This window comes from Schistocerca piceifrons, chromosome 3, assembly GCF_021461385.2.
Source record: "Schistocerca piceifrons isolate TAMUIC-IGC-003096 chromosome 3, iqSchPice1.1, whole genome shotgun sequence".
Taxonomy (NCBI): domain Eukaryota; kingdom Metazoa; phylum Arthropoda; class Insecta; order Orthoptera; family Acrididae; genus Schistocerca; species Schistocerca piceifrons.
The window spans coordinates 141,957,974-142,030,062 of record NC_060140.1 but is presented as its reverse complement, the minus strand read 5'-3'; positions in this window follow the sequence as shown (position 1 = coordinate 142,030,062).

Here is a 72,089-nt window from a genome sequence, read left to right as displayed (position 1 = left end):
CTTCCCACTGCTTCTACTTAACGTGGCACATTGCTGAAGTATCGGCGAACTTATTTTGTGTTTGACGTGACGAAATGGCTCCTCAATGAGAAATAGCAGGTTCAAATGGTTCTGAGCACTATGGGACTCAACTGCTGAGGTCATTAGTCCCCTAGAACTTAGAACTAGTTAAACCTAACTAACCTAAGGACATCACACACATCCATGCCCGAGGCAGGATTCGAACCTGCGACCGTAGCGGTCTCGCGGTTCCAGACTGCAGCGCCAGAACCGCGCGGCCACTTCGGCCGGCAGAAATAGCAGGAAGTAATGCCAGGAAACTCGCAGAGCGCCATGTCAACGTTAGCTGACTTGCCCCGTGTGCCGACGGCTTTACTTAAAAGGACTAAGAATCAATAATGGAATAAAGGTACGGGCTTTAGAGCGCTGATGAATGACCGGCCCCTGTGGTACCATAACGACTCCAGCCAGTATATTAGGCCGCAAATTGCACACACAGACAGCGGTCCAGAGAAATGCTGATGCGGTCGTAACTTCTATGTACGCTTCATGGTGTTGCACGTAAGAAAGTAACCAAAAGGTTCATTAAAAAATATATTTATAGGGGAAACTGAAGTGAAAATTAGTGTACTCACATATTTGTTATGCAATTGTTAAACTGTTTTATTTATTAAATAAAATGTAGTTAAATATTTTCGGTTACAGCATTGTTCGGAGTTCGAATTCCTGTCTGGCACACAGTTTTAATCGTCCTGTATGTTTGATTCTGCAAACTATTCTGCAAGTACATTTTGTGTTGCTTCGCCGTTATTATCAGGCGTCTCCTTTTCATACGTGGGATGGCGGTATACACGTAGTCTGGCCTTTGTATATAAATGACCGCTTATTTCTACAAGATAGAGTCTGAAACTTGTTTAATGTTTAACAAATTATTTATTATGTGGCGCTAGTGCTTGATGGCCTTCAGTTTTCATTTTCCTCCATTGTTTTGACTTTATCATTACTGTCAGTGTCTGAGGTCACGAAGCACAATTTACGCTAAGGTTACTCTTCTCTTCAAATTACGTGTTTAAACTATTTACACAATATGAACGTACTATTATCTTGTCGCAATAAACAAACGTAAACTGAAGTAAAATATGTGACTGGCTTACGTAATGACCTTTCGACGTTAGTGAAAAAGTTTCATCCACAAACAAACTCAACCCACGTACATTATCGTAACGTATGCGAGTGCTACGTGGGAGGACTCCAGCAATTAATACGACAAACTGTCACAACAACGTTAACATTCGTATCATGCAGAGTAACGTAAAGTGAGACGGTTACACGGCGAAATCACTTAAGGGGCTCCGGAACGCCCTATACTTGCAATGTTAAAATAACGCTTATAAATTACATCTTTCCTCACAAAGTATTTGAGGTAGGAAGTTGAACTTTTTACAGATTATTTATTGGAGTATGGGCTACAACTTAACACAGGGATTTTACAAAATTTTAGTTCAGTTATTAAAGATGATTTTTTTTTTCAATTGTAATGAAAATTTACAACATTTTTTTGCAAGTTTTATTTATATATTCAAAAATATACAGTTTTTTTGGAAAAAGGCTGTGTTAAATTATGCAGAAGGTACTGTGTAACATTTACTGAAAGTTTGAAACAAATATGTTTGGAAGATCCTTAGAAAACATGTAATTAGTATGAGAAAATAAAAGTTTGGGGAATCGAGCGACAAAGATTGGATTAACTTTTTAGTGCATTCCAGGTCCATAGGATGGATTATCTTCATCCTCTGCAAACTCCTCCTCCAGCTTCCTCTTGTTCCTCCTCCTGTTTACTCTTGCTTGTATTTCTAGACTCTTTACAGCCCTGTCTGCAGCCCGAAGGCGTTCCTTGTCTAAAGCAAGCATCGCTCGTTGTTGTGTTCGTAGATTTTGCTACCATTTTCTTCAGTTGCAGTTACAGCAACACTGTTCCAAAAGGTGGTCATGTATGAACAGTTATCACATTTCAGTTGTATTTCACTAGCAAGTCCTACGTGCTTTATTATGGAGAGTTCCAGACCAACTTCACTACAATGAATACATCTTACACAGTTTGAAAAAATTCCTTTGAGAACCGACATATCAAATATCTCATTCACATCCGATTCGCCCATAAAACATTCATAGTTTTCACTCATTGAACCAAGCTTCTTCTGTGAAGTATTTTCTTTCCCACTTTGACTGCTATGGGCAGGTGTACTTGAGAGGTTAGGTTCGCTCACTTGGTTATCGTCTTTATTGTTTACAGTAATAACACATACCTTTGGCTTTCCAACATTTCTCCTTTTCTTAAAAGCCTTCAGAGGATTTCTAATAACTTTACTTTTACTCAGTATTATATTTCAACAAAACAGAGACTCAAGAAACAGAATTAATTACGAATATTTTCGAGATAACGACAGAGTAAATAAACATGAAACAATCGACAATCACACCAGCGATATATATTGAACCATCACAGGTTAGCCACAACACATACTTTATCTCACATCACTAAAATGTACCTGATGAACACGGACGTTAATAATAACACCATTTGACAGTAGTTTAACAGCGCCACAGTGGGTCACGCCCATGTAGAACACATTTCAAAAAAAATTTAAAAATAGTTGTAGTCTTCGGAATTGAATAAATTATATATCTATTAAAAGGTAATAGTCTGCAGATTCAGAAAACGCAAAAAAGTAAAAATTGAACTTTTCATGATTTTGATCCTTTCCGGAGCCCCTTAAGGCGAATTCCAGTACTCCTAATGTTAAGGGTGAAACTCTGACAGAAAAATATTGTGCTGCAGTACAAAACACGAGCAAAGATTGTCTGGATGTTCTCTGTCTGCCGATGTGTTGAAGTGCAGTTATTAATTAAGTTTCGCTCAGATTTTGATATGGCGTTGCTTTCATGCAATTTGAATTTGGTAAAGCGAAATATTTCTTTCATTCAGAGAAAGGAAGATAACCTTTTAACTCCAGTGGCGGCAGTCTTACACTTGAGCGAAAGGATGTACGGCGCCTGTTGCAATTCAGCGTCCTTTGAAATTAGGTCGATGAGCTCGTGATTTGATGGATGCGCTTCTCAGATTAGTGAATTGCATTCCTTACCTCTGTCAAACAGTTTACTAATGATGAAACCACATGAATAACGATTTATTTTTTTCATTTTGTTTTATGGTTAAGTTCTACTTAGGTTTTACGTATCGAACTTATACAGCAACGGAAAAGAATTGCAGCACCAGAAAATAATATATGTAGAGCAGTGAAATTTCAGGAATACATTTTTATAGGTAACATATTTAAATGATCAACATTGCTACATCACAGATTAATGCAGAAGCGAGAAAAGCCATTGCAAATATGAAGTGCTCGTACATTAATAACAGGTGTAGCGGCCAGAATGTTGAATACAAGAATGGAAACGTGCATGCATTGTGTTGTACAGGTGCCGGATGTCAGTTTGTGGGATGGAGTTCCATGCCTGTCGCACTTAATCAGTCAACACTGGGCAGTTATTGCTGTTTGTGGGGCACGCTGGAGTTGTCCGATGATGTCCCATGCATGTTCGACTGGAGACAGATCTGTTGATCGAGCAGGCAAGGCAACATTTCGACACTGTGTAGAGCACGTTGGGAGACAACAGCAGAATGTAGCAAACATTATCCTGTTAGAAAACTCCAAGGAATGCTGTTCATGCCGGCTGCTGTCGCCGACCGCTTCTACGCGCTTCAGTCCGGAACTGCACTGCTGCTCCGGTCGCAGGTTCGAAACCTGCTTCGGGCATGGATGTGTGTGATGTCCTTAGGCTAGTTAGGTTTAAGTAGTTCTAAGTCTAGGGGACTAATAACCTCAGATATTAAGTCCCATAATGCTTAGAGCCATTTGAACCATTTTTGCGGTTGATGAATGGCACCACAACAGGTTGAACTACCAGACTGACGTACAAATTCGCAGTCTGGATGCATGGCATAACAACGAGAGCGGTCCTGTTGTCATACGAAATGGCAACCTGAGACCATAACTTCATGTTGTAACCTCCCAACAGGAAAAATATATATAGCATTCACATTCAGTGTAAACTCCCAACAATTAAAATATATGTATAATATTCACATTCAGTGTAACCTCCCAACAGTTTATTATTCCATAACCTCGCAATAATAGCGTGACTAACCTCCCAATGAAAATTGTGGCTAACATATAACCTTTCAATAATTAACTGGCTGTGAATTTAAACTGGTAAATTCTGGACGTCGGCAGTGCTGCGTCATGGACCTGAAAGATTATTCTGAACAAATTGAAAATTCTTACCTCAGTCAAGTCGCCGTATAACGCCTATATATCTGCTCCTATAAGAAATTTTTCAGGCACAGCCCAGTTCAGTGCTGGCCGCTAGATTTGTCACGTATAAAAAGGAACAACTGATTTTCCTTTACGACAATCGGGATGACCATGGATTGGAGAAATTAGTCAATTCATTATATTCAGATGAATGATTGCCAAAAAGTTAATTTTATAAAGAAGATTATTATTAAAATATTTTTTTTGAAACATTTACATGGGACTTGATACAACAATAGTACAAATTTTGTTGTAGCAAACTACATATGCGCGCAATGCTATTACCTTATACGACATCGCTCAGACACCGCCATCGCTCCCCACGACCGGCCCAGCCAACTTCATACACCAGACTGCTAGCTACAACTTACTCCTACTGACACTGCTCTTAGTGCAGCCAACATATTGCAGGCAGCGCGTGAGAAATCCATCGAAATTAGATCTGCTCGAGAGCGCTAGCAATAAATTCCTTAGTCATGGACCTCTTACAATGTGTAGGTCAAGTGTACCTAGGACGCAGACAGGTTGCTTGCAGACCCTCAACTGGACTACTTCTAACCACCGTATCACTGGCACCGAGGCAGAACAAGCTTTCACAAAAAACGCAACACGCCTCCACCTTGCTTCTAGTGAGCTCTCGCATAATACCTCTGAAGTCGCAAATGGCGGTGGTTTGGGGTCAGTGGAATGTACACTACAGGCTCAGAGCTGTCCTTGAAGTAACCGATTTGTAATAGTTCGTGAATCACTCTGTTGGCAACTGCTACTCAAATTGCTGTTGCAGATGCATTGCAATGCGCCCGACCCATAAACAGAGCCTTATGGTCTTCCTTGCCGTTAGTGCCACATGGCCGTTTGGAGGCCAGTCTTCTCGTGATCACCGCTGCCGTTAACCATGTACAACCGCTTCTTTCCTGCCAAGTATTTCTGCAATATCGCAGAAGGAACATCCAGTTTCTCGTGGCCATGTTACAAGACGTCATTCAAACTTGGAGTTGTATTTGTAATGGCGTCTTTGTCGCCTTAAAGGTGTTCTTGACTAACATCAACTCACCACGTCCAGTCTCAGAGGTATGTGACGCACGCGACTGTTACACCATGTATTTCAAGAAATCCTTATCTGTACCCTCATAGTGTCCACACAACCGACACTTCTTTTCGGCTGGGGCGAAATTGGAGTAGGTATAGTATCACGCCTGTCAACTTTTATGTCGCAAAACTCCTTCTTGGTGCTGTGATTCTTTTTTTTTGCCTGACTATATTTCATATGTCTAAATCAGAATGAAAGGAGTGTGCGATGAGCTCCGACGATGTAACAGTATGGACAGAGGAAAGTAACGTGAAAGACATATCCTGTGATTATGTAAGATAAGGCAGAATCAGCTCTGCAGGTTAACTCTCTAATGAGATAGAACGACGTTCAGTGTCTGTGCCATGACCTTTGTAGGCCTCTGCCCTTGTCGCCTGGGGCCACAGATAAAGCCGGAGGTCAACTGGGCGTGGCCTTACTAAGCCGCTTCCCTAGGCGGCTCTTTTGTTTTTACGAGATCATGGCAGTCTTCTGCTGTTCTCTGACTCCCTGACGTCGAAATACAGTACAGGGGAAGCAGTAAGCACCACGAGGGCAGCTCTCATATTTCATGAATGTCCCACAGGTCGAGACAGAGCACATGGCCCACACTGTCGATCGTTTTGACAAGTTATTTTAGGGAAAATGATCCGTACGATTGCGGGATCGATAATGCGTGTGTGTGTGTTTGTGTGTGTTTGTGTGTGTGTGTGTGTGTGTGTGTGTGTGTGTTTATTCTCGCTAGATTCACGAGTACATGTTTACATTCCTCGCCCAGAGGGGGCAATTGGCATATGCCGATTTAAGCGGAGCGGTCGTGCTCGCCAGGTTAGTCGTATGCAGGAGCAGTGTCTTCGCTCGTGGGTCAGATGTACTGCTTGGTCGTACCGCTCCTTGTTGTGATCGAGCGGGTTACTGCTGCTTGGTACCTTTGTTTCGGGTGCGTTTCCTGCACTCCACACCAGGCTGTTAACTTCGAGAAGCACCTTAAGAAGGAAGCGAGCCCGAGTACATGAGCATTCGCACTCGACAGCGCCGAGTGTGAAATCGTTATTCTAGGAAGGTCACAGAGGAAAATAATTTTGGTGAGAGCCTTCGTTTTGTTTGTTTGTTTTGTTTTTCACTGAAGAATGGTGATGAACTTTAACTTATTGCTGTCAGCCGTTGTGGGCATTTTGTGTTTCTCTTCTTCAGTGTCATTTGTTCTGGGTGGTACAAACTGATATTCCTCTGAGTCACATGATGTCAGTTGAATATTGTATTTTTTTTGTCATTATTATTACCAGAGTTGTGGAAACGTTTTTAGATAACAGTTGTTAATTTTTTTTAAGGTAAGTTGATGTCGGGAGTGCTAAAGCAGAAAACATTGAACAGCGCTCAATCATAACTATCTTTGTTTGTGTTCTTCTGTAATTCCCAACTTTTTAAAGCTTCAGCCGTATATGTTTGCTTATTCTACGCGCTTTTAGTGGTCATATTTGATTTGTGTTTAAATTCTTATTTTAATGGTCTAAATGCTGTTTTTAATTTCTTTGGTTTCTGTCTGTGACGGTCATCAATTATTTGTTATCCTGTCCATTTACTGTTTCCATTCCAAAGCACCATTCTGCTCATTATGCCAAGCCCAGTGACCCAGAAATATACTTCATTTATTGTTTTCAAACAAGAGTGGTTAATTAACACAGTTGGTTAAAGTATTGTTTAATAATTTCACTGATATTTGAGCTAAGTGTTGCTAAACAATTCATAACCAGTACATATACCTGAATGTTGCACCTGATATTAATTTCATGGATATTTCAAAAATGGTTCACATGGCTCTGAGAACTATGGGACGTAACATCTGAGGTCATCAGTCCCCTAGAACTTAAACCTAACTAACCTAAGGACATCACACACATCCATGCCGAGGCAGGATTCGAACCTGCGACCGTAGCGGTCGCGCGGTTCCAGTATTGTCTAGCCCCTCGTGCAAATGTATGTGAAACTGTGTGCAGCTTGTGATGTCGACTGCTCAGTTATTTTAGCGCTTTCTCCGTGCTGATCTGCGGCAGTCGGTCGGTTGGCTGCAGTAGTGAGGAATTTTCGGCTGGGCGTAGTTTGGCCGGGGCCCGCTGGCGGTCTCTACGCGGTGTCGGAGAGTGTGGCACTGTTCCCATTGCCACGAGGTCCGTGGTTCACTGACCCTGGACACGAAAGTTGAGTTTTGATTTAACCTACCAGCAAGTCAACACTGTTCACATTGTTTCGCTTGGAGTTCGTTGTCGGCTGTTGGGATATTCCCACGAGCAACAGCATGTGTTTTCAGGTTGGAAAATTCCAGCCACCCTCTGGCGGAGTTTCATTGTATTTGGTTATTTGATCTGAAGTGCACCAGCGGAATCTTCTGCCTTGTGGCCGTTAACGTTCCGGTTACTTGCCCTGGGCGTTGACGTAAATTTAGGCAGTGTAGTTTCCTCATCGTGTTGTTGCTGTCCAGCACGATGTGTAGTTTGACACCTCCGTGTATGATTGGTTGTGGGCACCAGTATCTTCTACGTTATTCCGTTGAACTCCCCGTTGTGCCCTGGCCGGGTGAAGTGGAAGTTATCTAGTCGGTGGGTCCACTGACGGTCGGTTTGGTTGTCGTTGGATCGTGAATGGTTGGCCCGACTACCTGTCTCACCCAAGCGAGCGTTAGTGCTGAATTACAGGCCGACCCCCGAACATCTGGGCGCCATTGTGTGTACTGCTTTATTTTTTTAAATTTCTTCTTGTTGTTGGTACTTGAATGGCTTCTAGCCGATTTTGTGTTTTAAATTAGAGTTGTTTTACTCTTAAGGCCTTCAGTCTAGTTTAAAGTACTGTTTTACGTAAGCCCTTCGGCATTCAAAAAAAATTGAATTTTTAAGTCTTCGGCCTTCAACCGATCTGAATTTAACTTGTTTACTTCAATCTATTGAGTTTTTAAGTCTTCGGCTTTCAGCCGGTTTGAGTTTCAGTTGTTTGTTCTTAATGCCTTCAGCCAAAATTAAAGAACTGTTTCACGTAAGGACTTTGGTGTAACAAAAATTAATGTTCTGGAGCCTTAAGTGTTCGACCCTCAGCCGATTTGAATTTAGCTTGTTTACTTCAGCCTAACTAAAGAACTGTTTTAAGATAAGGCTTTCCTTTTAAAATTTCTGATTATGCTTGCGTTTTAAGTAATTGACCTTCAGCCGTTTTTAAATTAAAGTGGCTTCCAGTCGTAATTGAGTCCCAATGATTAAAGGTGTGTGTAATGTGTGATCAAATAATAAAGTTTTATGTTCGAGTGTAACTGACAGCCCTTATTTTAGCCCCTTTCCACAATTTATTCTATCTGTCCCGTCCTGCGGGTTAAACAGGGCATTTCACAGGTGTTACGGAGATGCTTCGAGAACTATTGTGGGAATCACTGGAGGAGGCGATTTTCTTTTTGAGGAGCGCTGTAAAACACGAAGAGAGGACTCAACCACACTCACCCTATCCCTGCTTCGGTAGTAAAGCTTAACCTTATATCTGAAAATGAAAACAACTTTCACGGAGGAAACTGAGGACCAGTTCAGCCGTCTGTGAATGGTATGCTAATATTAAATTTAAGGAACCTGGAAGACTATACTGAGTACGAAGGGCCAAAAAGAGGGGACATTTCACTAACATATGGGATATTGTCAGTCTGGCTCCACAGCTACATTGCGGGGGTGGTTCGTGAAGAAAGTGAAACAATGAGTGAACCTGGTATGACCAATGCGTAGACGGCATGAGAAAGTGGACTCATTTCAAGAAGAGCAGAGGGAAGAGCCCCAAACTACAGTAGACTCGATGATTGTGCGGAGTTTATTACTGAGAGCAGCAGCATACCACATGTCATTCCCCTTTTGGGCAAAGAGGGATCTGAAGTAGACCCACATATCTGCATCTGGGGTCATGAAAGGGAATGGAGGATAAGTATCTGAATCTCTAGCCAAATGGTCAGCCAATTCATTCCCTGGCATTCCCACATGACTTGGGACCCAGAGAAAGGCAACTGAGCAGGCAGCACAAGGGCAGAGAGAAGGTCATGGATAGCAGAGGCAAAGGGTGAAGAGAGCAGCATCAGTCGATAGCCTGCAGGCTTCTCACTGAGACGGTGCATATTAAAACACTGTGGAGGAAGGCCTGAGAAAGAAAATGGAGGGCCCTGTTGATGGATAGTATCTCTGCTGTGAACACACGACATGATACCATCAATAAATGGCGTTCTAAGCCTGTAGGAGACGTGAAAACGTACCCCGCCTTACATATCATTTTGGAACCATCAGTGTAGAAGAACTCTGTAAGGATGAAAAGTGCAAGACGCCAGAAAACCATAGGGGCGATACGGACCTAAGGACCCTGAAACAGGTCGCCTCTAATCTGGTACAGGCACTGTTTTTAAGAAAGGCCGTAAGACAGATCCACACAATTATAGACCTACGTCGTTGACTTCAATCTGTTGTACAATTATTGAACATGTTTTATGCTCAAGAATTATGATGCTCTTGGAAAATGAACATCATCTCTATAAAAATCAACATGTATTTCGCAAACAGCGATCCTGGGAAACTCGGCTCGCTCTGCTCCTCCATGAGATCCACAGCATAGCGGACAACGGCTCTCAAGTTGATGTCGCGTTCCTAGATTTCAGTGAGGCATTTGACACCGTCCCGCATTACCGTTTAATGAAAAAAAATACGAACTTACGGAGTATCGAAGAAGACCAGCGATTGGATTCAAGACTTTCTTGCAGATAGACCTCAACACGTCACTCTTAACTGAACTAAATCGACAGTTGTAAAGGTAATATCCGGCGTACGACAGGGAAATGTGATGGGACCGTTGCTGTTTACGGTATATATAAATGATTTCGTAGAAAGCGTCGGATGCTGTTTAGCAAAAGTGACAAAAAGCAGATTTCAGAGTACCTGATGGCTCAACACAAAAGTTTTGTCTCAAGTACAGATAGTGTTGAGGATCAGTGGAGAAAGTTCAAAACCATCGAACAATATGTGTTAGATGAGTATGTGCCAAGCAAGATCGTAAGAGATGGAAAAGAACCACCGTGGTACAACAACCGAGTTAGGAAACTGCTGCGGAAGCAAAGGGAACTTCACAGTAAACATAAACATAGCCAAAGCCTTGCAGACAAACAAAAATTACGCGAAGCGAAATGAAGTGTGAGGAGGGCTATGCCAGAGGCGTTCAATGAATTCGAAAGTAAAGTTCTAAGTACTGACTTGGCAGAAAATCCTAAAAAATTTTGTTGTTATGTCAAAGCGGTAGATGGAGCAAAACAAAATGTCCAGACACTCTGTGACCAAAATGGTACTGAAACAGAGGAAGACAGACTAAAGGCCGAAATACTAAATGTCTTTTTCCAAAACTGTTTCACAGAGGAAGACTGCACTGTAATTCCTTCTCTCGATTGTCGCACAGATGACAAAATGATAGATATTGAAATAGACGACAGAGGGATAGAGAAACAATTAAACTCGCTCAAAAGAGGAAAGGCCGCTGGACCTGATGGGATACCAGTTCGATTTTACACAGAGTACGCGAAATAACTTGCCCCCCTTCTTGCTGTGGTGTACCGTAGGTCTCTAGAAGAGCGTAGCGTTCCAAAGGATTGGAAAAGGGCACAGGTCATCCCCGTTTTCAAGAAAGGACGTCGAACAGATGTGCAGAACTATAGACCTATATCTGTAACGTCGATCAGTTGTAGAATTTTGGAACACGTATTATGTTCGAGTATAATTACTTTTCTGGAGACTAGAAATCTACTCTGTAGGAATCAGCATGGGTTTCGGAAAAGACGGTCATGTGAAACCCAGCTCGCGTTATTCGTCCACGAGACTCAGAGGGCCATAGACACAGGTTCCCAGGTATATGCCATGTTTCTTGACTTCCGCAAGGCCTTCGATACAGTTCCCCATAGTCTTTTAATGAACAAAGTAAGAGCATACGGACTATCAGCCCAATTGTGTGATTGGATTGAAGAGTTCCTAAATAACAGAACGCAGCATGTCATTCTCAATGGAGAGAAGTCTTCCGAAGTAAGAGTGATTTCAGGTGTGCCGCAGGGGAGTGTCGTAGGACCGTTGCTATTCACAATATACATAAATGACTTTGGGGATGACATCGGAAGTTCACTGAGGCTTTTTGCGGATGATGCTGTGGTTTATCGAGAGGTTGTAACAATGGAAATTTGTACTGAAATTCAGGAGGATCTGCAGCGAATTGACGCATGGTGCAGGGAATGGCAAATTGAATCTCAATGTAGACAAGTGTACTGTGCTGCGAATACATAGAAAGAAAGATCCCTTATCATTCAGCTACAATATAGCAGGTCAGCAAGTGGAAGCAGTTAATTCCATAAATTATCTGGGGTTACGCATTAGGAGTGATTTAAAATGGAATGATCATATAAAGTTGATAGTCGGTAAAGCAGATGCCAGACTGAGATTCATTGGAAGAATCCTAAGGAAATGCAATCCGAAAACAAAGGAAGTAGGTTACAGTACGCTTGCTCGCCCACTGCTTGAATACTGCTCAGCAGTGTGGGATCCGTACCAGATAGGATTGATAGAAGAGATAGAGAAGATCCAACGGAGAGGAGCACGCTTCGTTACAGGATCATTTAGTAAACGCGAAAGCGTTACGGAGATGATAGATAAACTCCAGTGGAAGACTCTGCAGAAGAGACGCTCAGTAGCTCGGTACGGGCTTTTGTTGAAGTTTCGAGAACATACCTTCACCGAGGAGTCAAGCAGTACATTGCGTCCTTCTACGTATATCTCGCGAAGAGAGCATGAGGATAAAATCAGAGAGATTAGAGCCCACACGGAGGCATACCGACAATCCTTCTTTTCACGAACAATACGAGACTGGAATAGAAGGTAGAACCGATAGAGGTACTCAAGGTACCCCTCTGCCACACACCGTCAGGTGGCTTGCGGAGTATGGATGTAGCTGTAGATGTAGATGTCGATGCTCATTAAGGGTATTCACAGATGATGCAGTTATTCACACCAAAGTAGCAACGTCAGAAGATTGGAAGAATTTGCAGAACGACCTACAGAGAACTTACGAATGGTGAAGGCTCTGGCAGTTGACCCTGAACGTAAATAAATGTAACGTATTGCGCACATATAGGAAAAGAAATCCACTTCTGTACAGTTATACTATTGATAATAAACAGCTAGAGGCAGAATCTGCTGTAAAATATTTAGGCGTAACTATCCGGAGCGACATTAAGTGGAATGACCACATAAAACAGTAACTGGGAAAAGCAGGTACCAGACTCAGATTTATCGGAAGAATCTTAAAGAAATGTAACTCATCCACGAAAGAAGTGGCTTATAAGGTCCTTGTTCGCCCGATTCTTGTATATCTTGAGTATCTGGGATACCTATCAAGAAGATTTGATGGAGGAGATAGAGAAGAGCCAAGGAAGAGCGGCATGTTTCGTCATGTGATCGTTTAGCTGGCGAGAGACCGTTACGGACATGCTAAGCAATCTCCACTGGCATATGTTACGAGAGAGGCGTTGTGCATTACGGAGAGATTTACTGTTGAAATTTCGGGACAGCACTTTTTAGGAGGAGCTGGAGAACATATTACTTCCGCCACATACATGTCACGTATTGACCACGAGGATAAAATTCTAGAAATTAGTGCGACTACAGAGGCTGACCGACAATCATTCTTCCCACGCACTACTCGTGAGTGGCACAGGGTTGGAGGGATCAGATAGTGGTAACGAAAGTACCCTCCGCCACACAGCATTAGGTGGCTTGCAGAATATGATATAGATGTAGATGTAGATTCAAGGAGGCAGGGGTGTTGGAGGAAATACACGGGGCGCATTCCAGTGAGGAGATGGAGATCCTGGCAGGTGGAAGTGAGTTGCAGCCTAACAGGCAATCCCATCTGAGGGAGGTTATCAGGTGGGTGACGTCCCTCGTCTGCAAAGAGGACATGGTACACGTGATGCTTACGGGATCGGCGAATGGCCTTTCCCTTCAGGATGCAATGGCTCATTAACTTCACCCACTGTGCTATAAGGTAGTTAGGTAATTTAGCATTCCATTGTCACATCCACTCCTGTCTTTCCAGAGCATTCTTATTTGCTTTTCGCTGTTGACTTCATACTCTCCATAAATTTCATAATAATTCCGAATTTCTTCCTACTCTAGGCTTCACTACCTCAGATAATGGTAGAATTTTCCATCCATACAGTATGTTGTACGGTATGGTAGACACATGCTCTCTTGACTCTTTGAGTTATATGCAGCTGAAACATAAGATGATAGAGTATCCCAATTGTTTTGAGGACTGTTGACTGAATGAGTTACGTTATTTTCCATTATCTGGCGAACCCATTATGTTCTTCCATATGCTTGTGGGTGCAATGCACATTGTTTACTTTATGAATTCGTAATAAACGACAGTTTCTTCAATAATGTCGATACAAAGTTCGTGGCTTGGTCTGTAATTGACATGTGTGCAACACTGAACTACAGTAGTCAATTATTTCAGCACTCAATTTATTTTATTGAGGCGCTTTTCCAGCTTGAGATTCGGAATAGCCACCATTTGCATGTTTTGCCACAAGTGACCTTCTTTTTTTTTTGCTACATAAAGATTGCCTGCCGGGGTTTATCCTAAAGGGCTTAAGATGTCCAAACCTAACAATTTAAATGGTTTACTTACAGTGGAATGAACTGATGACTCCGTTCAGTTCATTGTGTGCATATTACATGGTTCTTCTCATATTGCTCCATATATAAATTACGTGTTTCCTACCATTACATCTAACCTATCGTTGTTCTTTGGTTCTGCGACTCCTACAGCTTTTCATAATGCTCCACTGTGTACAGTGAACTGTTGTTGCATTACAAACAGCTTTAAGTCTTCATCAGCAACTTGCGCTTTCTGTCACCTTGCAGTAGTTGAAAATACCTGTTGCTGTGCATTAATTTTCTGACTTAGGCCATTAGCATTTCTATCTATTTTGCCTCTCGACAGATTATCTCAAAATCAAATTCACTATGTTTTGGTGTCCAGAGTGTTAGCTAGTTAGATGGATCTTTTCAATGTAACAGCCACTGTAATACTGCGTGACCAAGTGCCTCCTTAAATTTTCTTCCACGTAAATAACACTGAAAGTTTATTAAATCGTACATAACCTAAAAATTCCCTTTTATGTTGCAGGGTAAATGTTTTCTGTTTTAGTCTACTGTTGCGTGGCATAGCCTCTCTGTAAAGTCCAATGACGTTTATTGCTCTAGTTCTTTGTCATTTACTGAAGGAAAGCATGTTTTGTAGTTTTTTTTTCTCAGAATGACTCTTTTTTCAGAGATCTCATTAGAAACATTATTGGCTTTTCTAAGGTTTGCCATTGTGACGCTAAGGAAAATGCTTTCTACACATGCAAAGAGGATATCGCTGCATTATATCTACTGAAATCTTTTTTTTCATGATAGTGATATATAAATCTTCTTTAGCAAATATTGAGACATCACCAGTTCCGCTGCAGCTTTTGGCAAATAATTCGTTGTGATTCCCACTGATACTACACATAATATATTCAAAAATAAGTTTTTCTTTTCATATGAACATAAGTCGAAACTTGTGACCCGTTTTCTTTGACATTTGTCTGGCTATTATATGTGTGCAATTTGTTGTAGCCTCCCATTATCATGGACAGCACCACAGACAATATAAATCGTGGTAACATGTTGCTGCAATAATTAAAATGGGCGTAGAAAGCCGAAAAACATTTTCCAGTCGTCTCTGGACAGTTCCTTCATAAAACACTTTCCAGTTTTCTGCAATATTATGAACTATTATGTACTGAAACCCACTGTCTATTCCGAAATTTTGTATCTCAAAGCTCCATGAAACTGAATAAAAGCATCTCAGATTGGAAAGCTTACTCAGAATTATTCCTGAAAAACACTTTTGGATGACTTTGGATATCGAGCATCATTCCAAAAACTGTGTAGAGGTTCTTTACATTTATGATGTGTTGATGTTAGCAAGTGAGTCCTTACTTTGTAGCACTACAAATAATAGTGAACTGAGAAATTATATGAAGGAGATACCGATATCCGACAGTGTTAGCAATCAAAGTACAATGGAGGAAGGTGCTGCTTATTAAGAGTTTATGTTGACTGCATCCTCTTCGTTGGCTGCTTTCGCATGTTGCCTTGGGTAGGCATATAAAATGGAACGATCGTATAAGCTCAGATGTGGGTAAAGCAAGTAGAAACCCGATTTATTGACAGAACACTAGTGAAATGAAGTCAGTTTGCAAGGGAGATTGCTTACAATTCACTCGTGCAGCTCATCGTGGAATATTGTTTAACTGTGTGGGACACGTACCAAATAGGACTAGCAAGTGTTACTGAACATATACAGAGGACAGCACGAATGGTTGCTGGTTTGTTTGAGCCACGAGGGAACGTCACAGAAGACAGGCGATAAACATCCCAAGAAAGTCTATTAACAAAGTTTCAAGAACAAGCTTTAAATTACGACTCTAGGAACGTACCACAGCTTCCTACATATCGCTTACATAGAGATTGTGAATATAAGAACACTTACAGCACACAGAGTCGTATAAAAATCATTCTTTGCTCGCTCCATACGTCAATGAAACTGGAGAAGCCCTAATAATTGGTAGAGTGCGACGCATTCTGTACTGTGCACAGTGGTTCGTGCAGTAGAATTGTGAATATTGAGGAAGAGAACATTAATGCCAAGTCGGCAATGTAGCTGCTAAGGCCGTCTGCCTATGAAGTATTTTTGTGTAGCATTTGTTACACTGCTTTTCTGGGCGTGGTGCTGAGTCCATGACTTCGTCCTAACTCTGAACCGACTTATAGAGAGCTAGTTAGAGGGGGATCTACAATTCCAAAAGTACTCCAGCATAACTACTTGGCGTTTTCCTCAGAAATGAAACAACCGATCAGTCGTAGGATCAACTAGGAATTTCGTGATTTAACCACCTTTTGTTCTGTCTTTCTACCTGTTTCTTCGACGTTATGTCGTCAGTGGTTCTTTATGGATGTCGCATGACATCTGTCACATTCTATCGGTGAGAATTTCACTCACTTTTTTATGTGATGGCGTGGTCAGTCCTCTAAAGACCCTCAGCTACCGTGCCGACTAACCCACTGTGCACCGGCCAGGGTGGCCGAGCGGTTCTAGGCGCTACAGTCTGTAACTGCGCGACCGCTACGGTCGCAGGTTCGAATCTTGCCTCGGGCATGGATGTGTGTGATGTCCTTAGGTTAGTTAGGTCTAAGTAGTTCTAAGTTTTAGGGGACTGATGACCTCAGAAGTTGAGTCCCATAGTGCTCAGAGCCATTTGAACCATTTGAAACCACTGTGCCTCAGAGGAACATTTACGTACAATATTTCACGTGCCACCAAGGCACATTCACGTACCGTATTTCACGTTAATATTTCAGTTATCAAACAGAATCTGCTCTGAGACAAGGGAACACATAGAATTCGATACAAAAAGCACACAAACAAAATATGGTGGCATTATTGAAGTCACCATTAATTTATTAGTGAATAAATTTGTTTGAATGATCTGCTTATTCGAATAAGCAGAACTTTGACCCCCATCCTCACCCTGCTACCCCTCCCCTTCAAGCCCCAGAATCCTCCTTATCCCCACCCAGTTGGCTCTCCCACCACCCGCTCCTTCAGCTGCCAGAGACGAGACTGTGCTCATGTGTGTGTAATTTGCGTTTGCTTGAATGTGTGTGGGCGTGCGTGTGTGTGTCTTGACAATTACTGACAAAGGCCTTGTTGACCTAATGCTTGATTTGTGACAGTCTTTTGCGACTCAGCATCTCCGCTATATGATGAGTGGCAACTATTTTTAGGATAATATTGTTACATTCTATTCACATAGACATTTAGTCAAATAATGAGAATTTCTGCTTACCAGTCAGTTTTGCTCTTCTTTTATCCTTCCACTCAACGCAGCTAATATTATCAATTTCAAAGAGTCCTACTAGTTCATTTACTCGATTTACTCACGAGAACCCACGGTGCAGCTGGACTAAAGGTTTCGCTTCATTATAGTCTGTTGTCCCCAACGGCCCTGCCGCAATGGTAACACCTGCTGCCGCCAGATCACCGAAGTTCATCGCTGTCCAGTCTGGCTAGCACCTGGCTGCGTGATCGTCGGGATCTGCCATCGGAGCTTCTCCGCGTCGCATGCACACAGCAGCAACATCCCTAAACTGAAACTTTTTCATCGCACCTTTCATTTACAGATGAACTAGCAGTTTATATTAACTGAACCTCTGCACACAGCCGAGTATGCTTGATTTATGCAGAACTGCATACCTTGTACTTCATTCTAACCTTGAGAATGACGATACTAATTTAATCAACTTAATTGAGTACCTCGTATCTCAGTGGAAGTATATCGTTGAGATAATCATAAATCACAGGAGGCACATCAGGAAAACAAATTTTTCTGATAGATTCTAGGTATATAAAATGTAACAGTCAGCCAATCGACTGCACTAAATACAGGGTGATTCAAAAAGAATACCACAACTTTAAAAATGTGTATTTAATGAAAGAAACATAATATAACCTTCTGTTATACATCATTACAAAGAGTATTTAAAAAAGTTTTTTTTTCACTCAAAAACAAGTTCAGAGATGTTCAATATGGCCCCCACCAGACACTCGAGCAATGTAAACCCGATACTCCAACTCGTTCCACACTCTCTGTAGCATATCAGGCGTAACAGTTTGGATAGCTGCTGTTATTTCTCGTTTCAAATCATCAATGGTGGCTGGGAGAGGTGGCCGAAACACCATATCCTTAACAAACCCAGGCCTTCTTGGAGGCCAGTGATGAAGTGCTCTGTCACGGGCTGCCTGGCGCCTCGGGTAGTTGACGTTCAGGTAGTTACGGACAGATAAGTGCCAATGTGGTGGCGCTCCATCCTGCTGAAATATGAATTGTTGTGCTTCTTGTTCGAGCTGAGGGAACAGCCAATTCTCTAAGATCTCCAGATACTGTAGTCCAGTTACAGTAGCACCTTCGAAGAAAAAGGGACCAAAAACTTGATTGGCTGAAATGGCACAGAAAACGTTCACCTTAGGCGAGTCACGTTCATACTGAGTTGTTTCCCGCGGATTCTCAGTGCCCCATATACAGACATTGTGACGGTTGACTTTCCCGTTTATGTGGAAAGTTGCTTCATCACTAAACACAATCTTTGAAACGAAAGATTCATCTGTTTCCATTTGAGCAAGGATAAAATCACAGAAATCGATTCTTTTAATCTTGTCAGCTGCAGACAGTGCTTGAACCAATTTCAGACGATAAGGTTTCATAACTAACCTTTTTCGTAGGACTCTCCATACAGTTGATTGTGAAATTTGCAGCTCTCTGCTAGCTCTGCGAGTCGATTTTCCTGGGCTGCGAACAAATGCTTGCTGGATGCGTGCTACATTTTCATCACTCGTTCTCGGCCGTCCAGAACTTTTCCCTTTGCACAAACACCCATTCTCTGTAAACTGTTTATACCAACGTTTAATACACCACCTATCAGGAGGTTTAACACCATACTTCGTTCGAAATGCACGCTGAACAACTGTCGTAGATTCACTTCTGCCGTACTCAATAACACAAAAAGCTTTCTGTTGAGCGGTCGCCATCTTAGCATCAACTGACGCTGACGCCTAGTCAACAGCGCCTCAAGTGAACAAATGTACAACTAAATGAAACTTTATAGCTCCCTTAATTCGCCGACAGATAGTGCTTAGCTCTGCCTTTTGTCGTTGCAGAGTTTTAAATTCCTAAAGTTGTGGTATTCTTTTTGAATCACCCTGTGTATAAGGTACAGGTAATATGCGTCAGACAGTTACACTGTGAAAATTCTCAATTAAAAACCAGAAAACTGTACTTACATGAACTCACATGACAGCATTTAAATTTTCATGAACAGTGCTATAGTCAAATGACATGTATTTGTACCATGAGTCAAAAATATAGATCACAATAGAGAAGACAGACAGCTATCATAAAATAATATAATCATAGTTGCAAGCGGCGGCACAAGTTAACTGCTGCAGTCGGCTAAGACCGGCACATACACAGCGCAAGAAGCATCAGACTAAACGGCGTGTAAGCCGATACTGTCATGAGAATGACACGACGATTAGTAGTGCCATCTAGTAACAAAACGGGAAGCTCATCAACTTGTGCGTTAAGAGCAAAAGAACACAGCTGTAGGTGTACATTAGTAATATGTTGTACCCAGAAAATAGGTAAACATGATAATATGCAAAAACTGTAAATCAGTATTTTTACAGGTAGTTTTAAATAAGGTAGAAGATCGACAATGACAGTTGAGTAAGGGAAAGCGACATTCCCAACGCTACTGTGAGACACATTCCAAAAATCAGGCAGTTCGAAGTAACTGCTCAAAACCTTGAAAGAAGTCATTGTTATGCAGTTGCAGTTGTTCATTAAGAATAAAACCATCTTTAAGCGACAGATGTTTGAAAGTTTCCAGCTCTTCAAGTATATCGAGTCGGAGACCTTTTCTCTCGGAGTGTAGGATGCTGACATGTTGCAGTTCCTTGGGTTTATGGCCTGTAATTGACAAGTGGTCAGCAAAGGAAGAATTGTAGATAAACGGCGTGTAAGCCGACACTGTCATGAGATGGACACGACGAATAGTAGTGCCATCTAGTAACAAGACGCTGTGCTATCCTTAAAAAAGTTACGTTTATGTAGTTCTAACTCTAGGGGACTGATGACCTCAGATGTTAGGTCCTTTAGTGCTTGGAGCCATTTGAACCATGGCACAAATACGAGTAAATGTTATTTGACTATAGCACTGCTGCTGAAAATTTAAATGTTATCATGTGAATTCATGTAAGTACAGTTTTCTGATTTTTATCTGAGAATTTTCACATATGTAACTATTTGACGTATATTACCTGTACGTTACACATTTTCTAGGTAATTTTTATAATTCGGATGAAGTTAGACCTAAAGCTATCGAAACCCTCAGGCACTGAGACGGTATGTGACATTTACAGAATGAGATTTTCACTCTGCAGCGGAGTGTGCGCTGATATGAAACTTCCTGGCAGATTAAAACTGTGTGCCCGACCGAGACTCGAACTCGGTATGTGACATTGTTTCAGTGATTACACAATTGAGAATTTGGCTATATGACACTATATCTCAGTAAGACGTTGCACGCCCTCTGGGGTGGGTGCAAACACTGATTGGTTGGAAAGGGTGTCATAAAGCCGATGTATTTTTTCACGAGCCAAAATCGCCCAAAAATGTTGTAACTAGTTTTTGATATCAGGATACTGCATTGTACTGGGACGGAACAAATATCCGAGCTGATCCCAACATCTTCGATGAGGGGAAAGGTCTGGGCCACGGGAGTGCATCACACACAGATCGCATAGAGATACATGTCACGTGCGACGAGTACTCAGAAGTATCAACGTTCGATATCACACTTGCTACGGGTTGCAGTTATCGACCGCGGTCCGTATTAGTATCGCTGGACCCACGAGTCGCGACTATCGCCGCTAGCGCCTCTCCGCGGCTTGTATCAGGTTTCTGGCGAGCTCTCGTCCACTCTTGCTGGGGACGTCAAGTAGTAGAGTAGCATAGTCTTCATGTGATAGGAAGCAACGTATAACAAGGCGCTTAGTAACGTATGGCCTAATTGAGGCCTCAATACCTATCCGTTTATGCAGCCAAGAAGAATCCTGTACAACCAGTGAAATACAATATATATTATTTTTTACCAATGACTTCTAACTCTTTTAGTCGTTGCAGATCCAGACCATGCAGCCAGCACCTTATCGACGTTACTGACCAACCGGCTGTGATTTATATGTTTCTGTTTAGCACTGGCCACCAGTCAACATTGGCGACGACTCGTTCGTCGTCTTCATAACATACTCTTCTCCCGATAAATAATACGAGGTGCATTCAAGTTCTAAGGCCTCCGATATTTTTTCTAATTAACTACTCACCCGAAATCGATGAAACTGGTGTTACTTCTCGACGTAATCGCCCTGCAGACGTACACATTTTTCACAACGTTGACGCCATGATCCCATGGCAGCGGCGAAGGCTTTTTTAGGAGTCTGTTTTGACCACTGGAAAATCGCTGAGGCAATAGCAGCACGGCTGGTGAATGTGCGGCCATGGAGAGTGTCTTTCATTGTTGGAAGAAGCCAAAAGTCATTAGGAGCCAGGTCAGGTGAGTAGGGAGCATGAGGAATCACTTCAAAGTTGTTATCACGAAGAAACTGTTGCGTAACATTAGCTCGATGTGCGGGTGCGTAGTCTTGGTGAAACAGCACACGCGCAGCCCTTCCCGGACGTTTTTGTTGCAGTGCAGGAAGGAATTTGTTCTTCAAAACATTTTCGTAGGATGCACCTGTTACCGTAGTGCCCTATGGAACGCAATGGGTAAGGATTACGCCCTCGCTGTCCCAGAACATGGACACCATCATTTTTTCAGCACTGGCGGTTACCCGAAATTTTTTTGGTGCCGGTGAATCTGTGTGCTTCTATTGAGCTGACTGGCGCTTTGTTTCTGGGTTGAAAAATGGCATCCATGCCTCATCCATTGTCACAACCGACGAAAAGAAAGTCCCATTCATGCTGTCGTTGCGCGTCAACATCGCTTGGCAACATGCAACACGGGCAGCCGTGTGGTCGTCCGTCAGCATTCGTGGCACCCACCTGGATGACACTTTTCGCATTTTCAGGTCGTCATGCAGGATTGTGTGCACAGAACCCACAGAAATGCCAACTCTGAAGGCGATCTGTTCAACAATCATTCGGCGATCCCCCAAAACAATTCTCTCCACTTTCTCGATCATGTCGTCGGACCGGCTTGTGCGAGCCTGAGGTTGTTTCGGTTTGTTGTCACACGATGTTCTGCCTTCATTAAACTGTCGCACCCACGAACGCACTTTCGACACATCCATAACTCCATCACCACATGTCTCCTTCAACTGTCGATGAATTTCAATTGGTTTCACACCACGCAAATTCAGAAAACGAATGATTGCACGCTGTTCAAGTAAGGAAAACGTCGCCCTTTTAAGTATTTAAAACAGTTCTCATTCTCCCCGCTGGCGGTAAAATTCCAACTGCCGTACGGTGCTGCCATCTCTGGGACGTATTGCCAATGAACGTGGCCTCAGTTTAAAACAATGCGCATGTTTCTATCTCTTTTCAGTCCGGAGAAAAAAAATCGCAGGCCTTAGAACTTGAATGCACCTCGTACTATGGTGCTGACACTTCGGACGTTAAACATGAGGATCCAGAATGTCCATGACGTACCGTTTTGGTATCAAGTTTTCCTTAGTCATTATCAGCCGTCACCCGAAAGGCATTGCGGGCATGTGACAAGGTAATAAAAATACGCTAGCGAAACAGACACGGATAGCGGATCACCCTAGCGAAGATATGGGTTGAAAATTTGGAAATTCATTGAGAAAAGTGACCTTAAAAAAAAAAGCAGATTGTTACTACGCAGAGCATGTGAAAGTGTTTCTCGAAAATGGGGAAGCAGGCCGAATGTTCACGTGCGACTACAGTGACTATCTATGGATGGAGGAAAGATAGTGGGACTACCGTCTCTTCACAGAACATGGGTTTCGGAGGCTTGTCTGTTGTGTAAAGTAGGATAGAAGGGGATTTATGACATCTCGGCCGAAACAGAACAATGTGGGATCACGCAAAAGTGTTTCGTAATACATCGTTCATCGTACATTTTTGAACATGAAGCTCCACAGCAGACCACCCCAAACGTGTTCACATGTTGGCCCAATGACATCTTCAATTGCAATTCCAGTGAGCACCAGACCATCGGAATTGATACGTGCAGCGGGCCACGACGCAGGTTGGAGGGAGGAGTATTATGCTATTGCTATTGGGAGGAATATTATGATGCGTGGCACCTGTGGTAGTAATTGAACACAAGCCGACAGCTGCAAACCACCTGTTTGATGTCTTCCCCGACTGGCGACAGAGGTAAAATTGTCCGACTGTCGGAGCCAGAACCGCGCTACAGTGGTTTGAGCTGTATTGTAGTGAACTCACTTTGATGTCCCGGCGACCAAATTCGCCTGACGTAAATCCTATGGAACTCTAATGCGTCTCTATAGGGCGTCATCGCTGCGTACACAAATTTATTCGTGTTATTTACGCGAATTACATGATCTGTGCGCAGACATCTAACGCCACATGCCTCCACAAATGTACCAACGAACTATGGATCCCTGATATGCAGAAGTATTTGTGTATTTCGCTCCAAAAACGGCCAAACAAGCTATTAAGCAGGTTGTCATAATATTTTGGGCTCATCAGCGTGTACCTTCCCTGCCTATTAATAATAAACACCGACAACACATGTGGAGTGGAAAAATTTATGTTTTACAAAAATTGAATGTGCCGTCTACCTACGCAATACTAACATACGCCCCATAGCCGTATATTTATGTCTGTGTCTGGTCTTAGTATACTGTTGTTGCTATGAGGCACTGTAATTCACCCAAAGTTGGTGGGAGGAAAGAGAGTCTCTACAGTGTGAAAGGAAATTGTTATCTTCCCGCCCATCGCCACGCTCTACACATTGATGTTTGTCACCGTTATAGTGGGCGTCTAGCAACTGAATCTCTTTTGGTCTGATACACAGACGTCGCCGTAACGAGCAGCACAGATTCATGGGAAATATCTGAAGTTCAACTGACACGAAGAACAGATTTTTCTGGACTTCGTGTAAGAAACTGTTGAAAGCTTTGTTGAACTAGCACTAGGAGACGGCCTGCAGATTGTCTTTAAACTGCCGGTATCATCGTAATATACTTTAATGGGGGGACCGCACCTACTTGTCTTCACTGAATTCGTCCAAGTTTATGGTGTATATAGGGCTTGGCCATAAATGAAAGAGACAGAAACGGGAGCTCCAAACGGCTTAGTATTTAGAAAAGAAATGGTACGGTTGTGAAAGGTCGCAGGACACATGCCATTTATGATAACGTATTTCCCAGGCAGTGGTTCGTGTACTGGAAAGAGGGTCATTGGTCCGTGTCACTATGTGAAATCTTTTTGTTTTTAATTTACTTATACTCTAAATAAACTGAAATAATGTCTAGTGTACGAGGGCTATACAAAAACAGCCCCATGAGACGCGAAATGGAAACCACAGTCAAAATCAGAAATGTTTTATTTGAAACAGTTTGCTACACCTTCCAAATACTTCTCTACGTAGTGACAACTCCGATTTAAGCATCTGTCATAGCGTTGTACGAAGTTTCCTTTGTCATAGAAGGTAGCTGCCTGTACTTTCTGCTACTACTGTACACTGGTCTTTAGTACATTGTCTGTGTCGAAACGTTGTCTTCATAGCCAGCGGTACATGTGACCAGAGATGAACATCAGAGGGAGCTAAGTACATGCTGTGTGTCGGGTGATCAAACATTTCCGATCGGAAATGCTACAGGGGTGTCTCCATTTTGCCCCTGTAGTGTGCGGCTGAGAACTGCTATGTGGAAGGAACTTCATAACCGTTATGTCATGTGGGGTTGCATGAAATCAGGCGAAACCTTTCACTGGAGACACACACTTGGCCAGACAACTATTGTTCTGGGCATCTTTACGCGCTCACTGTGTGCTCAAATTGAAAAGAGTGATGTGACGTGATAGACAGACATACTAGAGACACAGCCCAAAAATATGTGCAAATATTCATCGGATTTTCAACGTCAGATCTTACTTTATAAATAGCTCTCGTGTTGTATTTCTTGATATTTTCAAAAAAGACATGAAAAGGAAAAGCAAACGAAAATTTGGGATTGGAAATAAACTTCCAGAAAGGGTTTTTAGGACGCATACGAATATTTCACATACAAAACTAGATAGTTTTATTACGTTACAGTTGATGGTTTACACTTGCTGGGTTAATATTCATTGCAGGACCAGGGGAAGTAGAAATTGTCTCGGCATCTTGCACACATCATAAACGCCACATTTTCTCCTGTTACATGGTAGCATTAAAATTTCTGTAGGAAAACTACCTTGGTTTTCATTCATAAGAGAATCTCTCATCACACAATTTGTCAGTAAACTTCATGTAATGCATCATTTCACCAATTGTTAGTGAGTGTAGCTGATGAATTACAACGGAATGTATTTTGATGCACTCGTCTCAGGATGTGATTTCCCTCTCTCTCCCAATGGGCCGATGTTAACTGCACCGGGAACCGATTGTTCGTGTGCAGATGCCGAGGGCTGCTGTAGGAGAAAAACGAAACTAACGGAATACGAAGTTCCCCAAGCTGCAACTACTATTCCTTCTTGGAAGCCATTTGCAGAGACATCGTGGTCGCTCTAAGTAGAATCATTTCTGGGAATTTTTTTCATTCCAAATTTTCCTTTGCCTTTCGTTTTCAAGCTTTTTATGAAAGTATAAATAAATACAATGTAATGAGAACTACTGATACACTTGCCTAATATCGTATAGGGCCCCCTCGAGCACGCAGAAGTGCCGCAACACGACGTCGCGTGGACTCGACTAATGTCTGAAGTAGTGCAGGAGGGAACTGACACCATGAATCCTGCAGGACTGTCCATGAGAGTGCGACAGGGTGGACATCTCTTCTGAACAGCACGTTGTAGGGCATAACAGATATGTTCAATAATGTTCGAGTCTGGAGTTCCGTGGGCAGCGGAAGTGTTGAAACTGAAAAGAGTGTCGCTGGAGCCCCTCTGTAGCCATTCTGGACGTGTGGAGTGTCGCATTGTCCTGCTGAAATTGCCCTAGACAGTGATAATGCACAATGGACATGAAGGGATCAAACCCGTACACGTCCATCCGCTCGTTACAATTTCAAACGAGACTCGTCCGACGAGGCAACTTGTTTCCAGTCCTCGACAATCTAATGTCGACTTTGGCGGGCCCAGGCGAGGCGTAAAGCTTCGTGGCGAATAGTGATCAAGGGTCCACAAGTGGGCCTTCGGCTCCGAAAGCCCATATCGGTGTTATTTCGTTGAATGGTTTGCACACTGACACTTGTTGATGGCCCAGCACTGAAATCTGCAGCAATTTGCGGAAGGGTTGCACTTCTGTAACATTGAACGATTCTCTTTAGTCATCATTGGTCCCGTTCTTGCAAGATCATTTCCGGCCGCAGCGATGTCGGAGATTTGATTTGTTGCCGGATTCTTGATATTCACGGTACACTCGTGAAATAGTCGTACGGGAAAATCCCCACTCTACCGCTGCCTCGGAGATGCTGTGTCCCATCTCTCGTGCGCCGACAACAACACCATGTTCAAACCACTTAAATATTGATAAGCTGCCGCTATAGCGGCAGTAACCGATCTGACAACTGCGCCACACAATTGCCTTATTTAAGCGTTGCCCGCACTCGTATCCGACCTGCTGTCGTATGTCCTGCTCACTACGTACTTAGTGCGTTATTTTGCTTCCAGAATTCCTCCGCTTCATCTACTTTGAGGTGCCAAATTTCTGCTAATAATCTTACGTGTGGTTTTCTTTGGTTTACACTTAATCCATAATGGTCCTGCATTTCACTGTTCATTCCACGCACTCCTTTCTCACTTTCGCTAACAAGTGTCACCGAGCACACAATATGAACGTTCCTCCGTTGTCTCTCACCAAGTGATCGTCCCCATCCGAGCTCTAGTCTCCTCCTACGATGGCTGTGCAGAATGCTGGAGGCGGTGGACTACTGGGAACAGTGAGTTAAAATGGTTAAAATGGCTCTGACAAGGGAACCTCCCCATCGCACCCCCCTCAGATTTAGTTATAAGTTGGCACAGTGGATAGGCCCTGAAAAACTGAACACAAATCAATCGAGAAAACAGGAAGACGTTGGGTGGAACTATGAAAAAAATAAGCAAAATATACAAACTAAGTAGTTCATGCGCAAGATAGGCAACATCAAGGAGATTGTGAGCTCAGGAGCGCCGTGGCCCCAAGGTTAGCGTGAGCAGCTGCGAAACGAGAGGTCCTTGGTTCAAGTCTTCCCTCAAGTGAAAAATTGCTTTCTTCATTTTCAGATAATTACACTCCTGGAAATGGAAAAAAGAACACATTGACACCGGTGTGTCAGACCCACCACACTTGCTCCGGACACTGCGAGAGGGCTGTACAAGCAATGATCACACGCACGGCACAGCGGACACACCAGGAACCGCGGTGTTGGCCGTCGAATGGCGCTAGCTGCGCAGCATTTGTGCACCGCCGCCGTCAGTGTCAGCCAGTTTGCCGTGGCATACGGAGCTCCATCGCAGTCTTTAACACTGGTAGCATGCCGCGACAGCGTGGACGTGAACCGTATGTGCAGCTGACGGACTTTGAACGAGGGCGTATAGTGGGCATGCGGGAGGCCGGGTGGACGTACCGCCGAATTGCTCAACACGTGTGGCGTGAGGTCTCCACAGTACATCGATGTTGTCGCCAGTGGTCGGCGGAAGGTGCACGTGCCCGTCGACCTGGGACCGGACCGCAGCGACGCACGGATGCACGCCAAGACCGTAGGATCCTACGCAGTGCCGTAGGGGACCGCACCGCCACTTCCCAGCAAATTAGGGACACTGTTGCTCCTGGGGTATCGGCGAGAACCATTCGCAACCGTCTCCATGAAGCTGGGCTACGGTCCCGCACACCGTTAGGCCGTCTTCCGCTCACGCCCCAACATCGTGCAGCCCGCCTCCAGTGGTGTCGCGACAGGCGTGAATGGAGGGACGAATGGAGACGTGTCGTCTTCAGCGATGAGAGTCGCTTCTGCCTTGGTGCCAATGATGGTCGTATGCGTGTTTGGCGCCGTGCAGGTGAGCGCCACAATCAGGACTGCATACGACCGAGGCACACAGGGCCAACACCCGGCATCATGGTGTGGGGAGCGATCTCCTACACTGGCCGTACACCACTGGTGATCGTCGAGGGGACACTGAATAGTGCACGGTACATCCAAACCGTCATCGAACCCATCGTTCTACCATTCCTAGACTGGCAAGGGAACTTGCTGTTCCAACAGGACAATGCACGTCCGCATGTATCCCGTGCCACCCAACGTGCTCTAGAAGGTGTAAGTCAACTACCCTGGCCAGCAAGATCTCCGGATCTGTCCCCCATTGAGCATGTTTGGGACTGGATGAAGCGTCGTCTCACGCGGTCTGCACGTCCAGCACGAACGCTGGTCCAACTGAGGCGCCAGGTGGAAACGGCATGGCAAGCCGTTCCACAGGACTACATCCAGCATCTCTACGATCGTCTCCATGGGAGAATAGCAGCCTGCATTGCTGCGAAAGGTGGATATACACTGTACTAGTGCCAACATTGTGCATGCTCTGTTGCCTGTGTCTATGTGCCTGTGGTTCTGTCAGTGTGATCATGTGATGTATCTGACCCGAGGAATGTGTCAATAAAGTTTCCCCTTCCTGGGACAATGAATTCACGGTGTTCTTATTTCAATTTCCAGGAGTGTATTATCTGTCCGTCCCGGACATATATATGCAGTGTTTGACGGTCTACACACGGAAAAATTTGAAAACGTTAAAAACATATGTTTTGACAGAGTACAGGGAAAACTGTGCGACTATGAAACTGTTGCATTCATTTGTTGCAGTTTATGTGACAAACTCTTATGTTTTCATCACTTTTTTGGTAGTGATTATCACATCCACAAAAATCTTTTTACCCATTCGCCAAGTGTACAAGTTGGGTGAGCCGACAACATTCCTATAATGTGACGCACATGCCGTCACCAGTGTCGTATAGAATATATCAGACGTGTTTTCCTGTGGAGGAATCGGTTGACCTATGACCTTGCGATAAAATGTTTTCGGTTCCCATTGGAGAGGCACGTCCTTTCGTCTACTAATCGCACGGTTTTGCGGTGCGGTCGCAAAACACAGACACTAAACTTATTACAGTGAACAGAGCCGTCAATGAACGAACGGACAGATCATAACTTTGCGAAAATAAAGAAAGTAAACTTTTTACTCGAGGGAAGACTTGAACCATGGACCTCTCGTTCCTCACCTGCTCACGCTAACCACGGGACCACGGCGCTTCCCAGCTCTTATTATCCTTGATGTTCCCTATCTGACACGTGGACTACTCAGTCTGTATATTTTCCTTATTTTTTTCATAGTTCCACAAAACTTCTTCCGGTTTTCTCGATTGATCTGTGTTCAGTTTTTCAAGGCCTATCCACTGCGACAACTTATAACTAAATCTGAGGAGGGTGGGATGGGGAGGTTCCCTTGTGAGACTATGGGACGTAACTTCTGAGGGCATCAGTCGCCTAGAACTTAGAACTACTTAAACATAACTAACCTAAGGACATGACACACATCCATGCCCGAGGCAGGATTCGAATCTGCGACCGTAGCGCTGGCGCGGTACCAGACTGTAGCGCCTAGAACCGCTCGGCCACTACGGCCGCCAACAGCGAGTTACTCTTGAGTTCAACCGAACCCGCTGTGCAACTGTAGGAGGAAATGAGGGCTTTGAAGGTAGTCTAGCAGGTCCCACGAGCAGGACCAAATGTTTCCCGGGGCGCGTGGGCGGACGCGGCGTCACCTGTTGCTTCCGGCGGCGCATGCGCGCTAGAGACGGGAGAGACGCCCCGAAGCGTCGGCTAGGAACGCCAGTCGCCCACCGGCGCCCAACACGAGCGCTGCCACGGAGCCGTCGTAGTCCGAAAGCGCCCACGCCGCGACGTACCTCCTGCATGTTTCACGACACCACTCATGATCTCCCCAGTCTGCCCAACTCATCGCTCGCTGCGTCCGTATGTACGCGCCGACATTGTCACTGACGCGCCATGATATCGAGCAGATAACGTAAACGAAACTATTTCGCTAGTCACAACCGCACGCGCCGACACTTTGCGGTGGGGAGGCGCGTATCGGAAGTTTGGATTACTAAGTAGCGCGTGGTTAACTGTGTAATTACGCGAATCTGAGATGCGATAAAGTGGCACAGTTGCAGTCTACGGATCATATCTGTGCGATAGCCTATCAGGTGATACGTTCCTCTGACGTCGCCAGTAGCTTCAGTCTTGAGTCTGAGACAGTGCGGAACACACACACACGAACTCGTTGTGCCGTCGTCGGGGCGTCGGACTTCCAGCAGTATGTAGTACCGGATCGGAGTGTAGATTTCCCCTGTGAAAGTTGTGAGGGAGGGTTTGGTGACCTGTGTGAAATTCAAGAGGCTGAATTCTTTCGCGATTTCCTCTGCCTCTGCTAGTGGACGGAGCAACCTTCCTCCTTGTTACCACCACTTAGGATACCGGAGCTGGTCGTGGGCCGAGCACCGGTTTCGGCGATAGCGGCCACGTCTCCGAACTTCATCGCTCCTCTCGCTTCGTAGTTCCGGAAGCAGACGGCAGCGTTCCGGCAAGTGAACAGAGAAGCGAAATTCGGTATATTCGCTCTGTGGTGCGACACTCGCAAAACTGGGCGACAGAGGTGCGCTTACGTCGCGCAGGGCTTCTGCGTTCGACAACACTGTGCGCGGGAGACAGGGGCAAGCGGCGGTGTTTTTGAGCGCCGGCACGTCACTGGTCGCCAGCGACGCTTGTTTGCTCAAGTGGTCTGCTGTCGACGGCCAACGTTTCTGCAGGCGTGCTGGCGTCTGAAAGGGGCGGCGGCTGCGCATTCCCACGAGCCTGCTCTCCGACTCGTAGTTCTGTGTCCTCTCCCATCCCTTCCCATCTCAACAGTCGCACCTCCACTCCTCGTATAACGCAAGGCAATTAGGACCAACCAAATACTCTAGTTTGCAGTGAAGTGCAAAGACAGTTTGAAGCATTCTTTTGTGGCTTGCTTTCGTGTGGAAAAAAAAAAAATAAAAACATACATATATTGTTTTTGGGCCGTATTTGTGGGGAAAAGTGAGAGTGAATTTTGGTGCTGTGAATCGTCGTAAGTGTACGGAAAATTCGTTTTGTGTAACACGCGCGGAATTTCTGGCGACCACGAAATGGACAACGTAGGACCGTAAGTCATGAAGCCCCATCTTATGGAATTGATAGCTTTCTGGACCTTGGTGGCTGCGGCGTTTCCTGGCAGCATCATCGGCGATGCGGTAAGTACCACACACGCTCTCTATGTTTCAAATCATTGTTTGTTTCGTCACCTCACAGGCTGAAGACTTGATGGGCGTAAAGGTGTGCGTGAACTCGCGTTACGAGGAATGGTTCGTGAACTGTAAGAAGTAGATCACTTTAAAAACGTTATTTTCATCATCTCCAAGGAGATACAAAATTATTTAGTGTCACTTTGCGAAGTGCACTATAACACCACGTTCAAACTCACCTAAATATTGACCACCTGCCATTGAAGCGGCAGTAACCGATATAACAACTGCTCCAGACACTTGTTGCTACAAACGGTTCATTTGGACGAGAAAACGTGGTCTAAGACTAAAAATTACCCCTGAATTAATGTAAGAAAAGAATTCCATGACAGCTAAAGAAAACTTCATAAGCCAAGATCGTTAAAAAAGTATTACATTGCATGACTGATTTCATTAGATCTATGCTGTCATTATTGGATAATATCCTTAAAATTTTTTACAACATATTGTCCATTAGTGCTGCATGTCACTTCACAACGCCTATGCACTCTTCATTACCATGAAGATCACAACAGATCGGCATGTCAAATATAAAAGTATTATGTACAAACCTATACATAGCTATATTGATCCGATTACAGCTGTTTACGTTCACCACCAACTGGCAACCGACAGTAGTGCTGAAAACAGAACGACTACTATGTGCGTACACCACCCCATATACACAAGGCGATAATCCAGTCGCCCCCACAGTGCCACCTGCTGTGCATACATGATGGTTATTGTGTTTCCACCACTAGTGTCGGTTGCCAGCTGGTGTGAACAGGAAAACTTGTAATCGGCAATGTACTTGTGTTTGTGTTCGAACTTTAAAATTTTATATCTGAATTTTAAAGTATAAGAACCGATGATGAAACCATAGTTCTGTCGAAACTTGTCACCCAATAATATGTATTTTTAGTTACCTTCTCTCACCAAATTTTCTTCAGTTAACATGCACTGCAGATTGCCCCCACTCTGGATATAAAACAGTTTCACACAGGAGCTGTAAAAGATTCTAGTAAAACACTAATTTCAGCAACCAAACAAGCAAGTAACACAAACGTCCGAGTAAACAACTAAAAAGCCAAGCTAGTTCTACAGATTTTACCTCTTGAAAGGTGTGTTCCGATATTTGTTTTACGATTTTTCCTTTGTTTTCTCTTTAATTAATCTACCACGAAACACATGAAAGAAACTACTGGGTATCATTTGCGTCTGCTGAAACTTTTACAGGCGAGTGTAAAGCTCTAAAATTGTAACTTTTTATATAAACGAGTTGGTCAGTTTCGAGGAAATGGGTGCAATAAGAACTGCATTTTATAGGTGACACAAGAAAGCTTATTATATCCCTGAAAACTGATCATTATTGAGTCAGTATATGAAGAAAAACTTTGTACTTCAGATTCCAAGGGCGGGGGAAGTTTTATCTCTTTCCCGCCTTGTGGACGCCTACGTTGAGTATAGATCTAAAGACCTACAAAGACGTTTCCCTACTGAGGAAACCATGGCCTTCGTCTCCTTCCGTTCTTGACCCACTTCTGAAGCCTTTACGCTGCTGTCTTTTCCACTTGTTGCTTTCCCTTCGTTGGAAGGAGCAACCTCAAATTTAAAACACGTTGTTTTTCAGTTGTTTACAGTCCTGAAGGAGAGGCTGTTTTTAACCTCAGTGTGGTAAGTGGTCTCATGCTTCTTGCCTTTAATATTCGTGTGTGTCTGTCTCGTAATAGAGAGAGGCAACGCTTATAGTGCGTGAAACAAGAGTAACTTACAGATGTTGTTATGCGCAAATGAGCTGGAAAGTTACCGCTGTCGACAGTGTTTTGGTTAAACAGGTATCTGTCAATGGAACATAATTCTACATACACTGAAGTAGCAGGAGGTATACCTGACTTTCACAACGTTGTCGTTGTTCAATGGTTTATCGTACTGCCGGAAATCGCATTACGTGGATTATACTGATCTGAGGGGCTCGCCGGAGTTGGTTCTAACAGCTTTGCGCCGTTAGCGTGTTTGTGGATCGGGGGACATTCTACCTCCGCGCAACTAATCCACGCAGGGCACGGCGCCGGAAGATAAACCTGTTTGCTTTTCATTATCGCTCTCCTCAACGTCTGTCGTTCGTAGGGCGGCACTGCACGTTGAAAGCTTTTATACCACTTCTTTCTCGTATTGTTTATATTGAGAGTGGAGGTGCAGAAACGTAACCAGGCAGTAAACACGACACGTTGCCTTTAAGTGGCTGTGACAACATTTGCATTTCGTATTAGCACCCTGGAATTAGACCCTGAAATACAATTCGAATTTTGTTAAGAGCCATGGCAACAACCACGGTCCAGTCGCTTAATAACCTCAGCTCTTGGAAATTATGAGATAAACTGTTAAAACTGACGAGTTAGTTGGAAAAGAGCTTATATAAGAAAAATATAATTTCTCCCGGGAAAGGTTTTAAGAATCAGATCAATATATTTAACGGTACAGATGCGCATGCAGGTGTAATACTTTTGTTAGAGAAACATAGCGACTGTCAAAAGATCCACGTAAACTAAACAGTTAAGTGGAACAACAAATATACTGGTCTCTTCGTTACGCTGTATACTGAGCTAATGTATTACATCTTGTGTCTTCTATTCGTTTTCTAAACCTCTCCTCCTACTGCTTAACTCTCACTTTCCCCGAAGTCTTGATTGTTCATTTTCTTTAAAGTTGATGTACGCTGCCCGCCGGGGTGGCCGAGCGGTTCTAGGCGCTGCAGTCTGGAACCGCGCTACCGCTACGTTCGAAGGTTCGAATCCTGCCTCGGGCATGGATGTGTGTGATGTCCTTAGGTTAGTTAGGTTTAAGTAGTTCTAAGTTCTAGGGGACTGATGACCTCAGAAGTTAATTCCCATAGTCCTCAGAGCGATAGAACCATTTGATGTACGCAAACACAACGCCTTTTTAAACTATGACATCTTAAGCTCTTATTACTTCAAAACAGCTTGTCCAGTGAAGTAAATTGACATTTAACGACTGAAAATCGATTTTTTTAGTCTTCTGACTATTTTCATGCGGCCAGCCACGAATTCTGCTCCTTTGCCAGCCTTTTCGTCTGAGAGTGGCTACGGCAACCTATGTAGCTACGTCCTCAATTATCTGCTGGATGTATTCCAATCTCTGACTTCCGCTACAGCTTTTTCCCTCAGTCTAATGGGCTCAAAAAAGGACTGCGACTGACTGTATGGGTGACAAGGCCGCATTACTTCTGTGCACCCAGCAGCCAACAGTAGAGGAAAAGAAGACGGATGCAAAACGTTTTCCCAGATTTTGCAGTAACAGTGTGTCACAATATACTGTCGATATCTAATTTCAGAGTAGTCACGCTACAAAACTCTATGTGACGATGATGGAAATCGGAAACAATAGGGTGTTAATTACATCTCATTAAACGTCTAAGCAATTTTGATTTCTTAAAAAAAGTGTTCCTCATGGAATACAAGTTCTTTAATGGTGGTTTACAAGCATTTAATTTCATGACCTATTTGCTTATCACAGTGAACGGATGTTTTGACACAGAAGGTAAAACTGTCTGCGGCAACTACCTGAGTATATGTAACACTTAAATACTTCTGTCTGAAAAACATAGCGACAATCTACACGTGTCGGAAATATACTGTATAACCTCGTACCCACAACAGTCGTGACCTTGTCGACGATGTCAGATTAGAGAAATGGATTAGCAACCACGATGTCATGAAAGGCACGATGATAACTTAAGATAATAAATCCGTCAAGAAAGTTAGGAGAATTTCTGTGTTGGAAAGTAGATAAGCAGTTATTAACAGCTTACGTAGACAATCTACGAACATGAGTGGTTTAATACCAAAATTAGGAGAAATGGAATTTGTTGCAGCCGGCCGGAGTGGCTGAGCGGTTCTACGCCCTACAGTCCGGAGCCACACGACCGCTACGGTCGCAGGTTCGAATCCTGCCTCGGGCATGGATTTGTGTGATATCCTTAAGGCAGTTAGGTTTAAGTGGTTCTAAGTTTTAGGGGACTGATGATCTCAGCAGTTAAGTCCCATAGTGCTCAGAGCCATTTTAACCGTTTTTTGCATTCTCGGTTAGCAAAACAGCTAAGAACTGTAGAGAGACAAAAAGAAATAGTAGAAATTTGTGTACCTATCAAGATATGCGACGCATACAGAAATTTCCTCTGCAACACGATGGTGAAATATCTAGCCTAGAATATTATAATCTTGTGCTCTTACATAAAATTTGCAAGTGGATTCGTTACACATCGAGGCGGATCAACTAGATGAATGAGTTACGTCCGGTGTTTCGGTCATGTCGACCACCTTCATTGCAGATGTAGAATTACGTCCGGCCTACTGCAGCAGTTTCAAAGTAGCGAGCCTTGAGGGCATGGATGGGGCTGCGGATAGGTGTCGCTAAATGGGAATGTGGGTCGGCCTATAGGCATACCGGGGTAGTCAGTGCAACTGCAATGAACAATGTGTCCGGGCGACACAACGCAAATGTCTCGTAAGCAGCAGCTCCCGGGGTCCCATCCGGGTCTGGCATCCATTTTCACTTATCGCAGCTGATTCTGCGTAAAGCTCCGATGTAGCTGACATCAGTAGTTCCTTGTCCAGAAGGGCATACACCATACATTCATATGAAAGGCAGTTCTTCGCTCAGATCCCATAGGACCTCGAGTCTCGTTGTTGGTGGCCGAGCAACGGTATGGTATACAGGTGTGTATGGCGTGCACAGTGCTTTAATTCGTCTGTCACACCTTGCGGAGTCGTCTCGTTACGTGAAGCGTTGGCCCGCTAGCTTCAGCGCAAAGGCTCAGTATGGGGATTGTTCTCAGGTCTCCACTGGCCAGCCGAATTCCATCATTGTGCACTACGCCCAACAATTTCAAATAAGAGGATCGTGCAAATTCGTACATCGTGCACAGATAATCAAGCCAAGATCGCTCGAAGGCTCTATAAAACTGCACGCAAATGGAATGCCAGTCGCTAAAAGTGACATTCTTCTCGCGAAACACTACTGACAAGGCTTAGAGAACGGACAATTGCGACGGACTACACAACAGTCCCACTCTGTTGAGACCAGAGATATCAAAGGTTGTACGAAAAATTATAGACTGTCGTTTTGACTAGCTACATTCTACAAAATGTCTCTGAGCACTATCGGACTCAACACCTGAGGTTACAGTCCCCTAGAACATAGAACTACTTATGCTAACTAACTTAAAGACATTACACACATCCATGCCCGAGGCAAGATTCTAACCTGCGACCGTAGCGGTCCCCCGGTTCCAGACTGAAGCGCCTAGGACCGCTCGGCCACAACGGCAGGCTACATTCTACATCCGACATGACTGTGCAGTTCTCGTTTAGGTGGTTATCAGAGGGGTCAAACAAACAATTTCAGGCCATTTCTCGATCGTCCCACTCTCAAATAGCAAGTGGGAAAAACGATACCTAAATCTTTCCCTGAGAATTGTGATTATTCTCTTGCGGTGGTCATTTCTTCATACGTAGGAGAAGAAAGATGATTGAAATATCGTGAAATTATCTCGCTGCAGCACAAACGCTTTTGTTGTAATGATTGCCATCCCCGAACCGCGCATCATATCTGTGACATTGTCTCTACTATTTCACAACGGTACAAATTGAGCGCCCTTCGCTGAACTTTTTCGATGTCTTCGTCAATCCCAGGTGTTGAGGGTTACAGAAGTCATAGCAATACTCGAGAAGAGGATGGGAAAGTGTAGTGTAGGCATCTCGTTATTAGATTTATTGTTTCTTTTTAAGTGTTCTAAGAACAAAACGCAGCTTTTTGTTTAGCGTCCTCACAACTTTTTTTGCGTGATGGTTCCAGTTTAAGTTTGTCGTAATCCCAAGGTCCTTAACTGACTCGAGAACCTTAAATTTTAATGTATTGCAGTGCTTGTGTTATTCTGATTACGATGCAAAGTCCGTTTTGACATGAATACGTGTCCAATAGAACAGGCACTGCCACGACTACAGCGTATAAGAAATACATTAAATATATTTGCAATTGCGAATAATGACAACCATCAGCTGTAGAATGGAATGACCACAATGAAAATTTGTGCCGGAGCAGGATTCAAACCCGGATTGCCAGCGTATCGCTAGCGGTCGCCTTACCATTTGGCTATCCTTTCACGACTCTCGGGCCGATCCAAACCTCCGTATGTCGTCAACCACGCGTCCACGACCTGGACTCGTACATCCATATTCCCTCACAGGCCAGACGTTGTACTTGATAGTCGCTTGCTCGGTATCGTCAGAGAAATACGACAGTGCAGCGCTTGTGTTATCCTTTCGACATGCATGCATGGTTGACGGCGTATGGAGGTCTGAGTCTAGCTGTGAGACGTGCACGGATAGGCACGCGGTTAGAGGCGCCATATCACGGATTAAGCAGCCAGTCCCGCTGGGGGTTCGAGTCTTCCCTCCGGCATGGATGTGTGTGTTGTTCTTAGCATAAGTTGGTAAAAAAAAAAAAATGCGGGAGCGGGACCTCAGGAAGTTCTGTGAGAGGGTTAGCTCCTCTCTGGAATAAGGAAACTGACAGAACGGATCACCGATGAACTTGAACAGGTGTCACTGGACGTCCGTCCCGGAAAAAGGCAACGAACATCAACGAAGAAAATGAGATCATCAAAAAACTAAAGAAAAAGGTAAGGAGACCGCTCGTGATAAGCGGGAAATCCGGGTTCGAGTCGCGGGTCCAGCACAAATTTTCATTGTCGTCATTCCATTCTACAGCTGATGGTTGTCATTATTCGAAATTACGAATACATTTAAAATAACTTAAAGTTTATGTGATATTTTGTATAACTGGAATACACGGAATTTTATTAGACTGTTGTGGGACAGCTCACGTTCTTTATTGTCCACGGTCAACTGCCACGTATGCGTAGTGCAGGCAACGTCTTTAGCAGAATTGTTGCATCTTTGTTCTAAGACTGTGTTGTTGTGTCCTTCAGTCCAGTGCCTGGTTTGATGCAGCTCTCCATGCTACTCTATCCTGTGCAAGCTTCTTCATCTCCCAGTACCTACTGCAACTTACATCCTATTTTTCTTCACCTTCCTCACAATCTTTTCGGTGTGTTAGTTCCAGTTTAACTTATTCCTAATTTCCAGTTGAATCGGGAGCCTTGAAGTTTGTGTGATTTTTCGCATAGCTTAAATATAACGGAATTTTTTTAGACCAATGTGGGACACCTCACACTCTTCATTGTCCAGGGTTAACTGTCACTTTTTGCACTATGCTGTTATCTTGTCTGAACCATTTCTATCTTCTGATTACTTTACTAGGCGGCATACCAAAGCATCATCTGCAAACGGTATATAAGGGCCGCTGAGACTACTTCATACATCTTTTATATTGATTAACAACAGCAGAGTACCCGCTCCGCCTGGAAAGCCGGGCGTGTTAATGAGGGGGAGGTGCGTCGGCCGTGCATCGAATCCGCCCAGCGGATTAAGGACGTGGTTTTTCGGCGGTTTCCCACATCCCACAAGGTGAATATCCTGTCTCAGTTACGCGATTCGCAAACATTTAAAAAAGTCCACGCGCTTTCACATGAACATCACTACGAGCAAGCAGTTGGGATACATATATTCCCTCCCAAGGGTAACGGAGTGTTTACAGGAACGCTATTCGGCCACCCCTTAAACCATGTCGACCCTGCGCCGGTGCGGAATAAAGGCACAATAAAAAGAAGAACAACAGTAGACAGCCCAAAACGATTCCATGGGGAACCCCAGATCGTTTTCGCGAAATGATTCCCCATCAGTTACTGCTAACTGTGGTCTTCCTGATCGGATATTACGAATCCAGCCGCGCGTCCGAGATGATACTCCATAGGCACGCAGTTAAATCGGAATTCACTTATGAGAAACGGTGTCAATATCTTTCTAGAAATCTAGAGTAATACGGAAGCAACTTGCGATCCCCGGTCGATAGCACTCATTCGTGTGAATAAAGAGCCAGTTCTGTTTCGCAGAAACGATGTTTTGTGGACTCAAATGTTGAACTGCACAGTGCATGACTAAACGTGATGCTATGGGAATAGGAATGCTCTTACTTTCCTGATCACTTTCTTGATCACTTTCTTTCTATTTTATACTGTACATACTGCAAGGAGGTTTAGAACTTTTTTGGAGCAATACACCCACCACAGACAATTGAAGGTGAAGCTTTGATGATGACAGCCACTCTTACTGGCAAAACGTAAGAGACTATATTAAACAAATGTCGGTCGAAGAACCCGAGACAGAAGCCAACAGGCAGCTTGTCAATACTTTTTTCCCCTTTTTTTTTTTAATATCTGAAGATGATTGCTAGAATAATCTAGACCGGCCATCCCGTTTTATCAACTTGCGATGTATACGAATAATGTTTATATTGAAAATTAAGAGCACATTTTCACATTCTTAGCCATAAGAAGCCTTATAAAATTATAATGGAACTACAGTCAAACTTGAACTCCGAACCACACTGTAGCTTAGCCAGGTAGCTATTAGTGGGTGTGTCTATCCTTCGCCTTTATGATGGCCTGAACACTGCTGGGGAAACTTTCAGTGAGGTATCTGTATCTCTGCAGAAGAACGGCAGCCCATTCTCTCTAAAGAGCCGAAACTAGAAAGGTAGTGTTGTCGGTCCAGAGCAAAGTGGCCGTTGTAAATCATCCCAAAGATGTTGTGCTGCATTCAGATATAAACTTTGTGCACACACGTTCGTTTAAGAAGTATTACTTTTGAAAACCATTGCCTCCAAAATGATGCTTCATGACGCGGAGTATTATCATGCTGATTTGAACGATCAACGCCTCCAGACTGTTCCTCAACCGTACGCAGTACACTGTAGGGTCGAATATGTTCACACCCTTCGATATTTACTGTTTTCTAAATTGTGATAAACTGAGTACACTATAACTAGGAAAAACATCTAAATACTGTAACACTCCCACTTCTGTTCTTCACTGTTGGCACATTCCTCGCATATCGCTATAAACGACGCTATTGTGAGCAACGGAAGGGAAATCTATCCAGTCATGTGGCCCCCGAGATGACTGTGTGATACCTTTCTTTTCCACTGTATCGCTCTGGATATGTTCACAGTGGTCCCTGGATCCAACAGACTGGAGCAGCAGCACATTGTAATCTTTTTTCGCAAGCGTAACTAACGGCCTGCGTCAGAATCGGTCGATAAGTGGGCCAGAACCTGTTGCGTTCCCTGGTTTAATGCACGCTTCATTCAGATTTCATAGAGAACACGTCCGGAGTGTGCTGTTCATTATTCCAGTTTCCACCAGAGCGGAACAGCGCTCATTACTTAGATTTACGAAGACTTTGTTCTTCGAAAGATAGGCAGCATCTCCAGTAACAAGCCTATCAGCTGACAGGTTTTCAGCACGGAAGTGGTAGCGCCGGGTTCATCGATACGTGATCATAAGTTTAAAACTTTTGTTTAGTAGCATGACAGAGACTATATACTACAATAAATCTTGAAGTAGCATACAACAGCAATGCGTTAAAAAAGGAACAAGTGACTCAGACTATAAATATTTAAAATGACTAATGCCATGTATATCAAGGCGCAATGAATTAAAAAAATATCAAAGCTAAATAACAACTTACGGAATAAGAACAGTTTAAACAAATAGCAGATTCATAAATGAAGTGACTGCACACGGGCCAGAGCAGCAAATACAATGTTACTGCAACAGTGAGTACATACAATGAAGCGCCAAAGAAACTGGTATAGGCATGAGTATTCAAATACAGAAATACGTAAACAGGCAGGATACGGCGCTGCGGTTGGCAACACCTATATAAGACAAGTGTCTGGCGCAGTTGTTAGATCGGTTACTGGTGCTACAATGGCAGGTTATCAAGATTTAAGTGAGTTTGGACGTGGTGTTATAGTCGGCGCACGAGAGATGGGACACAGCATCTCCGAAGTAGCGATGAAGTGGGGATTTTCACGTACGATCATTTCACGACTGTACCGCGAATAACAGGAATCCGGTAAATGATCAAACCTCTGACATCGCTGTGGTCGGAAAAAAAGATACTGCAAGAACGGGAGCAACGACGACTGAAGAGAATCGTTCAGCGTGACAGAAATACCACCCTTCCGCAAACTGCTGCAGATTTCAGTGTTGGACCATGAACAAGTGTCAGCGTGCGAATCATTCAAAGAAACATTACCGATGTGGGCTTTCGAAATCGAAGCCCCACTCGTGTACCCTTTCCGACTGCACGACTGAAAGCTTTATCCCTCGCCTCGGCCCGTCAATACCAAGATTGGATTGTTGTTGACTGGAAACATGTTGCCTGGTCGGACGAGTCTCATTTCAAATTGTATCGAGCGAACGGACGTGTGCAGGTATGGAGACAATCTCGTGAACCCATGGATTCTGCATGTCAGTACGTACTATTCAAGCTGATGGAGGTTCTGTAATGGTGTGGGGTGTGTGAGTTGGAGTGATATGGGACCCCTGATACGTCTATCTGTGACTCTGCCACGTGACACGTACATAAGCATCCTGTCTGATCACCTGCATCCATTCATGTTCCATTGTGTATTCCGACGGACTTGGGCAGTTCCAGCAGGACAAAGCGACATGCCACACGTCCAGAATTGTTACAGAGTGGCTCCATGAACACTCTTCTGAATTTAAAACTTTTGCTGGCCGCCAAACTCCTCAGACATGAATATTATTTAGCATATCTGGGATGCCTTGCAACGTGCTGTTCAGAAGAGCTCCCCACCCCCTCATACTCTTACGGATTTATGGACTGTCAAGCAGGATTCATGGTGCTAATTTCCTTCAGCACTACTTCCGACATTTGTCGAGTCCATGCCACGTCGTGTTGCGGCAGTTCTGTGTGTTCGCGGGGACCTACACGATATAAGGCAGGTGTAACAGTTTCTTTGGTTCTTCATTGTATGTTGGGTGAGGCAGCGAAGACATGCCACCCCAGATATATCCAGAACGAATAAATATATGGAGGTGCGATACTCAACGAGCTGTAGTGGAAAATTTCCTGACGTTCGAAAGTAACTTTTTTGGTTGTTGTCGCCGAGCTCCGACAAAGATTTCGTTTTTTTTCCCCCTAATGGAATCTGAATAGTTTTTAACAGTTAAAACAGATCGCCCTCCAGTACCTTGAAAATGATAAAATTCAATCGAATAATTATTCTTTCATGAAACATTCCACTGTATATGAACCACAAATTGATCTTCACATATTTTACGGACACTACATGGAAAGATGTAATCAACACAACCCTTCGAAATTTCTTTCAGATTCCTGAAAAGACGTCCTATCGGGATCTTACGGCGGAAAGATTCCGTTATAAAATGAAAGTTGCTATCATTACTAAGGTCATCACGTTACGCTCTGTTTGGAAAGAGCTTTGGCTTTTGCCTCTCTGTTGTCTTTATGTGTTTTCGCTTAATAATTTACACCCACACGTCGTTATATCCTACGAATGTCAGGTTTACACAAACTAAGGTGGTATAACGCACGTTTCCTTTATTCACACACAAACACTCGTAAATGATTGATTCAAGCATAATGATAGCTCGTGTTATCTTAGACATCTGAAAGGCATTGTTACACTACTGGCCATTAAAATTGCTACACCACGAAGATGACGTGCTACAGACGCGAAATTTAACCGACAGGAAGAAGATGCTATGATATGCAAATGATTAGCTTTTCAGAGCATTCACACAAGGGAGGCGCCGGTGGCGACACCTACAACGTGCTGACATGAGGAAAGTTTCCATCCGATTTCTCATGCACAAACAGCAGTTGACCGGCGTTGCCTGGTGAAACGTTGTTGTGATGCCTCGTGTAATGAGGAGAAATGCGTACAATCACGTTTCCGACTTTGATAAAGGTCTGATTGTAGCCTATCGCGATTGCGGTTTATTGTATCGCGACATTGCTGCTCGCGTTGGTCGAGACTGTTAGCAGAATATGGAATCGGTGGGTTCAGGAGGGTAATACGGAACGCCGTGCTGGATCCCAACGGCCTCGTATCACTACCAATCGAGATGACAGGCATCTTATCCGCATGGCTGTAACGGATCGTGCAGCCACGTCTCGATCCCTGAGTCAGCGGATGGGGACGTTTGCAAGACAACAACCATCTGCACGAACAGTTCGACGACGTTTGCAGCAGCATGGACTATCAGCTCGGAGACCATGGCTGCGGTTACCCTCGACGCTGTATCACAGACAGGAGCGCCTGCGATGGTGTACTCAACGACGAACCTGGGTGCACGAATGGCAAAACGTCATTTTATCAGATGAATCCTGGTTCTGTTTACAGCATCATGATGGTCACATCCGTGTTTGGCGACATCGCGGTGAACGCACATTGGAATCGTGTATTCGTCATCGCCATACTGGCGTATCACCAAGCGTGATGGTATGGGGTGCCATTTGTTACACGTCTCGGTCACCTTTTGTTCGCATTGAAGGCACTTTGAACAGTGGACGTTACATTTCAGGTGTGTTACGACTCGTGGCTCTACCCTCCATTCGATCTCTGCGAAACCATACATTTGATCAGGATAATGCACGACCACATGTTGCAGATCCTGTACGGACCTGCGTAGTACGTCACATACTCTAAACCGTTTAAAATATTTTTCCTTATTTTTGGTGGAGGTAGTATGGACCAAAACAAGGAAAAAATGTCGGGAAACATGGGCTCTACAATTCATAAGGTAAGAGTTACGAACAAATATTCAGTAGTAGAGATGTCTTGCACAGACACGGGGAATACCCTGAAGATGGCCAGGACTCTGCTTGCCGAAATATCACCCATTTTGGGTGATGCCACCGGCTTGAGTATCGGTGAAATATTCAACAGGATACAGTTCGTTATATTGGAAGGAGAACGACAGAAAGATCAAAAGTGCTCATAGCTCTTAAGATAAGCATTTCAGAACACATTGGAACGGGTTTACGTAACAGATGTTTTGTTTAACCTTTAAATCTAAAGGGGGTGGAAGGGCTGACCCAATAAAGTGAACATTTCAATTCCAATGGGTTTATTAATTAACCGAAACAATCTCACTTAAAATTTGAAAAGCCCCAATCGGGCAAGATTACTTAAGAGACATTCATAACATAAATCATGAGCAAGTTAATAAATGACTTTGACAAACAACTCTAGTCAAGACACATTATTTAAGACCTTTTCAATTAACATTACGTGTAGCCCACGGTTTTCCACCAAAATTGACAGAAGCCATTCAGGCTGAATTTAACCATAACTTTAACAAGCAATTCTAGTTAAGACACATTATTTAAGACTCTTTCAATTAAAACCTTACATTAGATGTAAAATAACATTTGACACACAGGCTCAACTTTAACCCGAATACTTAAAACATAATTATAACCTTACAGAGCGAACCCGAAGCTATTCAAATGCCCATTGACTTGTAAGATGGACGTTTAGGGCATAGAAAGTTACAACTTTGTACAATGATAAATGTATAACAACAGAAGCAAGGTCCAAGATTGTAAGGCCGAAGTTTAACCACGAACGGTGGAAACGACTGAGAGAAGGAAAACTTCGAACCAAGACGTGGCTACGTTAGTAAACCTAAGTCGAGCAGGCCACCAAAATGCGAACCTAGCAAACGCTACCGAAGAGGAACACACGAGCTCAGGCGAAGTCCACCGCCCGTAAGTCAAACTTGCAATCAAAAGGGAGCCCTGCGCTTCGGTTGCCCACTGCCTCAGCTCACTGAAAGACCACACCCGACAACAGAAGGCAGAAAAACCTTTCTTAACCTTAACATTTAAGATTGACCAATAAATGAACCCTATAAAATCAAGGCTAAAGAACAACTAATTTGACTAGGAAGTGCTTCCTTTAACTGAAACAGTACTTGATAAACAAACTGAAAGATTGGGAAATGAACTGGCTCACGCGAACCGGCACTCACTAGAACTTAATGACACACATCTGCAAATACATCAATATTATGCGGAAGCATCACATCACACGTCGTGCAATGTCTTACTGTATCAAGAGCGATCACCATCACAGTTAACTAAGCGCTCTTAGTAATCAGAGTACTTAACTGGGTCTTTAGATGCTGGGGTGATTTTGGGAAGATGCCAGACCATCACTTCGCAAGCCCATAACAGCGTGTCCCTCCAAGGAAGCGGCCACATCCACAGCTCACGAGGTTGCCGGGAAACGCACAGTGCCGACCAACTCCCGCCGCCTCCAGTACAACCACGTGACGACTGCCGCCCGGCCTCAGGCACGCCCTTCGCTTCTGTCCGCCCGCCAATCGCCAACTCGCGCAGCGCCGCGTTCCGTTCTCATAGTGTTGTCCTCTCTCTCTACTCGCGGTCGGCACTCCCTTATATCTCGAGCCGGCCCAAGCCCAAAGACAAACCTCTGCACTAGGAAATTAATCGTATTCCTATCAGCGATATTACTGGCGCCAGTCCCCCACGGCTTACCCATGTTTACAGGATAATTTTATCTTGCTTTGGCCATACTGCTGCCTGTAAAACATGGAAAGTAAAGAGCTTGATGTAGAAGATAAATGTTTCACAGCAGCAGAGCTGAACAAGTGCTCGCGAATCTCTAGGTACGCAATTCAGAGCCCATGTTTACTGGATATTTATTTTTGTCCGTGCTACGCCCTCTCAAAACAAGGTACACTTGTATTTATGGGTAGCACTAAGAAACGACAGGAAATGGGACAAATAAGAAACATCTACATCAGGTAAGGCAAATGAAAGATCTACATCTGTTCTGGGCAAATGTGTCTGTCAAGACCAGTATTGGAATTTCTGCCACTTCGAATACGCACGATAAGGGAATTCTTAAGGACTGAGGGCATCGCGGCGAATCATGCAGTAGGTCGGTGTAGCACTTATGACAGTGGAACATACGTGCTCGAATAACGTAAATGGTAATCTTTGGAATAAAGGTGATGTTTTTCTCGTGAAATCCTGTTGAAAAAATTTAGGGAATCGGTATCGGAAGAAGACCGTGTCAGCAATGCCGCGAGTATCATATATCTCCCTTCAGAGCTGTGAGAACAAGATAAGATCGATTACAGCAGACCAGAGTCAACAAACAATCGTTACTCTCTCGCTCATCACGCCAGCTATCCTTCGCCACGCACTAAACACTGAGTTGCGAGTAACGAGCTAGATGTAGATTAACTTCAAGCGCGAACATTTTTGGTTAGGGTTCACCTTGACTATCGCTGATATAGAATGAGAACTGTTTATTTATTTACACAAGGCATTTCGAAGTTCATACCTCTTCCATCAGGTGGATTTATATATACGAGGCCTGTTCAGAAAGTAAGCTCCTATTGATTGCCAAATTGAAACCACAGTGAACATCAGAAATGTTTTACTTGTAACAATTAGCTACACCTTTCAGCTACTTCTCTACTTAGACTTTTGTCATAGCGTTGTACCAACTTTTCAATAGCCTCATCATAGAAGGCAGCCGCCAGTGTTTTCCGCCAATTCTCCACGCTGGCCTACACCTCGTTGTCTGTGTCAAAATGTTGTCTTCAAAGACAGCGGTTCATGTGACAAGAGATGAAACTCAGGGGGAGACAATTGCGGACTGTATTGTGGGTAATCTCACATTTCCATTTGAAAACGATGCAGGAGCATCTTCATTGCCCCTGCAGAATGCGGCTGAGAATTGTCTTGAAGAAGAAACAGCACGACAGTTATGTAATGTTAGCTGCATAGCTTCAGGCGAAATTTCTCACCAGGCCCTCGTACTTGGCGGCAGACACTATTTTCTAGACATCTTTACGCACTCACTGCGAGCTCAGAAATGAGAAGAGCGACGTGATGCTAACTGGGGTTATATTAGAGACACTACCCAACACATCTGTGCAAAGCTTTATCGGATTTTCATAGTCGTTTCCATTTCGCGACCGATCGGAGCTTACTTTCTGAACGCCCCTCGTATTAATGGTTGGTTGGTTTGGGGAAGGAGACCAGACAGCGTGGTCATCGGTCTCATCGGAATAGGGAAGGATGGGGAAGGAAGTCGGCCGTGCCCTTTCAGAGGAACCATCCCGGCATTTGCCTGGAGTGATTTAGGGAAATCACGGAAAACCTAAATCAGGATGGCCGGACGCGGGATTGAACCGTCGTCCTCCCGAATGCGAGTCCAGTGTCTAACCACTGCGCCACCTCGCTCGGTGCTCGTATTAATGAGGCAGGTGTGTGTTGTGTTACGAATTTGGAGTAATCTGTAATAGTTTGTAGTAGAGGAAAACAAAATATTTCAGTACCTGTCTCATAGTTTTATGGTATCATAATTATTACTTCTGATGTTCCGAAAATGTCACCATGATTACTTAAATATATAGAAAGTATCAAGCAATATGTAAACCCCTTTGAGAAGAATTTGTGACCAATGGAGATATTTAAAAATACATTTCTATTCGTCAACACAACCAAACGTCTCAACAATGCTTTGAGACTTGTTCCGAAATGGTTTTGTTTTACTGTATGTTCTTGGCGCGTATTAGACTCTAGACGCCATCTTTCTTCCCTCGGTGTTTACAAAGTGACATGGTGAAAGGAGTCTGCGACCACTGGAGGTATTTTTATTTTATTTATTTTACTTTAATACTGATATTTTCGTTCGTTCTTGCAGTCAACTCCATTAAACTATTAGCCACTTACTGGAGTAGTGTTTTGGTTTTCGCTGCCAGACAGTACGACATGTTGCTTCAGAGGTGTAAAACAACATATACATGACATATTAATCCACATGAGGATGGAGGTTTAAAACTTGTAAATGCGTTGTGGAAATAACTGAACAGTGACTAGTATTTTTGTGTCTTTAGGTGTAGATGTTCCACGTGGATGATTTGTTTCGGTAAGTATACAAAGTTGCCAGTGGTAATCATGCATTACAAATTCTTGGTCTGCTGTCTCTAAATATTTGTCTCGGTAGCCGACATCGCTAGCCAATTAACAGGTGTAGTCGGTTACAATAGCAGAGAAGGGACGCACGCACACGAATGCAGTCGCCCAAGTGTTAGTTGGTGGACAAGTGATACTATTGATGGTAATCCGTCTTTAAATAGGGGACATTATGCTTTCACATTTAAGGGGACTGGTTCGTGAACACAAGGAGAGTTCTTGAAAATATTGGCAGTTTTGTAAATAGTGTAGCTCAAAGAATACGAGTCGTAAGCCCATGTGATGCATACCATATTTTGACAGACCTTTTGGGAACAGATTCATGTATGAACCACAGATTCTGGTCTGACACTTTTTTCTCGGTTGTATTTTTCGATTCAAGTGAAACAAACCATATTAATTATTTGGGTGCAGCATAGGCACACGTATCTCTAAATAAAAACAAAGCCAGATTTTTTCTGGAAGATCTTTGCACTATTGTGTTTAAAGTAGACTTTTAAAAAGATGTCGATATAATTCATTATGGCTCGACAAATTTTTAGTAGTGATCATCAGAAATTTCGGAAATTAACTTACAGTTTTCCTTCGAGAAAGTATTTAATTTTCACATTTAAGTCAAAAAAACAGCGTACGTTTTAGTTATGTTTGTTCTAAAACAGTAGACAAAATTTCAGCCCTTCACCTTCAATAGCTTTTAACCAGTGTGTACCAGAATGTCAAAAAAGTGAATTGGTGGGAAATTCAAGTTAAACTCAAAGCTTGATTCTCTACCTAACCTGCATAACACTAATGCATCACACGCCCATATTGAACTTGTTTCTGGCGTTCTTCTCCCTTTTTTTCAAAATTCTTCATACTTTGCATCTTTGGTGGCTTCTAACACTGATTTCTCTGCTTCAAAGTCTCCTGCAGTCAACGACAATTAAAGATATTTGCATATGTAGTTCACCAGACACTCCCATCAATTCCATGACCTTTAACTTTGACACTGCAGCGTCACTGAAACACAACGGAGCATCCAGCACAGCTACTTTCAAAGTATTTAGTCCTAACATAACAGTTTTTGGTATCCATTCCTATATAGTTAAAACTTTGAGCTGTGTTTTGAGTCATACCATGTAAATACTTCTCTAATACTCTTGTATCATTGAAATATTACACACTAAAAAATTGTATAAAACAAACAAGTGAGAAGAAAATTCTTTTTTTAACCCAGCTGTGTTTGTGACATTGAGGCGCTGTAATGTGTGCAAACACTTTTAAATTCCACTCATTCTGGGCGTTCCTCGGTACAATTTCCCCGAAGTAAATTTTCTCTTGCTCAGAAACCTACAAGGAATTTTTAAAAAAATAAAAGCTAAATAATCGATGTTTTACACTTATTTATGTACTAGTCGCCTTAATACAAACGACTGAATAAGCATGGAAGAACTCATTGATGCGTATTAATTTTCCTGACTAACTTTTTTGATTCAGGTTCGAACTAATGGCAGTGCATATAAAAGATGTGTCCCAGTATCGGAATATATTAGTCTGGAGCCGGTAAAGAAACGGGAGTACCAGAAATAAGCCAAGACCAGTGCTATGGAATTCTCCACCCCATCTTCTTCCAAAATTATGTAGCCTAAAACTTCGTATGATAAGTTTACTGGAGTTACGAAGTGCAATAGAAACTCAGTGGAAGACGGAGCAATAGGACTTATCGTGGAGACTGTCGGAATCATTAAGTAATTTCAACCTCGCTTATGATAGAGAACATTATGATTCTAGACCTTCTTTAGCGTTATCCTCTCAGGTACACCATCATCTGCGAACATCCCACCGATGAGTTTAAGTTTCATTATACAATGGATTCGATTTTGAAGTAAGACCAAATCCACATTTTCAGAATGTATGAGGCAAGTTCTGCGCCACAGCAAACCAATTCGACAGCAATCAGGGCCGTTAGTGCTGCTGATTTATTACTACACAGGGACTATGAATATAAATGAACGTGATTCGAACGCTATGAATGTAGACGGTGTTTGAGATGACAGTGGTAATAACCCGCCGTCATATAGGGTTTGTCAAAGATGCGTACGGTATTATCAGGTAATGGTATTTTGCACCTAAACATTGCTCTGCAATAGCATTCTCTTTCAGTTCTCGCTTGTAGGTAAATCAGAAGCTTTAATGACCACGGGAACTATCTGTGACGTTCTCTTTCCTTGTTTCCGATGCCTGCATCTGATTTCGAACAACATATTCAAAATCGACAGACAATCAGCAGTTCAAAACCATGTTCTAACACTCGTTTTTCTCCCTGACCCTTAACTTTAGTAGGGGAAAGTTAGAATACAATGACTACGATATATCATAACGAGAGAAGAATGCAACGTGTTGGACTACACAGACCACCAGTTTCAGAGTAGAAGTTGTCCAACAGCTCCCTGCGCAAAAGTGCAGTTTAATGACGAGCAACTATGGTATTTTTTGATATAATATTCCGAGAACATCGCTATTTTAACAAATAAAAATGTATGAGAGTGTATATCTAGTGCAAGAAATTAGCTAAAATACTGCACCAAAGAAACTGCTATAGACCTGTATATACAAATTACAAACATATACAAACAGGCAGAACACGGCGCTGAGGTTGGCAACGCCTATAGGGTATAAGACAACAAGTGTGTGGCGCAGTTGTTACTCCTGTTACAATGGTAGGTTGTCAAGATTTAAGTGAGTTTGACCTGCTATTATAGCGGCGCATAAGCGATGGGACACAGCATCTCCGAAGTGGGTATGAATTGGGGATTTTCCGTACGACCATTTCACGAGCGTACGGTGAATATCAGAAATCCGGTAAAGCATCAAATGTCCGACGTCGCTGCGGCGGCAAAAAGATCCTGCAACGATGACTGAAAAGAATCGTTCAACGTGACACAAGTTCAACTCTTCCGCAAGTTGCTGCAAATTTCAGTGCCCGGTCATCACCAAGTGTGAGCGTACGAAAAATTCAACATAACATCATCCGTACGGGCTTTCGAAGCCGAAAGTCCACTGGTGCACCCTTGAAGACTGCACGACACAAATGTTTACGCCTAGTATGAGCATCAACACCGGCCTTGGACTGTTGATGACTGGAAGCATGTTGCCTGGTCAGACGAGTCTCGTTTCAAATTGTGTAAGGGTATGGAGACACCCTCATGAATCCATGGGCCCTGCATGTCGGCAGGGGACTGTTGAAACTGGTGGAGGCTCTATAATGGTGCGCGGCTTGTGCAGTTGGAGTGATACGCGATTCCTGATAGATCTAGATACGACTCTGACAGGTGACACGTACGTAAGCATCCTGTCTGATCACCTGCATCCATTCATGTCGATACCTCCTCATTAGTTACGTGACCTACCCATTTAATCTTCAGCATTCTTCTGTAGCACCACATTTCGAAAGCTTCTATTCTCTTCTTGTCTAAACTATTTATCGCCCACGTTTCACTTCCATACATGGCTGCACTCCATACAAATACTTTCAGAAATGACTTCCTAATATTTAAATCTATACTCGATGTTAACAAATTTTTCTTCTTCAGAAATGCTTTCCTTGCCATTGCCAGTCTACATTTTATATCCTCTCTACTTTATCCATCATCAGTTATTTTGCTCCCCAAATAGCAAAATTCCTTTACTACTTTAGGTGTCTCATTTCCTAATCTAATTCCCTCAGCATCACCAGACTTAATTCGACTACATTCCATTATCCTCGTTTCGTTTTTGTTGATGTTCATCTTATACCCTCCTTTCAAGACACTGTTCATTCCGTTCAACTGCTCTTCCAAGTCCTTTGCTGTCTCTGACAGAATTACAATGTCATCGGCGAACCTCAAAGTTTTAGTTCTTCACCATGGATTTTAATACCTACTCCAAACTTTTCTTTTGTTTCCTTTATTGCTTGCTCAATATACAGATTGAATAACATCGGGGAGAGGCTACAACCCTGTCTCACTCCCTTCCCAACCACCGCTTCACTTTCATAACACTCGACGCTTATAACTGCCATCTGCTTTCTGTGCAAATTGTAAATAGCCTTTCGCTCCCTGTATTTTACCCTTGCCACCTTCAGAATTTGAAAGAGTATTCCAATCAACATTGTCAAAAGCTTTCTCTATGTCTACAAATGCTAGAAACGTAGGTTTCCCTTTCCTTAATCTTTGTTCTAAGATAAGTCGTAGGGTCAGTATTGCCACTACGGAATCCAAACTGATCTTCCCCGAGGTCGGCTTGTATCAGTTTTTCCATTCGTCTGTAAAGAATTCGCGTTAGTATTTTGCAGCTGTGACTCATTAAACTGATAGTTCGGTAATTTTCACATCTGTCAAAACCTGCTTTCTTTGGGATTGGAATTATTATATTCTTCTTGAAGTCTGAGGGTATTTCACCTGTCTCATTCATCTTTCTCACTAGATGGTAGAGTTTTGTCAGGATTGGCTCTCCCAAGGCTGTCAGTAGTTCTAAGGGAATGTTGTCTACCCCCGGGGCCTTGTTTCGACTCAGGTCTTTCAGTGCTCTGTCAAACTCTTCACGCAGAATCATATCTCGCATTTCATCTTCATCTACATCCTCTTCCATTTCCATAATATTGTCCTCAAGTACATCGCCCTTGTATAGACCCTCTATATACTCCTTCCACCTTTCTGCTTTCCCTTCTTTGCTTCGAACTGGGTTTCCATCTGAGCTCTTGATATTCATGCAAGTGGTTCTCTTTTCTCCAAAGGTCTTTAATTTTCCAGTGAGATCAGCCTATACATCCTTACATTTGTCCTCTAGCCATGTCTGCTTAGCCATTTTGAACTTCCTGTCGATATCATTTTTGAGACGTTTGTATTCCTTTTTGCCTGCTTCATTTACTGCATTTTTATATTTTCTCCTTTCAATTAAATTCAGTATCTCGTCTGTTACCCAAGGATTTCTACTAGCCCTCGTCTTTTTACCTACTTGATCCTCTGTTGCCTTCAGTATTTCATTCCTCAAAGCTACCCATTCTTCTTCTACTGTATTTCTTTCCCTCATTCCTGTCAATTGTTCCCTTATGCTCTCCCTGAAACTCTGTACAACCTCTGGTTCTTTCAGTTTATCCAGGTCCCATCTCCTTAAATTCCCACCTTTTTGCAGTTTCTTCAGTTCTAATCTACAGTTCATAACCAATAGATTGTGGTCAGAGTCCACATCTGCCCCTGGAAATGTCTTACAATTTAAAACCTGGTTCCTAAATCTCTGTCTTACCATTATATAAGCTATCTGAAATCCGTCAGTATCTCCAGGGTTCTTCCATGTATACAACCATCATGATTCTTAAATCACGTGTTAGCTATGATTAAGTTGTGCTCTGTGCAAAATTCTACCAGGCGGCTTCCTCTTTCATTTCTTAGCCCCAATCCACATTCACCTACTACGTTTCCTTCTCTCCCTTTTCCTACACTCGAATTCCAGTCAGCCATGACTGTTAAATTTTCCTCTCCCTTCACTACCTGAATAATTTCTTTTATCTCATCATACATTTCATCAATTTCTTCATCATCTGCAGAGCTAGTTGGCATATAAACTTGTACTACTGTAGTAGGCGTGGGCCTCGTGTCTATCTTGGCCACAATAATGCGTTCACTATGGTGTTTGTAGTAGCTTACCCGCCCTCCTATTTTTTTTCATCATTAAACCTGCTGCTGCATTACCCCTATTTGATTTTGTATTTATAACCCTGTATTCACCTGACCAAAAGTCTTGTTCCCCCTGCCACCGAACTTCACTAATTCCCACTATATCTAACTTTAACCTATCCATTTCCCTTTTTAAATTTTCTAACCTACCTGCCCGATTAAGGGATCTGACATTCCGCGCTCCGATCCGTAGAACGCCAGTTTTCTTTCTCCTGATAACGACGTCCTCTTGAGTAGTTCCCGCCCGGAGATCCGAATGGGGGACTGTTTTACCTCCGGAATATTTTACTCAAGAGGACGCCATCATCATTTAACCATACAGTAAAGCTGCATGCCCTTGGGAAAAATTACGGCTGTAGTTTCCCCTTGCATTCAGCCGTTCGCAGTACCACAACAGCAAGGCCGTTTTGGTTGGTGTTACAAGGCCAGATCAGTCAATCATCCACACTGTTGCCCCTGCAACTACTGAAAAGGCTGCTGCCCCTCTTCAGGAACCACACGTGTTTGTCTGGCCTCTCAACAGATACTCCTCCGTTGTGGTTGCACCTACGGTACGGCTATCTGTATCATTGAGGCACGCAAGCCTCCCTACCAACGGCAAGGTCCATGGTTCATGGGGGGAGGGGGGGGGGAAATAAGGTAACTGCATCAAATTACCCTTTCCATTCTCAACGTGGTTTGATCTCTCCATTTTTTGATTGCTTCTATTTAAATTCTCTTGAATGCTCCTCAGAAATGTACAGCCAAGTCATCTTATAAGATAATATGTTAAAGTTCTTAAATGTTGAACGTGTCGGCCCTGTTGCAGCATCTTTCCTGTAGTACTTTTTTAGAAGACGCTACAGTACACCCAGAAGGATGTTAACAGGACTGTCACAGGCCGCAGAAGCCTACTTATGTATGTCCCTTCAACATGCACATCCCAAAACTTTGAGAGACTTTGTTTACTGTGCGGCAGTTAGAGTGGTGTGTATTAAAAATCTGAGCATAGTCCATTTCCTAAAGGCAGTCAAAATCTCTTCTAATACTGTATGTCTATTGAGATCCACGACCTCACTTGTTCAACGGGTCTGGTGGCACCGTAGTAAGGCACTTTTTACGCAAGAACGCCGAGCCATATACTCGTCCGACCATCCAGATCTATGTTCCCCTTGATTTCCCGTAACTATTTAAGATAGATGGCAAGATGGTTCCTTAGAAATGCACGACCAATTTCCTTCTATTATTCACAATCAGAGTTTGAACTCCGTTTCTAATTACCTCTGTGGGACGTTAAGATCTAATCAGGCTTTCTTCCTTCTTTCTGCTTGGTGTTTATTAAGTTATACATAATATGAAGGACGACCAAACAATTGAAAATCAGAGGTAGTAAAACAGTCTATATTAAATTGAGTGTGAGTCCAAATCCCCAGTAGCTGTTTATTGTTTAGCCGCGCGGGATTAGCCGAGCGGTCACGGGCGCTGCAGTCATGGTCCATGTGGCTGGTCCAGGCAGAGGTTCGAGTCCTCCCTCGGGCATGGGTGTGTGTGTTTGTCCTTAGGATAATTTAGGTTAAATACTTCACGCTCCAAGAATTCCAAGGTACATGTGCGAATAAAATCATGTCATCTCCAGTAAAACCTTGGGTGAAACGGCAGATGTTCACCCGATCCAAATCATGCATCATTACTAATACGCCTCCTAATCACAATCAAAATACGAGCCCGGATAGCACATGACAGTCTGCCTATGATAACATGAAATCTTCGTCAAACTCCTAGTGGGAAACAAAGAATTAAAAGACACAAAATTCATGGGAGCCGTTAACATACAAAATATATTCGTCAAATTACACATTACAGCGCTAGCCACATGCTAAGTCAGTATTCAGCCCAAGTTGCTACACACATGACTTACTATTTTAAAACAAAAAAGAAAAGAAAAGTGAAATTTTTGGGTGTACGCCACACTGTCAGTTCTTGGATCGAACTGGGGTAGCAGAGAGAAAGCAGGATGATATGAAAGCCTTTCTCTAGAATTATGGAGAAATTTCAACCAAACTTGGCGCACATATAGTTCCCTACAAAGGAGAACAATAACTGTGCGTGGTGAAACAAACCTAGCACTGCTAGGAAAGGACGTGGGAGTGGGAAGGGTGTAGAATAAGAAAAATCATCGAATGCGATCGATGTTAGTGCTGAATATGTACTTCTAAGAATGTGTCAGTATAATTAACTAAGTGTTTTCATTAACTGCTTGTGAAAAATTATAAAATCACTGATGCAAACAGAATGTTCTTTAATCAAATGCAACTATATATGGTTTCACACACCTTCTCAAGCCCCAAAAGTGTGATATATAGACTGAAGCGACTGTGTCGGGGTAGCGCACAGGTTAAGCGCATCTGCGTAATGAGCAGGAGATACGGGTTCGCATCCCAGATTTGATATAAATTTTCGTTCGCTGCTTCAATCCGCATGTTTTTTGTCGTGCTGGAGGGCAGAGAGAGAGAGAGAGAGAGAGAGAGAGAGAGAGGCGGTGGCACCAGCACAAAAATGGAGTCGCCCAGAGTTCTGGCTCCATTCCTCTTCGGCCCGTATACCAATCATAAAAAAAACCCTGCTACACGACCCACTTGCTGTAACACGATCCGACCGTCACAACTAAGCGAAAGAGCATGGATGAGGTAGAAAAAGCCCCTGGAAAACGCTTCGAGCACCATGTCACAATACTACAAGGAAAATTTCCTTAAGCCAAATCCCTAAAAAGCACAAGTCTGCCCTTCCATATTGACCAAAAACGAGCTAACCCAGCAAAGACTGATTTAGTTGGGCACACATTAACAGCTCAGATAATTATAATGGACTTGTACTGAACTGTGAGAAAAAGAAAGCAAAATAGAGACAGCGAACGATCGAAGAACAAGAAGTGCGATAAATAGCAGATTGAAACTACAGCGACGTCGTGGGTAAGTGGTATGGTGTTGGACTGCCAAGCGTGCGAGTTTTGAAAACTCCCGCGTACCATTTATTTCTTTTTTTCACGACATTATAGCCTGTCCGTCCGGTCATAGGAATATTTGTTCCCTTTCTGCAGTCGTGGTTATCGAATATGTAGCAAGGATACGTTACCGTCGCAGGTAAATGTGATGAATAATGAGAGAAGGCGAGATACCACATAGACGTCTCCCAGAAGTGAAAACAACAAACAAACGGATGTGACATGTTACGACAAAGGAATTTAACAGTCAAGACTTCCAAAATGGAACGCAAGTTCAAAATAGTTCAAAACATATGTTTTGACAGAGCACAGAGAAACTGCGTGGTTGTGAAATTGTTGCGTTCATTTGTTGCAGCTTATGTGACAAACTATTATGTTTTTATCATTTCCTTGTGAATGATCAATTTCACATTTATACGACCACGTATATCGGGCAAGGAGGCATATCTCACTCACTTACTAATCGTAGAAATTAGGGGCGTCGATAAGAGATTCCTACCATATGACACACGTACTGTGTCACTAATGCCGTGTATGACGCACTGGAGGTGTTTTCCGGTGGGGGATCCGGATGACTTGTCGCCTTGTTATCAAACTTTTGCGGTTCCCATTCGACAGCCACTTCGTTTCGGCTGTTAATATGGTACTTGTGCAGAATCAAGTTTCATTATGGGTCCCTACCTTACAATTAGCGGTTGCAAATGTATGTTACACTACGACACAGACATAAATTTGAATAAAGCGAACAGCGGAAATGAAAGTGGTACGATGGTGATTTGAACACCTCTTGCCTGCTTAGCAGTCCAATACCGTAACCACTTAACCACGACGCCATTTCTCTTACCGGCAGTTCCGTATTGCACTTCTTGTACCTGTACCGTTCACTGTTTCTGTTTTACTTTTTTTTTCACAGTTTTTGACTGGCTGTCCACTGCACCCTCTTATCACTAAATCTGCGGGGGGTGCGATGGGGAGTTTCCTTTATAAGTGTTGAGAGCTGCTTTGAAAACTGACTCAACTCCTGGACTGAAAGAGGATGTGATCTGTTACATCATCACATTGACTGTAGGCTATGCCCAATACGGCGATTATATGTAAGTAGGCAGGAAAAGATATATGAGTGAGATTCATTCTCACAATAGACCCTTATAATTTTTGTTGATTATCCGAACTTTTCAAACCATGGCTGCCGTGGTGTGAATGACTGTTAACTTGCATAGCATTTACCTCTCATTGTTTGACTCTCATTTCATTATTACTGGCTCTGTAATATCGATTGTTGACCTTATTTTCAAGAGTATATCTGTGTACAGTAGTTTTATGCCCACATAATCTTCTGCTCCTATCTATATCTTTCGCTATTCGATTTGCCTTTACACTGTATTTACTGCCGCAATGAGATACTGATCTCCTAGGCCCTGAATGTATTTACTTGCTCATTTGCTTCAATTTAAGTAACGATCTCAAAACGGTTTATGAGTCGGTGATTATTCCTGCTTATACGATGAAGGGGAATATTTCCCATAATTTTTTTTCCTTTTGCTGGAGCAATCGGCAGACGTCGCAGGAATATATTAAGAGATGACAGTCTCATGGGAACGAGGACTATTGTACAGCACGGACATACAGCAATGAACCGTAAGCAAAAACGAAGTTTAAAATATATTTTTGAGCTATGTGCTCAGGAAACCAATTCAGGGTGTTTTTCCAGGCCCTGTAACAACATGCATTGCAGTCTTTACCAATCGGCGAAGGTATTTGGACATAGGTACACCTTCGTGGAGTCTGATGAAAAACGCAAAGGGTTCAACATTGGCCTGCTGCGGTTCTTGCTTTAGTTAGTTATCTACCATTTTATTTGGATCAGACAGAATTAGTCCTGTCTGCAGGTGATGCAAGAATTTTTGTGAAGCACGGCAAAGAAACATCAACAGAGAATATAGTAAGCTGTTTTTTTGTCGAAGTTGCTAAATTTTTTGCACAAATGGTCTAGCCTGAAACTTTGAAAAAACAAAGTTCATCGTGTTTTGTACTGTCATATGCATTCTACCTCCTATTAATAAACTGGATCACCTAGAAGTAATAAACAGGGCAGAAAATTCTAAGTGTGCACAGTGATGAAAAGTTAAACGGGAAAAACTGTGTAGTAGACCTGCTAAAACATTTCGGTTCGGGTACTGTTGCCATAAGAATAGTACCCAACTTTGCGGTTACAGAAGTTAGTGCGTTAACATACTTTGCATATTTTCATTCATTAATGTGTTATAGGATAATAATCTTCGCAAAAAGTATCCATATCACAGAAGAAATTAATTATATATAGGCGTGTAGTTTGCACATGTACATGTTGCAATTTTATCTTAAAGCAGCTTAATCGAGTGGGAATATTAGCCACATAGAATGAAGGCTTTCACGACCGGATGAAAGAGCTGCTGGTAAACCTATCGAGATTTGAGGTCGTGGTCCAAGAAACTCTTCTGTTCCTGACGTTTCGTCCAGGACTGCGCTGGGCATCCTCAGAGGCGCTCCTTGTGTATGTCGCTCTCGGACGTCCGACCGGTCGGTCGGCAAGACCCAGCGGAGGAGCGCCTCTGAGGATGTCCAGCGCAGTCCTGGACGAAACGTCAGGAACAAAAGAGTTTCTTGGACCACGACCTCACATCCCAAATTATATACTATTAACCACAGCATCACAGTTATTCAGTTACGAAATTTTTTGTCAAACATTCATCTAAGTTTGAGAGTAGCAGTGATAGTCAGAAAGATCAACACCAGGAGGAAAGGTCATCTCTGTTACTCCCATGCTACGGCTTACTTTGACACGGATAGGGGTGACATATACAGCTACAAAACTTTTTGACAATTGCCAATGAAAATGAAATGTCTGACAGATAGCCTAAGTGTCTTCAAATGACAATTAAAGATGTTTCTTCCTGACAAATTTTTCTATACCGTAGAGGAGTTCTTGAGTAGAAATAATTAGTAAAAAAAAAATCAATGAAAACTCTTTAAATGACCAGCACGTCGCCCCCTAAGTATTATTTTTGTTTATTTTTTTGTGTACATAAGTATCCTATGCTTTTTTCTGCTAAACGTTCCATGTAATAAGATTTATCGCGAATTTCATCTATGGAACAAGTAAATGGCTAAATTAAAAAAATTACAAAAGATTAAAATGTCAGGGTAGGTTCGACTCATAGAGGTTTCAGGGATTTTTCATGCTTGGGAGATTCGTGAGCAATGAGTACCAGTAATAACTTAGTGCGGGGAGGTCGATTTTACTGGAAAGCGTGCTCACCACCTGATTCTCCATGAGGCTGTGCAGTGAGGACTGGATGACAGCGCAGTCGCTCACCATTCCACTGATCCCTCAGTCGATCGTGGAGTTCACTTCACAGTATTGACAAGTGGATGCGGCGTAATTGCGAAACGAGACCTTGTGACTGGTACACAGTTGCCTAACGCATGTGGCGGGTGACAACTCATCCGGTAAGTGATTTGAAAGGCAGCATCTGTTCGTGAATACGAGTCGTATTCTACACGACGCCATCCGCAGCTGCGAATGTCACAAGTTTCCTTCTCGCCTGGTGCACGTCGTCCAACCATCTTCCCTAGACACTCTCTCCACTGTCTCATCGACGGCTGACCAGGAGACCACACAGAAAAACAAAAACCACGTTTCGGTTCAAACAGGGAATTTGGGAAAACGATAGTTGGAGCAGAATTCCTTCACAGTAACAGGGCGACTGTAGACTGCAACAAAGAGGAGCACATGAAATGCTTTCTTCTTAGTATTGCAACACTTGCTGTTGCTATACTACAGCATCATTCATCTTAAATACGCAACGTAGAATGCTGCTGGATTGTTAATGGTCTCTCCCTTATCAATAAGTCATAAAGTCGAACTTTAACCAAAGTTAAGCGCATTTTAGGTGTTAGAATTCACCATACTTGCATTACATTTTTAACAAAGGGAAGAAATAATTACAAAGAATGCAATGATTACTTATTGTTTATTCCTATTTCCAATTCGTTACGCAAAGTCAGATGTGACTGAAACACTTTTTCCTATTTATTCTTAATTCATTTACGTTGGAACAAATTTTCATGGCAATTATCACACTATATTTACAGCATAAAATCAAAATACAGTCCGAGATGAGAAATAACATTTATACAGGACAAAAACAGATCACGCGTTGTTCACATGCACGTGCTGAAGACAAGAGCCAGACCAAGAATGCAGTTGACGCGCATCGCGTGTGTCTGAAAACCCAGTTTTCGCGAGACGGTGTAAACGTGATGCCCTCTGTCAACTGCTTCGTCAGTATGTAAACTTTACTGCAAGTGAATGTCCATATCTGTATGTTCACTGACGTTGCCTGTTCTACGGATACAGAGAAAGACAAGAGAAGTTTTCCTTTTCGAATTTTGAGCACTGGTATCCGTTTATGTTACAACACGCAAGCAGAATACTTGAGCCCATCGAAAACGGGAACATAAAAAAATACACACATCAAAAAGGATTTACATCACCTCGGTTCCAAGCCGGCCGGGGTGGCCGAGAGGTTCCTGGCACTATAGTCTGTAACTGCGTGACCGCTACAGTCGCAGGTTCGAATCCTGCCTCGGGCATGGATGTGTGTGATGTCCTTAGGTTAATTAGGTTTAAGTAGTTCTAAGTTCTAAGGAACTGATGACCTCAGAAGTTAAGTCACATAGTGCTCAGAGACATTTGAACCAACCTCGGTACCGAGAGTTCCGGAATCTGTATAGAAAATTGGAATAAAGATCAACATAAACATCATTTCCGTCCTTTGTATTGCTCATGAGAACCATACATTGCGTGTTGTATCACCATACAGCGAGACCTTCAGAGATGGTGGCCCACATTACCGTACACACTGGGACCGCTAATACCCAGTAGCACGTCCTCTTGCATTGATGCGTGCCTACATTAGTCGTGGCATACTATCCACAAATTCATCAAGGCACTATTGGTCCAGATTGTCCCACCCCTCAACGGCAGTGCAGCGTAGATAACTCAGAGTGGTTGGTGGGTCAAGTCGTCCCTAAACAGCCCTTTTCCATCTATCCCAGGTATGCTCGATAGGGTTCATGTCAGGAGAACATACTCGCCACTCTAGTCGAGCGATGTCGTTATCCTGAAGGAAGTCATTCACAAGATGTGCACGACGGGAGCGCGAAATGTCGTCCTTGAAGACGAATGCCTCCCCAGTATGCTGCCGATATTGTTGCACTATCGGTCGGAGGATGGCATTCACGTATCGTACAGCCGTTGCGGCGCCTTCCATGATCACCAGTGGCGTACGTCCGTCCCGCATAATGCCACCCCAAAACAGCAGGGAACCCCCACCTTGCTGCACTCGCTGGACAGTGTGTCTAAGGCGTTCAGCCTGACTGGGTTGCCTCCAAACACGTCTCCGACGGTTGTCTGGTTGAAGGCATATGCGACACTCATCGGTGAAGAGTACGTGATCCCAATCCTGAGTGGTCCATTCGGCACGTTGTTGGGCCCATCTGTACCGCGCTGCATGATGTTGTGGCTGCAAAGATGGACCTCGCAATGGACGTCGGGAGTGAAGTTGCGCATCATGCAGCCTATAAAGCTTAGTTTGAGTCGTAACACGACATCCTATGGCTGCACGAAAAGCATTATTCAACATGGTGGCGTTGCTGTAAGTTTTCCTCCGAGCCATAATCCGTAGGTAGCGGTCATCCACTCAAGTAGTAGCCCCTGGGCAGCCTGAGCGAGTCATGTCATCGACAGTTCCTGTCTCTCTGTATCTCCTTCACGTCTGAACAACATCGCTTAGGTTCACTCCGAGACGCCTGGACGCTTCCCTTGTTGAGAGCCCTTCCTGGCACAAAGTAACTATGCGGACGCGATCGAACAGCGGTGTTGACTGTCTAGGCATGGCTGAACAACAGACAACACGAGCCGTGTACCTCCTCGCTGGTGGAATGATTGGAACTGATCGGTTGTCTGATCCCCTCCGTCTAATAGGCGCTGCTCATGCACGGTTGTTTACATATTTGGGCGGGTTTAGTGACGTCTCTGAACAGTAAAACGGACTGTGGCTGTGATACAATATCGTTAGTCAACGTCTGTTTTCAGTTCTGGGAACCGGAGTGATACAATCTTTTTTTGTATGTGAGTAGATAAGATATACTTCAGAGAAAAGGAATATAAATAATCGAGACACGGATATCTATTGTTACATTGCGTCAGCAATGCACTATTGTTAGCTGCTAAGCGTAAAGAACACTTTTAGTAATAATAACAGCTATATGGATACTTTTTTCAGATGTGTTTTTTGCGCAACATAAAAATATTCGAAAGAATCACTGAGTCTCTTCTACGTGTTTCATTTAGTATTCTGTCTTTATTTGCTAAACTGACAAAGTCATTTCCAGTTATTACAACAAATCCATTTCATGGCTTTCTTTTAATTGGTGATGGACTTTAACATTTTGAATTACGTTTTCGAATAGGCTTGTTGTGTTCTGTAGAGGTAGCATAACGGCTGAGCTTGTGTCTCTGTTGCGTGTAAAATCCCAACCATTTTGTTCCAGGAGTACATGTAAAATTAGTATGATGTCAATTTAAGGAGTTCAGTTTTTTTATAGGATCCGTGACCTTACTTACTCCAAGCATTAGTGAAATTACTTATTGTTACTTTCTTATGTCTTATTGGCGCGGATCGTTTTGTCAACTCTGTTGATTCCCAGAGGATATTCTTAGCACTTAGAGGGGCAGTGAGGTTGAGCTGCATTGTCAGTCAACGAACTTCACTTAGGCCGCTGAATAGTTTAAACCACTGTGCACTAACTTATCTATTGGCTTTGCAATTGGTAATACAGACTAAACCGAAAGGTATTTAAGTACTTGTTCAGTGAATACTACACAGAAAAATAGCTCTTCGTGCTTGCTAACTCTTTGTTCACTACACATCAGAAAGGAGTGTTTTGTTCTGCAAATTCCACATATATTCCGTAGAGCTTTGATTTGCTGTTCTGTGGCGTATATGGCAAATCTGACTCGATTTATCCTAGACGGGGTAAACTAACCAATCATCCTCCTACGTTTGCCAATGTATCCCTTCAGCCAGGTATTATGGATATCCTCACAGTCCCGCAATCCAGCGCTCTACGGCCTGCAAAATACCTGGATGTCGTCAGGCCGAAAATTTGACTTCAGTCCACATTTGTGTTTTGTGTATTAAACCGGGACCTAGAAACGACGGAGAGGCTTCGTCCCGCGGTAGCCCTCAGTGGTTCATAACCCCACAACAGCCCACAGCAGTCTACCCACCCCACCGCCGCCCCACACCATAACCCTGGGTTATTGTGCCGTTCGGCTCCCCGTGGACTCCCTCCGGGAACGTCTTGTGCCATACGAGTGTAACCCCAAATGTTTGCGTGGTAGAGTAATGATGGTGTATCAGTACACATTTACTTGAGGATTGTTCTCAGTTCAAGATGGTTTATTTATCATAGAGTGTCTGTTCTTTCAAAGTTTTCTAAATGAACTTTTAGTGCACTTTCAATTTTTTATGAACAACAACGATGTATCCATTCTACTCCAACAGCACTTCACCACCAAGAACTCCTGGTAACAAATAACTTAATGAGGGACAGACGCAAAGGACATGAAACTTACAAATAATAATTTTCTTTTTCTTTTACCCTGAAGAATTCTCATGCTGACATTAACGCTGAAGCAGTAGACTTATTATACACCCAGGTGACAGATGTCATGGGATACCGCCTAATATCGTGTCTGAACACCTCCTGTCCCGTGTAGTGCAACAACACGACGTGGCATGAGCTGAACAAGTTCTTGGAATTCCCCTGCAGAAATACTGAGCCAGGCTGTCTCTGTACTCATCCACAATTACCGGTGCAGGGGTTTGTCCAGGAACTGACATCTCGATTATGTTCGATGGGTCCCTTTGAACGGCCTATTCACTCGTTCTTCAAACGAGTCGCGAACAATTGCGGCCCGGTGACATGACAACGTTGTTTGGGAACATGAAGTCCATGTATGGATCCAAATGGTCTCCAAGTAGCCGAACACACCATTTCCAGTCAATGATAGGTTCAGTTGGACCACAGGATGCAGTTCATTCCATGTAAACACAGCACACGCCATTATGGAGACATCGCCATCTTGCACAGTGCCTTATTGACTGCTGGGTTCCATGGATTCGTTGAGTCTGCGCCACACTCGAACCCTACCGTAAGCTCTTACCAACTGAAATCTGGACTCATCTGACCAGGCGTCAGTTTTACAGTCGTCAGGGGTTCAACCCATATGGTCATGAGCCCAGGAGGGGAGCTACAGGCGATATAGTGATTTTAGTAAAGGCACTCACGTCTGTCATCCGCTGCCTTCACCCATTAATGCCGCACTTCCGTAGCGGATACGTTCGTCGTACGACCTACATTGATTCTTGTGGTTATTTCTCGCAGTGTTCCTTGTGTTAGCACTGAATGGTTCAAATGGTTCTAAGAACTATGAGACTTACCATATGAGGTCATTAGTACCCTAGACTTTGAACTACACTACCGGCCATTAAAATTGCTACACCGCGAAGATGACTTGCTACAGACGCTAAATTTAACCGACAGGAAGTAGATGCTGTCATATGCAAATGATTAGCTTTTCAGAACATTCACACAAGGTTGGCGCCGGTGGCGACATCTACAAATTGCTGACATGAGGAAAGTTTCCAACCGATTTCTCATACACAAAGAGCAGTTGACCGGCGTTGCCTGGTGGAACGTTGTTGTGATGCCTGGGGTAAGGAGGAGAAATGCGTACCATCACGTTTCAGACTTTGATAAAGGTCGGATTGTAGCCTATCGCGATTGGGGTTTATCGTACTGCGACATTGCTGCTCTCGTTGGTCGAGATCCAATCACTGTTAGCAGAATATGGAATCGGTGGGTTCAGGAGGGTAATACGGGACGCCGTGCTGGATCCCAACGGCCTCGTAATACTAGCAGTCTAGATAACAGGCATCTTATCCGCATGGCTGTAACGGATTGTGCAGCCACGTCTCGATCCGTGAGTCAACAGATGGGGACGTTTACAAGACAACAACCAGTTCGACAACGTTTGCAGCAGCATGGGCTATCGGGTCGGAGACTATGGCTGCGGTTACCCTTGACGCTGCATCACAGACAGGAGCGGCTGCGATGGTGTACTCAGCGATGAACCTGGGTGCACGAATGGCAAAACGTCATTTTTTCGGATGAATCCAGGATCTGTTTACAGCATCATGACGGTCGCATCCGTGTTTGGCGACATCGCGGTGAACGCACATTTGAAGCGTGTATGCGTCATCGCCATACTGGCGTATCCCCCGGCGTGATGGTATGGGGTCACCTCTTGTTCGCACTGACGGCACTTTGAAGAGTGGACGTTATATTTCAGATGTATTACGACCCGTGGCTGTACCCTTCAGTCGATCCCTGCGAAACCCTACATTTCAGCAGGCTAATGCACAACCGCATGTTGCAGGTCCTGTACGGGCCTTTCTGGATAGATAAAATGTTCTACTGCTGCCCTGGCCAGCACATTCTCCAGATCTCTCACCAATTGAAAACGTCTGGTGAATGGTGGCCGAGCAACTGGTTAGTCACAATACGCCAGTCACTACTCTTGATGAACTGTGGAATCGTGTTGAAGCTGCATGGGCTGCTGTACCTGTACACGCCATCCAAGCTCTGTTTGACGCAATGCCCAGGCGTATAAAGGCCGTTACTACGGCGAGAGGTGGTTGTTATGGGTACTGATTTCTCAGGATCTATGCACCCAAATTTCGTGAAAATGTAATCACATGTCAGTTCTAGTGTAATATATTTGTCCAATGAATACCCGTTTATCATCTGCATTTCTTCTTGGTGTAACAATTTTAATGGCCAGTAGTGTACTTATACCTAACTAACCTAAGGACATCACACACATCCATGCCCGAGGCAGGATTCGAACCTGCCACCGTAGCAGCAACGCGGTTCCGGACTGAAGCGCCTAGAACCGCTCGACCACAGCGGCCGGCATTAGCACTGATAACTATACGCAATCACCGCTGCTGTCGGTCGTTAAGTGAAGGCCGTGGGCCACTTCTTTGTCCGTGATGAGATGTAGTCCTTGAGATGCACTATTCTCGGCACACTATTAACGCTTTGGGACCCAGAATATTGCATTCCCTAACGATTTCCGAAATGGTATGTCCCATTCGTCTAGCTACAACTACCATTCTTCGTTGAAAGTCTGTTGATTCCCGTCGTGCGTCCATAATAACGTCGGAAACTTTTGCTTACGAATCATCCGAAAACGAATAACTGCTCCGCCAATGCACTGCCCTCTTGTACCTCGCGTGCGCAATACTACCGCCGTCAGTATATTTGCATATCGCTATGCCATGACTTTTGTCACCTCAGCGTGTGTTCACGCCGGCTTGCCGCACTATTACACATCAATATGCAAGGAGCCATAGTAGAAGTATCACGTTCTCAGCAGACGCGGCCGAAGTGCGTTATCGGATGTTTATCCTTTTTGCGTTCTTTGTGTGATATTGAAACATGTCAGCAGTTCTTTTATCGAGCTCACTATCGGGAAAATTAGATAAGCAGAACGCAACGAGCTCGCTGATAACCCAGAGCGGGAAGGTGTTTGCGACTGGGAAGCCGCTGTCTGAGCGTATTTTTTGCAGACCCGTTAGGTTCATCTCCAAATCTGTCGCCTGTGAAAGTGAAAACAAGGTAGTGTAGAGAGGGAATCTGAAAGCAGCACCTAAGGTATTTTGTGAACGATCAGGCAACTGAATTATAGCTGCATCTACGCTCTGCAAGCCGTCGTACGGTGTGCCGCAGAGAGTACTTTGTGAACTAATGTCGCTTACTTCTGTCCCTGTTATACTCACGAATGTTTCGTGGGGAGCAACGATTTCCGGTAAATCGTAGGGTTCGAGTTCCTTTAATTTTATTGTCATGACGTTTTCGCGAGACATACGTAGAGGGGATCAATAATAATAACAATTTGAAAAAATGCCGGCCGAAGTGGCCGTGCGGTTAAAGGCGCTGCAGTCTGGAACCGCAAGAACGCTACGGTCGCAGGTTCGAATCCTGCCTCGGGCATGGATGTTTGTGATGTCCTTAGGTTAGTTAGGTTTAACTAGTTCTAACTTCTAGGGGACTAATGACCTCAGCAGTTGAGTCCCATAGTGCTCAGAGCCATTTGAACCATTTGAACAATTTGAAAAAAAAAAACTTCATTCATAATTTACATTCTATGCGTTCCCCTTTAGAAAATTATGGTGTCTACAAAATTGTCTGCTATATTTGCTCCTCTTACTACGTAGGACAAACTGGACGTGCCTTCACTGCGAGATATAAAGAACACTTGCTAAGAAAAAATGGCACTACCCTCCAAATTTCGTCTTTTGCCGACCATCTTCTAATTACAGGTCATTAACTAAAGCCATCTGCGATAGCAACGTATTGCACAACGAAAAGAAAGGGCGTAGACTAGATATTCTAGAAGAAGAATTAGAGATTTTCAAACATCTTGCTCGAAAGGATAGCCTCATCCTTGACGAACAGCTACAGCTAGGTAACAAAAATTTTTTCAACGGTATAAAGCCGTTACTCGATATCTGATTTCGGGTCTCCTTGTGCAGGTTGTCGAAATGTTCTCTTCTTTCTAAGGTAGTCCTATGTTTTCTAATTATCAAATGTTTCTTGGCTGTATTTCAGGTCAATATTGCTTTCTACAAGTTGCCATTCAGTCCTATCTACATTTTCATAATGATGTTTTCATGTTCTATCTTAGTGTTATAAGCTTCGATGTAGACAAAATGTTATGTTGTATGCTACTATCAAACAAACATTGCTTTCCATTATGTACCTGCCGGTCGGGGTGGCCGAGCGATTCTAGGCACTACAGTCCGGAACCACGCGACCGCTACGGTCGCAGGTTCGAATCCTGCCTCGGGCATGGATGTGTGTGATGTCCTTCGGTTAGTTAGGTTTACGTAGTTCTAAGTTCTAGGGGACTGATGACCTCAGATGTTAAGTCCCATAGTGCTCAGAGCCATTTGAACCATTATGTACCAAATACTGTTCATTTATAATCATTTATGCCTGTATTTCAATGGGAAGTATCCTAACTGTATCTACGGCTACTACATGGCTCCCTCGTTGCAGTGCCATGTTCACCTGGCCGCATTTGTTAACGCGGGCACCTCAGTCCGTTTACAACCTGCACCACGCAAGTAACGAGCAGCCCTTAGTGGCTCGCCATCACAATTTTTTATCTCAAAGATCTTTGTGACTAATGCCCTTTTGGCATATTCATTATTTTATAAATGACATATAAGTACCGTCAGTCTTTCACGATGATTCTGTATTTATACCCCGTATCATACGTCTTTAGTCATAATTCTGTGACCATGTTGTAGATCATTCTTTGATTTAAATTCTGAGGAAGACACTCCTAGCAGTGCTGAAACCTGGTTAATTCTTTAAAAATAGTGACCTAGGGCTGTTTTCTTTCAATTGTTGATCAATAAATAGTTTACTCCTCCAGGAACATACGCTCTCCGAACCTCAAAAGTAGACCACACTCTGATGCAGAACGCGTCTGTTGCACTGTCTGTCACTGGTGCTGGGTAGGCACCTCCGTGACGCTTTCGTGTTTACTAAACGAATCCGTAACGAAACGCGCTGCTCTTCTTTGGATCTTCTCTCCATATCGTCTGCAAGGGATCCCAGAATGACGGACAGTATTCAAGCACAGGTCGAACGAAGGTTTTGGGTTTGGATTAACTACATTTCCTTAGAATTCTTCCAGTGAATTTCAACCTCGTATCTGCCTTTCTCGAGGCTCTGCCCTCTTGTAATGTATTTGAGGTTTCTTGCTGTATGATGAGAGGGTGGTATGATATGTGGGTGGCCGGTTTCCTCTCACTACAACGCAATATGCACACATGGTTAAAATACACTTTATTACAGGAACCAATTGAGTACTTAACTTCAATGATGTCCGTCCTGAACTTCTGTGGTTAACAGTAATCAAATAACATGTACTAATATCTGAATCTTGTCCGTGCCTATATCACAACCATATACAACAACGACTATCGTTCCCTTACAGCTAGCTAAGGTGCGAGGCGACGACCGACGATCACTGTGGAGCACAGTGCGACGTACTGAGGTGCAATGTGAATTGGGTTCTGATGCGATGTACCGAGGTACAGAGCATCAGAGATTGAGACAGCTCGGTCAGCGGCGGCAGCCTGTATGCACGCTACCGAGAGGGCACCATCGGTGGGGCGCGTTGTCTTGGTCTTCTTCCGTCATAGGCGCGCTTCGTTCAGCGCCTGCTAGACAATGTTTCCTAGTGCCGACCGGTGTGCCGGCGAAGGCGTACACCAGCACAGCCTTATCTTCGATTAATGTTATCAGTCGAGTTCAGATCTCTCCATACACATACTCCTAGATATTTTATGTACGAGACTGCTACCAGTGATTGTTCTGCAATGGTGTAGTCCACAATGGGTCTTTCAACCTATTTATGAATATTACTTTACATCTATTTATGGTGGGAGTCAGTTGCCATTAGCTGCATCAAACGTCGATTCCCTGCAGGTCTTCTTGCGTTTCGCTGAAATTTAGTAGCCTTGCGACTTCTCTCTGTACAGCAGTATGATTCACGAAAAGCCCATTCGCAGCCTTTGACTTTAACCTCTCATACACAGACGGAAAAAAATCGCAACATCAACAAAAATGGTTCAAATGGCTCTGAGCACTATGGGCCCTAACATCTGAGGTCATCAGTCCCCTAGAACTTAGAACTACTTAAACCTAACTAACCTAAGGACATTACACACATCCATGCCCGAGGCAGGATTCGAACCTGCGACCGTAGCGGTCGCGCGGTTCCAGAATGTAGCGCCTAGAACTGCTCTGCCACACCGGCCGGCGCAACGTCAACAACTAATTAATGTAGAGTAATGAAATTTTGGGCATAAATTTAATCATAAGATCTATACGATAACATGCAGTACAGGACTTCCCCACTACATCCAACGCTAGGGTGCTATTCCACTCCCGGAGGGCCCTGGTAATAGTGACATTCGTTTTGGGTAGTTCGTGCAGCAATGTTCATCATAGTGCTGCGGATGTGTAATGGTCAGCATTTCTGGCAAGTAAGCAAGAAGAGCGGGGCTCGAGTCCTGGTCGTGGCATAGACTTTAATTCATTTCTTCAGCTTCCAGCATTATCGTAGGGAATAAATTTGCCTAGGCAGTACATTTAAGTGATTAATATTGCAACAGCACAGGTTAATGTAAGCGCCAGATAAGACATTTCAAAAGTGGAATGCTGGTACATTAATAAGCGGTGTAACTGCCAGAATGTTGAATGCAAGCACGCATACGTGCAGGCTTTATGTTGTACCATTCACGGATATCAGTTTCTGGGATGAATTTTCATGTCTGTTGCATTTGTTCGGTCAGTACAGGGACGGCTAATGCTGTTTGTGGATGACGTTGGATTTGTCGTCAGTTGATGTCCAATTTGTGATCGATTGGAGACAGATTTCGTAATCAAGCAGGCCAAAGCAAGATTTTGGCAATCTGTAGAGCAGGGCTTCCCAACCTGTGGTGCGCGCCCTTAAGGGTCCGCCGTCTCTTTCTAGGGGGTCCGCAGCCACCTTTCAACA